The following is a 55,674-nucleotide window of genomic DNA, read 5'->3' as shown; positions in this document are numbered from 1 at the left end:
TTTTTATTTCTCACACCCATAAATAAGAAATATATATTATATCTTTCCCGTGCATATAAGCTCGTCGAGTAGTACTTTTGTTAGAAAAAAGAGAGAAATCTTCACACCCTTAATGATATATACGGTACAACGCTCACCCCGGTTTGATTCGATTGAAATCGCGAGTATATTCGCTTCGGGCACTTCGTCGTCTACCAATCCGTCGCTTTTATCGGACAGAGAGTACGATACTTTAATATCACAGTATTCTACAATTATTGGTGTATTTATGTCGTCAATCCTGCGCATGAAGGTCGTTCCCAATATTTTGATTTAACTATAACATCACACTATAATACTTTATAAATATTAAAAATTATCTGTGTAAATTGTATATAGATAGGCGAAATTCCAATTTAAACTTTAAAAGTAAAACAACGAGTGGGCTTCTTTTAGACTTCGGGGAGGGGGCTTTTTTTATATTACACTTTCGATTTCTTTGTATGCGTAAAGTAGATGTTATTTGTCAGTGAGACCAAACCTTATGTGTGGGTAGGTACTGCAGGACATTATAATGCTTTGTGTCACTGAATAGTGAATACGTTCCCTTCTCGATCTTTTTTAAAAACACAATCACAGCTACGGTTGTGTTGCATTATTTTCGGTCGTACCTATAGAATATATTATTATATCATTATACACGCATACGTTACTTCAGAGCCCGATGCGTTAAATCGAACATTCAAATCGTTTTTCGGTCTTTCTGACATTTTCTATAGACCCCTTTGCTTGTCATCGGAATACCAAAATATATTTTCGATCGTAAAATAAATAATAATAACGAAAACAATACAGCAGCAGCGGCATATTTTATTTTACGATGCGTATTGGGAGGGTTTTATAAGATATGCCGTTTGGGAGAAGTAGCAAAGCACCAAATTAACCCTAATCCCCATCCCATTATAGAATCTATTTGCTTGGCACCTATATATACAAATATCATATGACAATACGAGTAAAATAAAATATAAATAAATTTTTATGTTTTATTAAGAAAACTGAAGACAACAAAAATGAACATGTAGTATATCTTTTATTTTTTACCATCACGATTGATGGCGAAAAATTGACAATGTTGATTCCCCATGACAACTACATTTTAAATCATGGGTAGGTTTGTAACTACATAAAAAATGTATTTAAAAAAACTACTCAGCTGGTTGTAAAGAAAGATAGTTGTGATATTACATACAACTTAATAATATGATTGGGATGTAAACGTATATTATATGTTAGATTCCTATTCGAAAGGAACTCCGATCTGAAGATAGTTTTAAGGAATGAAACTTACCCAATGTGGCAATGTGGGTACCTATGCAAAAAGATAGTTAGATACTACTTTTTGCATGCAAGCTGGAGGTGCAATAAAGTTTAAATACCAAAGGAATAATACTATATTCTCACAACTTTTTTAGTAGGCATTCATAAATCATTAAAAAAATGTATTCACAGAAAGAATTTAAACCGCTTATAATCTCCCGGTCAGTGTTTGAAGTTCGAAGTGTTATTTCCTCTGGTCAATACAGACGGGTTTAAAACAAAATATAAAAAACAGCTGTTTATTGTGTTTGCGACATAACTTTTGTCCAGTCTGTAATTAATATTGACCGGCTGCCTGCGATGTGGCGTCTTGTGTTCCGAATTTCTAGGTACATTATAATAACATACGAAAGTTTCAAACACATAATATTTGCTTGATAATTTTTTATTAAATATTCCGATATTGTCGTATAATACGGAATCTATAGCCCAAAGTGTGTACTGTGTGTACATGCTTGATATTATTATGTTTAAATGTAATATTTTATCATTGTAAAAACGTGTGAACGAAAGAGCTGTATATATAAGACGTAATAAAAAATTGTACAATATTAATAATAATATATTTCAAAAAAATGTGACGGATGTGAACGAAATATTGTATAACACCTACGTATATAATAATATGATATTTCTGTAATATGTATAAATAATAATAATGGGTGCATTTGAAACATACTGTATGTTATTATTATATACGATGTATTATAATAATAATACGACGTTACGTTTTTGTCCCGTGACATTTTCGTATATTTATTCGATAAATTATAAATTGTTGGTATGATAACACATTTGTTTTGTTATTATTTTTATTATTAAGACAATATTTGGTTTTTATTTGTGTGTTAAGTTTTATATTTGGTTTCCGCAAATGTCTAAAAATATTATATTATAATGTTACTTAAATGAATGCGTTGCTCAATGTTTTACCTATGTTGTTAATTATAAGTTTTTAAAAATAATTTAATGTCCCTAAGTAATCGACGTTTATGTGTTAGCCGAAAACAGTTTGTAATTTGTATCTATTCAACCATTTATGAGATTTAATATTGTAATAAAATGTATTAATAAATTATAATTGATATATGATTCGTTACAATATGTATTCATTTGACGATAATAATTGTTTTTATTTATTACATTGGCAAATAACTTTATTCGTTTATTTTAAATTATTGTAATGAATCAAACCCGTCACGGAGGTACCTATTACATGTCCCTACGCTATAAATTGTAACAATAACTAATTTTTTCTTAGCCGTCCAAATATTATTATTTTTTATTTAATTAATTGTGTCCACACCCTTCATATTTGTACTATGTTGTAAAATGACAACAATATTACATATAATTTACATACATTATGGTCTTTATAGTTATAATTTATATATTACATATTGGATAATTAAAGCAAGACATTTGCATATTAGCTGTATGGTTGGTGTTCTAGGAATATGTCTTTTGGTATATGTGGTTTTAAGGTGAGTTACCTAGGCCTATGTTTGCATTTTTTTTAGCCCATTTTGAAATATGACAGACAGGCCTTTTTTATTAGGAATGTTTTTGAACTAATAATTAATTATCCACGTTCAATCCCGTATCATTATGTAAAGCATAATGATAAAATGTCAAATGTAGCTGTTTATTTCGCATACACAAGGAGGATTTTACTATTTTAGTGCCTATTTTATTTTTTCTATCCTTAAGAACACTTATTTTGGAGAATTTGTAATTTTTTTAATTTCAGTTTGAAAAGCAGCAACTAATGCCTCCTGGGCATGTGAAAGTTGATCTCCATTTTATTAGTTATTATTTTTAGATATAAAAGTAGAAAACATTTCATCTACAGGGCTGAACTGCAGTAGTGTGCGATTTAAAAAAATGATATTATATTATTTGCATCCTGGTGCATCCTTTATTTAGTTTTTTTTTTAATTATAATAATTTTACACTACTTACGCTTGAAAAAAAAACTTTTTTGATTAAAATCAAGTAAAATAATTAATTTAATAAAAGATATCATTTTTAAAATTCGTAATATGTTTGATGATAACTTACACAACACATATTATTATACTTAACGCCGTGTAATGCGAATCGAAACTGCTTACGCGAGCCTATTAAAGTGTATAGACAAAGCGCCATAGGAGGGGGATCTTATTATTACTACACAGTATGTACTACTACATTCATTTATAACCCAAGATACGCCACGCCACTATTGTGTTGTGATATTTAAAATAAATTCAATGATAAATTGCACCATTAGATTAGTACAATAAAATTCTGTCAGAGCTTGCTTACATTTCCGCAGACATTTTTTACGATTTTGTGTACTCTGTAGTATTTTTTTTACGCATAGATAGACTAAAAATATCAATTTTTAAGGTGAATACACGAAACCTTTCACGCAATCATTTTACAGGAATATAATATGGTTCTTAGAAGAAGATAATAATATAAAACACTAGGTAAGTAATGTAAAACCAGTCTATTCCTTGCTATATTCAGGATCCAAAACTATGACATGACTTGCATCAAAACATTTTAAAAAAATTGTAAGTAAGATAAAAAAATTACTATAGGAACGACAAGATTACTATGACAATATTCAATGATTTGTATTATGTTATACATATAATATATTGCAATTGGATATTTAAAAAGTCTATATCATTAAACCAGATTCCCACTAGTAAGGACATGACAGAACAAAACACTCCGGTAAAGATTATTTTGTCGTATCGCTACCGTGACGTGACAGTGGTGTCGTACTTGTGTGATTTAGGCTTATTGTTGACGACTTTTTAAGAAATCCAATTGTAATAGATTATAATATAATATAATATAATACAAATCTATTCGTTCAAACGATGTATTGGAATCGTTATGAATGGTGTGTAATTAAAAATTGTTGATGAATTTTGAACGTTTCGCTCTGAGGTAACTATGGCATATTGTTAGATGTCCACAGTAAATACTTGATCATATTATACTTCAAATGTAATTTTAAAAAGTGCACTCATTTTTGAATTCATATAATATTATATAAGTAGTATATAATGATAATATATTATATCAACATAAACTCATTTGGTTATAAATTATATAATATGATTGTGAAGTTTTACAGGTGAATAGACATATTATTGTATGGGCATTAATCTTTATATAATATATATGTTTACATAATATAATGTATGACAAAAGAACTTTCAATCACAGTACCAGATACTTTATACTATACATATAAACACGTTGAAGCTGTTTCGGAGAAACTACCACAGTCGTTCCGGTCGGCATATTTTTAGACCCTTTTTTTTCCTGAAAAAAAAGTAGATCTATAGCCGTACGACGAATATAAATTATTTACTTTTTATTTTTTTTCTCACGCATCGGCAATTTATTATACACAACCATTAGTGGTGCCTCGCTTGTGTAGTCGTGTGTAGGTTTATTGTACACTGTTGCAGTGCTTACATGGCACTGAGGGCAGAAGGCCCACTCGTGTAAGTACCACATGACGAACTCCTCATTCCTCCGTTCTTTCTCTCTCTCTCTCTCTCTCTCTCTCTCTCTGTCTCTCTTTCACACACACACACACACACACACACACACACACACACACACACACGCAAGCTCGTGGACTACATAATTCTGTAGAATTTATCCCGGATTATGACTGTTCCTGGAAACGGAGACCAAATTATTTAACAACCACAGACGGTCCTCTGATCCATGTCAAAAAAAAGTTTCCAAGATTGATGAAAATGAAGATACTATGCCATAACTATATTTTAATTTATAACTTTGAGGCCAAAGATTATTAGTCCATTTTATTTCTAAATAATTTTATAAGTTCACTATGTAAATATATCATTCGGTTCTACCGTTCTATAAAATATTGAATTTTTAAAATCAGCATAATAATGTTATCCATTTTTAAATTGAATTGTTGTATTTTTAGAACTGAATTCATGTATTTAGTATACTTACATGAATTATGTTAGTTTTAAACATTTAACATAATTCTGATTCTTAGTTATTTTGAAGCCTTCATCAATGCAATTTGTAAAAACCAATAGAATCTATAACAACTTAAGAATTAGTTTTAATATCATTCAAAATCATACGAGTACATCAAGTGATTCATGATGCCATGCATGTCCATCCCCCGTATTTTCATTAAATATATTCTGACTATTATGAATTTCGGGACTTTTAAGTACAAGTACTTAATGCCCCTTTTTAACATTTGGGAACTTTTTAAGTAAATTCATTTTTTGAAAATATATTCGAAATATAACCTACATCAAAACTCGAACGTGTGGTCGTGTAATTATATAATGTAGTGAGTATATATTACTTATACTTATACATTTTTAGAACCTCATTAAACTTTAACTTATGTACTAATAATATGGTATATAATTGTAATTTAGATAGGTACAGAGAAATTTCAAAAAAAAATCATCTGCTTCATAGTATACAGAAGTAGCTATAGAGCACTTATTAGTCCTTAAATGGTAAAATAATCTAAATAAGTATTTGAAAATAAGGTCATTTAGTACACTCAATAATTCCAAAAATCAAAAGTTGACTAAACGAATTATTTAAGGAAATAATGGGGATGAATCAATCTGTACATTTGTCATACAATTATAGTTTAAATAATAATATTAAATATTAAATTACCTTTATAATATAACTACTTAATCATGCTAACATAAAAAAAATGTATAGTTATGATAATGATTATTACCAAAGATTTAAATCCATAACTAAATTAAGCACTGCGCTTTTCACACAATGTAATTATTACAGTTTTTAATAAATATTTCAACTGATTACCATCCTTAATACCAATAGATATTGTTACTAACACAATTTATTTAAATACGAGTAAAATGCATCCTAACTTAATAATAGATATTACTTTTTGCAATACTTGGTAGTTGCTTTCAAAATTCAATTGATGATCATATATTGCAAATTTGATGAATAAAATAAATAAAAATATATATTTCACTGTCAATAATATTGTTTGTTTCATTATTAATTACTAATTTAATCAATAACTTTTTATAAGTTGGTGACTGAAGTAATATTTCAATTTGTACACCTACCCCTTGACATATCACAGAATATGATAATGTGTTCATAAGACAACTATTTTATAATAACTATTATATTCAGGTGTTTTGATGACTATTTTCCAACCAAAGAATGTTTTTAATTATTTTTAAAGGCTAATTTTTCCTCGAGAATATGATGGTATATAAATATATAATATAACCTATTACAATTCAATTTAATAATTATTTTACTTTAATATATATTATATTATTACATACCAAATTCGTGTTCATACATATTATTGTCGATGCATTGTAATGCTGGTCATAATGTTATCTATCCACATATGTAATGATTAATGAGTAATGACTAATGGTTAAACAATTTATGGCTGTTTTTTGCATTTCGTGTTGTCGACAGTTTCAATTAAATATACGACCAACAGTCAAGTCAACTATTATTCGTGAATATGTACACTGCAGCATGCATGATGCGGTGGTTTAATCATCGGAAAGTTTATTTTTTTTCGTTATGGTTCACTTTATAGATCACACCAATTGATCACAACGGCTAACGAGTTAAACGGAACAGTTATGTATAGTTAGGCACTTATAATATGTTTAGTATCAATTAATTGTTATGCTATTTATTTTATTGACAGTAAACTATAGCCGCTCCGAGGAAGTACTTAAAAGGCATTTCTTTTGAGTTTTGACTAAGTTCTCCTTACACACCCACATAAATATTGATTAACGTTTGACAGTAAACCATGGCACCTACCTATATCAAAAATAAAGCAACCATACTGTATTGACATTATGCGGTAGATAATATATAGTTTTATATAATTAACATTAGTATTGCATTAATAGTATATTATAATTATATTATCAAGATGTGCTAATATACTAGACAACATACTAGACAAGGAAATTGGTGGAAACAAGAAGGAAATTGTTCGTAATAAATCATTCTTCCATCGTGATTACACTGATGAGTCAGATTTAAATGGATCTATAATTACATGTGTTTATCTTATTAACAAATCAGGTTAAATGATCTCCGATCAAAAGCTACGACATTTTTGTAACGTAATTCAGTTGTTCCGTCTTAGAAAAGTTATACCTGCGTGTAACACAAATACTACATAAATGTGTAGTTACAATTTGTACACTGTACAGTGATCCTTAATTTTATAAATATATGTGAGTTCGACATATAATGGGACATAACTATATTGACGACAGTGATACATGTAGTGAGGGGGGTAGCTAACATTTGTTATTTTTTAATCAATGCATTTTTCTGATAGTCAACATTTGATAAAATTAGAAATTTAAATGAAAAATAATGATTTTAGTTGTTATATTGTAATTTAACAAATATTAACCACAGGGACTTGAAGTTTATGTATGGATATTATAATTTTTTATACGCCATACTTACTAATTTAATATTCAGACTAATATCGAGCTATTTATACAACGAACCTATTCGCACCATTTTACAGTACGTGGTATTGATTTATAAGCTAATTATAAATATATATTATATAACATGATATATTATGATATTATCATGGTATATTATAATGTTAAAATAGTTATTACCAGGTTTGTTCAGAGATATTTTGGGGCAAAGGAAATACAGAACCATGCAAGGGGCCCCTTTTTATTTAAATATTATTTAGGGTAAATCTAGGTAAATGGTACTTTTCACAAAAATGTGCTGATAACTCTTATAGCCTATGGACTATAGGTTTTACACTTACCAAAGATGGCTTATTTTTTTTTTTGTATGAAGGCATGCGAGCCCTTGGTCAATTTTTACCCAGATCCCCCCCTTCCATCTGAACGGGCTTCGTTATTATACAATACATACGATATTCTTGCTAAAAATGTGTTCAATACTTTAAAAATCAAAAATAAGAAATAAATTATAAAACATCCTTGGAATTTATTTATTTTACTTAATAAATGTACAGCAGTGTTATATTCTGTTGTTGCTTTATGTAATTACAAAAATATGCAAACAGTATTTACAGCGTTTCCACATTTTTTGAACGCCTTATTGTATATGTTAGATTATAGATACAGGTCTACAAATGGAATGGATGTAAAACAAATTAATAGTAGCTCGTTGCTTGTATAATTACTGCAGGTATAAATAGTTATAAATAATTTTAGTCTTATTGGCTTAATTTTATATTATTTTATAAAGTTGCTCATGGAAAAAATATTTTAGTCATGTATGGTAAACTTGTGGAAATTGCAAGCAATCGACATTTTTAATAAAATTTTGTTTTTGTTTATATCTACTTCAATTAACTTTTTATACGAAATATGAATCACCATACTTTAAATGGGAACGTATTATTACACATTGTGAACTCATGTTGAACATGTTAAGTGGAGCAAATTATCTACTTGAACTACTTAAAATAAAGGAAGTAGATTAAACTATTATTATATGTTGTGATATTACTCTATTGTTATAATAACTAAACATAATATGTAACATATTAATGTTCTTAAATGAAATTCTTAACCCCTTCAATGGAGGTTAGTCGAGCACTCTACGGTTTCCCAGAGTAAGCTTGAACAGTTCTTTTAAATTTAGCCATCAGGCACAAAAAGCAAACACAAACTTTTTTTTGTGGGGGGGGGGGAGTATTCCCACTGCAGCAGTTATTCTTGAATTTTTATTAGAAAGCATTTTATAAAGTTTTTGGTTCAGTTTTTTCCTTTATCTACTGTACAATACTTTCTTATGCAAATATGTATATCATTTTATTATTTGGTTCTTAAACCATCAAGATTATTATACAGTACTACAGCTATTGCTGAATAGTACAACAAACCATTTTGTTATTTTGAAAATAAAATATAAGGTAATAACTAAAATTAGATATACCTAATCCACACAAATGTGTGTAGGTTCGTATATAGTTTAAATGTACACAATATATTAATATGATATATCTAAATGTATAACTAATTATAATATATAGTTAGTATACATATAATATATGAATTTATAATAACTGGTGGACAAAAAATATCAGAGATAACAGTAATAGAAAACAAATGGTTCTGTATGATTATAGTAATTTCTTTATGTAAATTTTTATTAGGTACAAGATTCCTCATAAGTTTATCTACTACCCATATCAAAAAAAAAAAAAAATATCAACCGGAAAGTCAAATTAAATTTTTATAAACATTTGAAGTTCAAACTTTTACAACATTAAATATACACTCGATTTCATATGGAACGTTTTTCTTATTTTATTGAAATTCAAAAATTACTAACAGTAGATACTTGAAATTATATTTTGAAAATATTATGACTAGTTTTGAGCTGTTAACGAATATTTTTAATATTTTTAGTTTTTTTTTCTTGAATTTTATTCTTTGGGTAAGCTTGATAATTTAATTTAAGGCCCCTCACACGTTGTTAGAAATGTTTGACTTTTTAAAAAATAATTAACGAAATTTATATAAATAGTAATAATCCTTCGGCCAACTAAAATATACGTGTGCTGACTGCCAAACTAGTCTCATTTCATCGCTTTATCCATGTATTTTTAAGCCTGAGGGTTGCCTGTAAAGTAAAATATATACTATTATATTAAAGTTGTATTTAAATGTATGTTAAACGTACTCGAATCTCCAATATTATTAACATAAAAATAATTCCGCACATTCATTTGTTTTGTACTAATCTGTCACTGATACACTACATCTACAGGGATAAACAACGTATTAATACTTAATAGTTACCAAATACCACGTAACAGTAATATAATGTAGGTATAACGTCAATCGATAAACAAGAAATAAAATAAATTTAAAAACTAGTGCAAAAATGTTGTCATCGACAGAGGATCGAACCGTGACCGTTCATTACCTGTTGATTAAAAGCGACTAGTTTCATGTAAAATGGACTAAATTGCCATTTTTTTTGAAAACTTACTGAACAAGAAATGTGGAAAAGAAATGTGGACCCCTAATCTAACTCTCCAACGGCACTTACACCTCCTACTGCAGTTGGCTTCAGAGGGTTTAGCTTTCGGAGAGCTTATTTAGTTTCAACACATCTTTAGATCCACGACGCCATCGGACGTACGAGTGTTCTAGCTATTTTCTCGAATATTTAAATACAGGATTTGTTTGTTCACGTGGCAACGAATTGAAAAAAAAACGGTTAACTGTGATATGTGTCTATCCGGGATCATACAGTATTCTCAATTGTCCGCGGAATAGGGTGCCATGGCAACCGCACGGATAAGTGAATTCTGCAGTTAATCCGCAAAATACAAATTGCAGAAACAATTCATCATTATTGAAAAACTTTTATTGTATTATTCAAAAAATTTTATTATGTATTAGATATTAAATAGTATTTTAAAAAAATTAAATATATACACTTATTTCTGTTTAAACATTCATATAATAATCATTAGGCATTTTCCTTCTTTTTATTCAAAAAATCTTCAAACGAATCTTTACTTTACTCTTTAATCTTAACTTATCTTAATCTTGCTAACTTTGTTACTTTTTTCTATTTTACCTTGTATTCTTCATGCATTATCCAATATCAGAATCTATACTGTACCTACTCATGCAGTCATGCCCTTCATGCATTAATAAGGGTATACATTAAATAAACTAAAATTAAAATATAATATACCGTCTTCTATTAATATACCAATTTTTCAGCAAGTATTAAATTAACCTACTGTAGTACTAATGCGTATTATATAGTAAAATAAATTACTTTAAACACAATAATATCATTAAATATACCTAGTTAGTAATATTTTAGGCTAACAGTCTTCGCTCAGAATCGTTTTTCGTATACAATGATTTTACATCATTGAATTCAAATTTAACACATCCATTACAGTGATTCTAGAGACTCGAGCTATTGTACAGCAGAGCGAGACCCACTTACCCGCTTTTTTTCTTTATTTCCGGTGCTTTTAAAAACTTCTGGCCGAAATTTTACATTTTGACCTACCTAATGCCGATCTAGGACAAATGGACGTAGCCGTTGGGACGTGGCCGATTGGAAGTAGCCATTTGGACGTGAGGACAATTGGACGTCAAAAAAATATAATCAAAATTTTAAATTAGTAAATGAAATTAATTAGTTATTTATATTTATTATAATATTTATGCTTCAAACAAAAACGAATATACGAATTATTTATTATATAAAATATTAAAATTAAAAATGTATCCAAAACATTTTTTTATTACAATTATGGGTACACCAGCAATTAAAATACAATATCAAAAAAAGTTATATATAATAATTAAATAATTATTATAATACGTCCAAAATATAATATATAAAATATCTAAGAAATTTTTTTTATATTAATTCAGAGAAATATTTTGAGCGATTCCGCGTAAAAATGATATTTTAGTTCTTATTATAATTAAGTCAGTTATACTAGTATGCACACGAGCCTAAACATTCACTTTTATACCTACATCGCCAAAACCGTTTTGAACCATCAGAACTAAAAGCGTCAAATAAGTACAAGAAACCGTCATCCAAAAATACTATTTGATTTAATTAACAACATTTTACATGTACATGTATACTTGTACGCAATTTGTACACGACTAACATGATAAGTGTGTATTGTCGTGTATCGCCGTGTTTCAATAAAGTGTGATAAACAAAAAAAAAATTATAACAAAAATACCTAATGCCTACTGCCATAACGATAAAATTATTTATTTTCAATTTTTTTAAATATATTTGATAATGATCTATGCAAATAATATTATTTATTTAGTTTATATTTATTTTTTTTTTTTTTTTAACGTCTAATTGTCCCCACGTCCAAACGGCTACGTCCATTTGTCCCTCTTCGACCTAATGCACCAACTAGATTCACTTTACCACCAGAAAAGATATTGAAGTATTATTTCTACTACCTATTTTGTAAACAGACACAAAAAATAAAAAAATACATTCATCTGAAATTTCGAAATCTAAAAATTTAAAATACAAATCAGTGTAGGAAACTGTTTTTAAATATTAAAAGGGGGTTTTCTTCCCCCATCCCATATCAACTTTTATTAAAATGCCTAATGTTATGGAAATTAAAATTTTTATAAATTTTTAACTGAAAAATAGTTTTAAAATGCTCAACATTTTGATTTTATTCACAACAGAACTGATAATCTTGTACTTCCAATAAATAACAATATCTACAATGTTGTAATTATATCTGCCACAAGTGCCTACGAGTAAATACTTATATTGGTAAGTTTACAAACTTGTAAAGTGGTAAAACAAAGTTGATACATAAAAAAACCAACAATTATCATTTATCAACATAAGTAAAATAACTTCTACATACTATCATTGTAGCTAAAATTGTATTTCATTATTTACTATACAATAGCCAGTTAAGATTCTCAAAATAGTTTTAAAGTGGTAAAGTTGTAAGTAGGTAACCGATTGCGTGTTAGCTTAAAATAACTTCCCTAAAGCAATACATTGGTTAGTAAATAATTATCCTAATCAAACTAATTAGTAATTATACCAATCAGTTTGTGTTACTGCTTATATAGTTTTTATTATTGTGATTGTAACTAAGAATTCAGATTTCTGAAACGCTCTTCGTGCAACGATTATAATTATTTGCCATTCAAATTTAAAAGACCATACGATAGGTGTTTCAGTACTTCTTTAGTTAAAATAAAGTTTATTAATTAAATGAGGTAAAATATATATTTAAATAAACTAGTTAAAGTTAATATTGAATTTGAATTAATTTTATTCCACACCAAATACAAATAAAAACAGTTCTAGAAAAATGCACAAATAATAATTAGTAATATTTCTTATTTTTTAAACTATTAGGTATTTTAGTTATTAGAATACGTCTCTCCGCCTGAGCCACTGACTTATAATATTATTCAATTCACGTAGAAATGATGCAAATTATTTTTTTTCACTATTCTCACTATTATATAATATTATAATATTACATTGAGTGAAAAATTAATTTTGAAGTATACATTTCAGCACGTAAATACCAAAAATTAATTCTGCTATTGCAGGTTAGTCAAAATTTTACTGTAGATACCTTTTAATTTATTATATACTCGCAAAAGTTGGCAAGTTAATGAAAATAATTTACTCAAGTTAAGTTGAGTTAAGAGAACTCAAGACCGATTTGTTAGAAAGTTAACAGTTAACAAATCTTAAATTTAACCCGAAGTTAAAAGTTAATAAGTATACAAAAAAATAATAGTTTTAACTCAGTTTAAAAAAAGTTAATCTAGATACTTTTTTTAATTAGTAAATATCTATGTAGACCACGTAAACTATAAAGAATGACTGTGTTCTTTGTAATTTCCTAAATTATAATAAACAATTTTATTGAACTTTCGTTATAATATGTACAGTGTATATATTTGTTTTATTTTACATGATTATAAAATGTTCAAACTATTCACACTATACACACGTTAACTAAAAATTTAACAAATGTTATTTGTTTTATATCAAATAGTGATTTAAGGTCACATAATATGTCTATCTTATCTACTAAAATACCTGCGTCTATATTACAGGTCCCAAATTATTTTATCAAGAAAAATAACAGTTGTATAAATGTTTGTATTATTATTATTTTTTATTATTTTTATTTTTATATTAACATTTAAGTTAAAATCGCAAAAACGAAAGTTTTCAAAATGTTTTAGGATTGATGAATTATTTTTAGATCAACTGAGAAAAGCTAAGTTTAATAAACTGTCAATCAAACTAATTAAGTTCATAAATTGATTAGAAAATTAACTAACTATTTAATGTACACCTTTGTCTACTCGTATAGGTACTATAAAAGTATATGCTATACGCACCTAGTAGGTAAGTATAAAATGACCTACGATAAATGAAACATTGTATGAGTTGAATATTTTATTTTATAGAATTCTTAATTATGTATTAATAAGTACATCGTAGGTATAGCTTTTCAGTGTTGAAATAATAGTAAAGAGAAGACATTTCAATGAGCAATTCGATACAGCCAAGGTACGTTAAGCATGTTATTATTATTATCTAACGACGCCACTACACGTGTCACTAAAAAAAGTTCAGAAAAATAATTTTAGTATCATGATATATTATATAACTTAATCAGAATTATTATTATTTTTATTTAATTATTTGTGTCAAGGTCAACATACTCAATGTTTCTATTATATTATATAATTCATATAGAAATAACTTCTCTATTAGTTGTCCAGTTGGTCTCACTACGTGATCATTTAGGAAGATAATATCTTAAAGCAACTGGTAGGCGTGGTTTTAGCAAGGGCTTATAGATTATTCCACCGGTTTTCTAGTGGAGGTTGGTGGTTTTTTTACTCCACTGCGGAAGTTTTGAGTTGACTTCTTATCCGTGTTGATAGGTAGGGTAATCTTATGTGACGTTGCGGTGCTGTTTATTTTGCATGAACCCAGAGGCGTTTCGTATTAATAGAAGCTACTATTCTCTATAATTTATTTTGGAAAGTTTGATCATTGTTGTAATATATACCTACTTAGGACTTACGAGTGTAACATGGAGCACCGATAAGATAGTATCCAACCGTTTATCTTGTGCAGTAACGATAAAATGGCATAATGCCATGGGCCCACACGGCCACACCACAACACTGAGTAGGTATCGAATATTTAAATTGTTATACATATAATAAGTACCTATATGTAACGTTTTTTTAGTTTTTTCATTAAACAATTATGATTTAACTTCATTAAGCGGTTATTTCATTGCTTCGCAATAATAATATAAGAAAAATCTGTTTGAACACATTGACTGGACATAATAATATTATTCAATAGTCAGTGGGTGGGACGTCATTGTATTTATTTAACCAATATTCAAAAAATTCAAAAATAAATTTAAGTTTGAAAATATGATCATAAAATTAAATATTATCAAACTGTGTTATATTATTTTTTGTAATGTTTTAAAAAAATTTTGAATGTAGTTGTTAGAATAAAAGACCTCTGGCTTTACCACGAACATCATAAATCCTATAATCACCTATACGTCACTGCATTTATTTCGTAATGACCGTGATAAATTGTACAATAACCGCAACCTGTCAGTCATAAAGTTATATAAAAATAAATAAATAAATTCGTCCTCCGAATTGCGGTGGTTATTGTTCTCTGAACTATATAGGTCAGCTTGCATATTATACGATACATAGAGTCACGTAATAAATGTAAAAATTAATATTAACAAAATTGTAATTTACAGTAAGAAACTATTTAGACGAACAATTTACCAGACGCAAAAACACATGGATGGAGTAAATAAACGAAATTATTTTTTTTTTGACCTAATGCAATTTCGCCCTCTCACAAAACCGTCCACATAATATATTATTTTAGGACGCCTTTGCGCCGCGTTTTAATACCCACGTGGCCCCGTTTTGTACGCCATCTTCGTCGCCAAAGAAATTTTATACGACTCCTTATTAATCGTATTATATTTTACTCGCGTTTTCTAGCCCTGCTATTATACAGGGTGGTTCATTTATAAACGTAAATGTCGAAATTGGTTTTAATGAACTATAATTCCAAAGTTTTATGATCAGTTTGATCTTTTATAAAATATCGTTTTTCTATATACCTTACCTAATCCAACTCTTTTAAGAAACCACTATTTTAAACAACGTGTATGTTATACTTATCGCCACAATGGATACAGCGATACTCTATTTCTTTACAATTTGAAATGAGTTCAACAAAGCTTTTTATCCACTGTCAAACACCGAGTGACATACCAAAACAAAAAGGTTTGAAGAAGGTAACTCCTTTGATTCAAAAACCACTTATGACGGAATTAGCTAAAAAAAGGTTTCCATCTGTTCTCGACAGTTACCCAGTAAGTAAAATCAAATGCGGGCATTTAGAAAAATGTCCACCCTATAAGTATACCCATAGCTGCTGCTATCGCTCCCGATAGAGTCTAATCCTGATTTAATGTATATATCAAGCACTCGCAGCCATCTCTTCGCTATAGCCATGGTATTGGTATAATTATTTCATCAGCCGTTTCGTGGTATACTGTGTATGGTATGTACATAATATCATATAAATTCAATTTTCCGTCTTAGCTCTAGATCTACTTTAAGTTTTTTATTTTTTCGTCTTCCACGAACGCGTGGCGATTTCTTTGTTCACTGTACTGTACACACAAATTCGCAAACCAACCACTTTCAATTCCATTATAAACGATAAGGCCGGTTCATCCCTTTTAAGACCCCGAACAAAAGTTATAGTGAACTCGTAGATGTATAACTTTTAATGTTTATATATAAAATATAAAACATAAATTAAATACATTCTAGTTGATATATGTATGTATATAATATAAATGATGGCGGTATTTGGTCGTCTATTTTATCTATAGTGGTTTCGACGTAAATTTTCTTTTCTTTAGTACCTATACAATTCTGGAATGTAATTTTTCAATGGGCTTATGTCAAACGTTAAAACAATATTAATTTTTTCATTCCATGTAAATAATTATAAACCTGAATCAAAACATGGACCTTTAGTTTGAGGGGTGAGAAAACTTCAAACCATATTAGGATTGGTATATGAAACTATAGAGTATGATATAAACAAAAATCAACCTATTAAATGTAATACATAATATTGAGATGGATCTTACCGCTTAATTATCGGTCGTTGGGCTCTTGGGTGGAAAGAAATTTCTGATTGGCGTATCTTACCAGTCTACATCAATAGCGGCTGATTTTGTGCATATATATGTCAGCACACCAGATTTGTTAAATCCTCTAAAATCTCCTTGATTAAAATCAAACTGATCGTTGACTCGTTTTTTTACTGTGGATCAAAAATTTTACATTTTTAACAATTTTATTTGATAGTCGGGTACGGACGTACGGTACAAGTGACCTGAAGGTATTGACACACGTGTATGCCGCTAATGGTCAAAGGGGATTCCGATCGCATGTAAATTAAATATGTCATTATTTCATGAACTGTAGCATTAGTCTATTTCTAAAGTTAAAATTAAATTAAGTTGAATATGCACAAGTAGCCCTCAAATTACATTACTACAAGGTTATTATAGGTACATAAAGTACGTATAGGCATAAATAAATAATTATAAACTTTAATAATAAACCCGGCACACTAAAGATCACAGATTTATTTTTAAAAAATACTAGATATTTTAAATTATGGTTATACTTGTAATTTACATGGATGTTAATGAAGAGAAGGAAGTGAGAGCGTAGCCCCTCAAAATTCAAACAATTTTAATCCGATCATATAAAAGCTTAGTTTTATTTTTCAAATAAATAGTAGGTTATTTGTACCTGAAAATATTTTGAAATATTGGATATTAAAACCTATGTTGACAATAATTAATATATTATCTAATATATTAGGTTTTTGAAATAATTTAAAAATGAAGTTCATTTAGGACCGATTATCCAAAATACAGGACAGAAGTGGCATTTTGGACTTTTTTTCGTGACACCAACATGTTTCATACAAATAAGGAAAGAGTGGGATCCCTGTGGCATTGCGGCACACATAAATAATATCATACATCTTATTTTAATCCTGTTGAAACATGTATAACGCATAATCTATTCTTGAAGTGACGACGTGTAAGTTTCTAAATTGTGATGTTAAAAGTTCAGGGACGAATGAACCATATTATTAGATAAATTTGAATAAATAACAATTTTTAGTAGGTACACAAATGGTATATTATTTATTAGAATGTGTAACAATAATTGGCATTTGATATTAATACATCGATATATTTAGTATGTGGGTAGGTTGGTAAGTACTCATTAGTTCTACATATAGCCTATAGGTACTGATTATATAAAATAATTTACTGTGGTGTGTCATTATGCGTACGTGTTCATAATTACACAAAACTAAAACAAGTTATAGAAAATTAAAAAATGTAGATGATAAAATACTATAGTTAATAGGTAATGTAATATTTATAAAAAAAAACTAATTGTAAGATAGTAGGCACGTGTTAGATTCTGAGCAGAGCAATGGATGCATTGATTTTACAATGATTTTATTTATTACTTATTTTTATTCTTATTTTTTTGTGTCTGTCATCACATTTTTGGGTAGAAAAAATGCTTCGGTTTTCTTTAACAGCATATTTTCTGGTAGGAAAATAAACCTAATTGGTTTTTAGTCAAGTTAATTATACCTTAGCTGTTATTTTGTTTTATCCGTTAATCTTTAACTCAACGAAGTTATAAAAATATATTGGTTAACTTTTAAATTTACTTAATTATTACTTAATTTTTATATTAATTTAATAGGTTTTTAAAGAGTTTGAAAAATTCGTTTATTTGCCCAGCGTGGTAGCGAGTTACTTATATTATATATAAGCATGACTAGAACATATAATAATATTATACACAATTCGGAGTTTTAAAACCAGTACTATTTTATAATATTAAAAGCTGAGCCGGAATAAAAATCTGTATTGCATACTATATAATATATATAATAAACTTATTATAACAGGAAGTAGGTATATAATAAGTGTATATAGGAAGTACATGTTCGATGAAGTGTTGGAAACTATAAAACACACAAAATATATAATATGCATAGGTACTAATAACTAATATTACGTAATATTTTATTAGCTGCCGTTATTGTACGCGTGTACGCAGTAAAATAAAAAAATGTTTACAACGATAATAATACATTGTAGTGATCAATAATCCAATAATCACATTCAGTCCATACAATTACCTTTTTTTTTTGTTTTTTTCCTTGTTATCGACGACGCTGCCGGGACTGCTTGCGCATTACTTCGACAGCGTCGCCATCGTTTAGTATGCACAAAAATAATGAATAATTACGAACATGAGTACATTATTATCGAATAGTCTTTATTGAGCCACCGAGCCGGTTTCTCGGGCCGACTGGATTCCGCCGCCCTTGACATCACGTTCCAGATTGCCCCTCTGTCAGCGGTCCTCCTTCATAGCCTGTCCGCTAGGCTTCATCCGCCTGTCTGGATCTATACAATTACCTGCAATCGTCGCTTATGTAATTTACAAAATTAGATGCTATTGCACCATTACACTATTGCACACACACAGCGTCATACACACATTTATCGGTTAGTTAAATTAATGATGCATCAACGCTAAAGTCTAAGTATAGGTACCAATGTCCAATACTATGTACCAACTGCCAACCGATCAGAACTTCTTGAATTCTATAGTCGTTTACTCGTTTCGTATTACACCTACGTTAGATATCGTCGGGCCTTCATCGTCGTCGTCGTCGTAGGCGCATCTCGTTTTTATTAAAATTGAATAATAATATTATCGATCAACTACACCGAGTTACAGAGCCGAGTTGAACTTTAAATTCTTTAAGGGCAAGTCTAATATTCAACCCATCGGCCACCACTTAAAAAAAAATTCAGAAGCGGTCGCCTCTAGATCACCTCTTCCTCCACGCCACTCTCTGACGAGATGCGGTGGTTGCCGTCGTCGTGGCGATCAGTGGTCGCCCTAGCGGCCGCGTTGGCGTGCGCTGCAGACGCCGCGAGGATATTGGCCGTGGAGACGATGGCCGGTATGAGTCACTGGAACTTTATGAGCGGCGTGCTGGGGGCGCTCGTCGACAACGGACACACGGTCACCGTATTTACGCCGTTTCCTACGGCGGACGGTGGCCGCCGGTGGGCCAACTACACTGAGGTGGACCTGTCCCGGGAACTCCTGGCCACACGAGACGTTCAGATAGCGGACGTCATACAACGGTGGGACTCACCCGTTGGCCACATGTTCGAGTGGGTACGCCGAAGTCGGTTCATATGCGACAAGGTCTACGGCCACCCGGCCACGAGGGACTTTCTAAAGTCACACCGGGACGGCCGCACGCCGTTCGACGTCGTCATCGTCGAGCCGTTCGTGTCGGATTGTGTGTCGTACATGGCCAGCAGGTTGGGCGTACCGCTCATCTACGCCACGGCTGTGCCGTCAATCGGGTTTATGGAACGAGTGCTCACCGGCCACGCGGCCAACCCAGCGGCCACGTCGCACCTGATGGCCGATCACGGGATTCCCAAGACGTTGGCGCAAAGGCTGAGCAATTCAGCTCTTTTCGCGTACTCTAATATAATGATAGAATACGCGGACATGGTGGTCAGGTACACCGAGCCCAGGGAGTACGATATGGTGCCACCCATCACGCCGTCCCTGATTTTCGTCAACAGCCATCACGTCAGTGAACCACCCAACCCCATCCTGCCGTCCGTCATCCAAGCCGGTGGTATACACCTGAAACCGCCCAAGAGGTTGCCGGAGGTACGTGTACGCCTACTGGCATGCTCAATTTTTTTGAAAGGGGGCAATAATTTTTTTACTATTTTCAGACCACTTCATAACATAAAAATCTGTCTTCTTGCATTCGCCTGCAAGTGCTAGTTTTAACAAATACTTTAAAATAATAATAATAATAATACCGTGAGGATGGACAATTTTATGTTTTTTTAGTAGAGAAATTGTTAAGAAAATAGAAATATTTTGAAAGAACAAATTTAATTTTATAACTTAAGGAATTATTATTTGCATCAACAAATTAAAAAATTAACTGGCCTACTCTCGAGTGTCAATACTACCCTACTTGCTATTCACAGACATTTAGTTTTAATACTCATGAGTTATGACTTATGAGAATCATCAGGAAAAAAATATAATGAATAACATCAGAACCAAAAATAAATTTGAGTAAGAAGTAAACAATGTTTTAATCACTGTACGAATGACACATGCTGAAATACTGAGTACATCAGAAAATATTTGATGATAAGTTGTATAAGTAATGTTCTTTTAATCAAGATCAACAATAATAGAATGGTATATAGGTACTTATTATTATCGTAGTATCACACACTAAGATAGAGAGGTCTGGAAACGAGCAACTTTTTTTAAGTGCTAAAGTGATTCTTGCGAGAGGGTGGCCAGAACGGTAATATTTCGATATCCATACATTGCAGACATCTAGCGCAAGCTGGGTAAGTACAATAATAAATCATAAAACCCATAGAGTAAAATATTCTTATACAGTTTACACATTTACAATATTCTACTGTTAAGATTGATTATAAAATAGGAACAAATTAAAAATTTGTTTTTCTTAGGACGTCCCTATATTTATATTTAAAAATAAGAAGCAGCTGAATATAGTAGTATTATACAAACTAGATAGCATTAGTGTATGTTTGCTGTGTATTAATTTGTTGGGAAAGGTGAAAATAGTACCGTAGCATGTGCTGCCTCCCATAGATAGTCGATGATAGATACTGGGACGAATCTGGGAGCCCCCACATCCCCCTTTCCAAAGACTTACTATTGAATAAATGTTATAAATACTGTTTACAACGATGCACACGAATTGCGTACCAAGTCAAGTAAACCAACCTTTTTGAACGAATTGTGTCCCGGACCTATCAATGTACCTATGTTGTGTTTGTATTGTAACAAAATTATTGACCCCCCCCTCTCCTCACCAAGATATTTTTTCTGGGTCCGTGCCTGAATGTTAGCCCCCTGGAATTTATCACACGAAAGTAAATATTTTGATATTTTAAGGTTTAAATGGTCAATTATAAGCTCAAAAATTATAATACAACAAATAAAATTAATGATAAAATCCTTTTCTGGAATGATAAGTTTGGTATATCAAAAGCATTCTGTCTCTTTTCATCCACATTCCGGATCCCTTATTTTAATAATATAGAAGTAACCTATCAATTCTTATGATATTTATAAGTTATAAATGCTCTCCACTACTTTATCATTTCCAGTCCTTTCCATTTTAGTCCATGGTAGATGGTAGATATATTATTATTTATTATTATCAACAAACATACATCGTAATATCGTATACAATATACATCGTCATTTCTGTAAAAATACAAAATACCAATACCAAAGTAAAAATAAACAAAAATAAAAACTAAATACACCCTTATACATTTCTGAAACAGTACCTACCCTTAATCGTACACAATACATTTTAACAAGTTAACTCATCACCAGCTAAAGTTATCACTTATCAACCATTAAAATGAACACTTTGTACGTTGATACCAATGACTAGGGCAATGTTCAATGTTCATGATATCGATTACAAGTCGACACAGTCGAACACATTAGAGAAAGAACACGTTCACTTTATATTTTTTGAACAAGATGTGAGAATATTATTCTCACATAACCAAATAAAAAGTAAACGAAATTCATATTTTTAAGAAATTCAGGACTTTTTTATGTCATTTAAATTAAATTAAATATTTTTTTCAAAATAATATGACTATAAACACTTAAATGCATCATCTGGCATAATATGTAATTTATGTGTAATGTGTATTATATATAATTGAATTACGTGTCCACCCTAATTTTTGCATTATTGGAACTTAACAAAACATTTTAAAGGTTAGTTTCTGTGTTTCATAAAAACTTGAGATAGCCAATATAGAGAACTATATTTTGAATTTTAATGTCTTAAAACAGTTAAAAGTTTAATTATCAATTTCCATTAAGTACTTGAATAGTTTTGTAACTTTGTAAGTTTTAAAGTAACGTAAATACCTGGACAAAAACGGCGATGAGACTTTATAATACCTATTTTAAAATGTATACCTACATTTTAGAGTTTAGTTTTTTATTACTTATTATTTATCATTCTGAAGTGCATTATAAAAACTTTTTTGAAACCCATCAAAATATATTACTTATACATATTTGGTCTTATTATTACTTAACTAAGAGTTTAAAATGTATGAGCATTTGTTTCTAATGACTTTCCTCTAATTATTAATAATACATAATATACATAAGAGCATAAGAAGAAAATCCATTTAATAGATTATATTTTATGTTTATGTTAATTCATCGCGTATTATTAATTGTTATACATAACTGTATAACTATAATAGCCAATATAGGTATATATGTATATAATTTCGTTAACCAACACAATGGTATCGTGTATTCGTGACTCTTGTATTTCGTCGTCATATCATCACATTACTATATTATGACGAAGTAGGTAAATTAATATTCGATTGTACAACACAACGAATAGTGATCAACAACTAACACTACTTAAGATAATATTTCTAAGAACAATTAAAAGTTAAAAAAACCTTTAAAAAATGTATTTATCATAATTAATGTGAATATACCTATTATGTTTTGGTTAACACTTAACACAGATTTGTTTTAGATTCTGAGAAAAGTGACGAATAATATATTGATTATACCTACAATTTATTACTTTTTTTTGTGCCATCGCCTCTTGGTAATAATTTTATTTTTCAATTTTGAGGGAGGTTTCTGGTAGCAAATAGATCAGTTAGGTCTTTATGGAGTCAAAAGTAAAGAATTCCAAGTACTATTCAAAATAATTGGGATAAAAAAAAATTGAGGAATGAATTGTTATTTTTAAGCAAAATCGAATTTATTTTTAAGTTGCAATCCAAAATTGTATTGTTATTATTAAAATTTAAAAAGAAAGTTTTGTCTAGATCCACAATAGTTTTCAATAAGCGTTTGAAGTTAGAATTTTCACAAAATTCGTCAAAATTTAAGTTTGAAAATTGTTTTGTTGTTAAAAGTTCATATAAATTTTTCTTTATATAGAACTTTAATATTTATTAAGCGCAAGATTGGTTTATGTATAATAAAAATAAAAAATCGAGCACGTGGATAACGCTCTTCTATACATTAGATGTCTAGAAAAGTCACTGTAATGGATGTTTAAAATTTAAATGCAATGCTATATAAAGTCGTTGTATACGAATAACGATTCTGAGCGAAGACGGTCAGTCAGCCTATAATATTACTAAGTACTTAAGTATATTTTATGATATTATAATGATTAAAGTTATTTATTTTATTATATAATAGAAATTAGTACTGCAGTAGGTTAATTTAGTATTTGCTGAAAAATTGCATTTGAAAATGTTGAATGTATAAAATTAAATAATATACTGTAAAAGTTTAAAAGTATCCGCATGAATAATATTTTTAAATAACAACAAAATAACTAATTATTCTTCGTTTAAGAATACAATTTCGTCCAAATTTGGGCTTAAAATATCTATAAAATACTGTGTTTATGTATTATTTTATATTATTTAGTTATAGTACAAGCTATTTATTTCCTTATTTTAAATAATCAATCCTGAACATTTTATCAATTTTGTACTAAAAAAACAATTTTGCAAAATTACTAGGATTTTAACGAATTTTGTCAAAATTTGAACTTTAAATACTTACTAACTGCTTTGTTTTTCCTAACACTTTTGAAAACTAGAAAGCTATTTTTTTACTTTTAACGGCCCTAGTACGTACTAGATTCACTTTCCTACCAGTAAAAATGTTGAAATAGAAAATCGAAGCATTTTTACTGCTCCAAAATGTGATGACAGACACAAAAAAACACATATCATTGTAAAATCAATACATACATCGCTTCGCTTAGAATCTAAAAAAGTTACTAGAAGTCGTATTCATTTTTAATGTGCGTTTGAATTTTTACGACAGTCACCCGTAAAATAACTATTTCTTCTCAAACGATTTTCTTATTTTGTTATAGTAAATTCTATAACGAATGACCTTATTATACTTGAAAATTTCTCTAAATGTTGATAAAAGCATTTTATATATTGTGAATTCAATATTTTTCAAAATATTTTACCTTTTTTTTAGTTAATAATAGACATTTGACATTTTTTAGTTTTTTTTTTTTTCATAAATGTCGATAAAAAAAGCTTGGAAATTCAATTCAAGGTTGTTCATTCGTTTTCATAGCTGCTATTTAAAAATATTAAAGATACATAGTCATAACTGTTTTTACAAAGTTATTTGAAGCCACAAAAATTTGCAAATAATTTTAAAATGTTCAATTTTTATGACTAAGGCTTGAAAATCTTATAAAAGTTTCCTTCGTAAGTAGTTCATACTAAAACCAAAAAATTAGACTAAAAAATAATTCTTGTTTTCAGAAAAAATTAAATCAACCCACCATAATACTACACCATTTACTACTGAATAATAGAATAAAATAAACGGAAAAATACTCAAATATAATATAAAATATCCTAATTTGGCGAACATGATAAAATATACCAATTTATTTAACTGACGAACTCCACTGAGTCTTGGCTCAGAATCGTTTTTTTAAACAACAAATACGTCATTTACGCGTTTTTAAATTTTAATACTAAGAAATATACTAAGAAATATGCAATTCTATACAGCAGAGTTTTTAGTGTGTTGAATTTATACATTTAAGTTTAAAATAAATAAGAAGGTTAACAAAAACCTTAATACTCTGATTTCAGGATATATTAGAGTTTATAGAACAATCTCCACATGGTGTCATTTATTTCACTTTTGGTTCAACTGTTAAAATGTCTTCGATACCGGAATATATTAAAAATGCGTTCATTGATGTCTTGAGTAAAGTTCCTCAGAGAATTTTATGGAAATATGAAGATGAATTAAAGGATAAACCAAAAAACGTAATGATGAAAAAGTGGCTTCCCCAACGAGATATACTCAGTAAATAAATTATAAAAATTATAAAATTATTGATGTCAATTGTAAACATTTATACCAGATTCTACTCTTTAGTGCACCCTAATGTTAGATTATTCATCAGCCATGGTGGTATATCTGGATTATATGAATCTGTGGATGCCGGTGTCCCAGTCCTTGGATTTCCTTTATTTGGTGATCAACATAGAAATATTGATAATTTAGTAAATGTTGGGATGGCGATCTCCATGGACTTATTTTCTGTGTCTGAAGAAACATTGTTAAAAAATGTTTTAGAACTTATCAACAACAAAAAGTAAAATATAATTATAATATAATATTAGTGAACGAAATGAGTAAAAATAATTTAACTTGTGTAAGTACCAACTATGTATTTATTATTTTCCATAGGTACAAGATTAATGCTAAAATTACTTCGAACATATTCAAAGATCGACCAATGACACCAGCACAGTCCGTTGTTTACTGGACAGAGTATGTTCTTCGTCACAAAGGTGCACCACATTTAAAATCTCATGCGATTAATCTAACATGGTATCAATATTACTTATTGGATGTTCTTTCTTTAGCAATAATTTTAATTTCAGTAGTTCTTTTTGCAATCTACAAAATTTTTAAATGTATTAATAAATGCACCTCGATATGTTATCATAATGTGAAACCAAAGATCGAATAGGCAAAAAACTATAATTATACCTTTAGGCTATTAGTAATAAATTATAATGTTATATTACAAAACTATTGCATACAAACATAATTTATTTAATTATTTACATTTTTTTGCATTTGTTATTTTTACACATGTATATAGTATATCATGTGTACTGACATAAATCTGTCAAAGTGTATAACCTTCTTAACCTAACCTATCGATGTACTGACCCCAGGAGTAACGATCGATTTTCCTAAAAATTTACAAAACCGTGATTTTCACAATTGAAAAACATTTTTTTTCGTCTTCATTATTCTCTACGTGTGTCATTATTGCCTATTGGGGTAGGTACAATTAGGTATAATTTATATAATAAATGACAATAAGTATAATATCCAAGAAATTATTATTTAAATTACTAAAATTGTATTTAAAAATATTACTTAAATAATCAGAAATAAACGTATACCTATTTGATGTATCATACTATAGGTATAATACCTGTAGTATAAAAATAAGTAATTTATATCCAAATCTTGAATTAAGTTGAAATAATACTATATCTATAATCTATAATTGGTAAAAAATACTTTATTTTTTAAGTTTTCTTCTGTAATACTAGTCAGTGAACTTCACTGACCTCATCAGCATGTTTAATTGAAAATCTGTTTGTCCTGTTAGATAATTGGTTAGTATATTTTGGTACAATAACATTTTTTATAAATTAAAGGTTAAACAAGTAATATAATCTGTGTATATAACAGACTGTAGTTATTAGATCTACGGGTGTCCGTGTTCGTGCCCTTCCCCCAAAAAAACTGGGTTCCTGAGAGTTGCACACCCAACACTTCCGTAATTGCGTCACCGGATTTCCGAATAAAAGTGATAATTTTCTAAAAAAAATCTCGATGTCAATGCTTCTTAAAGAGCCGCAGGTTGCCAACCTCTGACCTGTGCATTAGTTATTAGTAATAAATAATTGATTACTAATAAGTAATAAGTTATTACTTATTAGTAACTCGAATCTTACCCAGTTACACGGTCAACTTGAACATGAGTACCTAGACAAAAGGTAAGCATAAAATAAGTACACTAAATATAATACTAAACACAAATAGCCAATAGGTGATAGTATCTATTAGGTACCTACCTACAGCTTATTCCGATACTCAAATAAGTATTACCGAAATGGAGAAAGAATGTAAAATTACATTTTAAAATTTAAAATTGCAATCGAATTTTGGTGGCCGGTAGCCGTGTTCCTCCTAGCGCAGTAAATATTCAGGGGCCGGCGATCTGAGCCAACTGACCGACCTGGGAAAAGGGTCACTGTCTGCAGTGGCATCTTTGGGAGGGGAGGGGGGTAGGTTTGGTTAGGTTGGCATTGCCCATGTCTGGTTCTGAAAGCAGTCCGATGGGCTGGTACCGGTTATTTCCGATTAACTGCATTATTACGTATATTATTTTAAAGAAAAACATGCCTATTTTTATAATATTTAAAAAATATATTATGTAGGTATATACCTATTGTGTACCAGGAGATTATTGTAAAAATCGATAGTGAATAATTGGAATAATATATTAGTTCTATATTTTTTTAAGTTACCCATTTGGGCTGGTCAAAACTTCTGCCTCCCTACATTGAAAACCGAAATGACCCTACTGAGTCTATCACCACAATCTAACGACTAACTCAATAATATATATGTTACGGGCAAAGTGGAAAATTCGGACAATGTATACAATGTCCAGGCATTGTATACAGTGACCGGGCATTGTATACAATGTCCAAGGTATATCGGGCAATGTATATTGTGAAGTATTTATACAAATAATCTGCATAATATTATTATACCTAATCAATGATATTATATACTAATTTAATTATACTCGTTTATATGGTTATTTATATAAGAGTATTACAATTTTTTTTAATTAATTAAATTTTAAATGTATTTAAAGGTAATGAAATAAAATATTATGTGCATAATGTTCAGTTATATGATATTATGCATGAAGTTCATTTGTCAATTGGACATGGAGATAGAAATAGAATGGAACACGAGATTAATAAAAAGTACAAAAATATAACTAGAGATGTAATAATGTTTTACTTAAATAATTGCGAATTGTGTAAAAATAATGGAAGTACTCAAGTACAGCTAAAAAAAGGTTGGTTGTATAACCAATCATATCTTCTGAAATGAATTCTCGCTGTCAAATTGACTTGATCAATATGCAAGCACAATCAGATGGTGATTATAAGTTCATATTAGTTTATCATGATCATCTAACAAAATATATTATGCAGATTATTTGTATAAATACTTCACAATTTACATTGCCCAATATACCCCGGGCATTGTATACATTGTCCGAATTTCCACTTAGCCCGTAACATAATATATAAAAAAAACCAGACAGCAGACGCCGGCCGGAAAATTCCAGTTGTCTGTAGTCTGTACTCTGTTTTTTCCCCCAAAATTTCTATGGTAGGTAATAAATAATAATCAATTTGTCTTATCTTTTTACCTATAATAATAAAAAATGAATTCCAATTGAAAATTGAATATTTTTTATTTTTCCATTACAAACTTAATATTTGACCTTGATGAACATTTTTTTCATAGGTACAATCTGTAAGGAAGTTTCACTTTATCCGCCCTTACTATTGCAACACTCACGACTTTTCGACTTAGATATTTAATTTGGTGGAAATGGGATAACAGACTTACTTACGGAATCGTACGGAACTATACCCACTCTACTTTCTGATCGCATACATTTTCTGAGCGGAGATATTGATTTATATTGATACCTATTGATTTTACAATGATGTATGTTTGTTTTATTTTTTGTGTATGTCATCACATTTTGGTAAAAGGAGTTTCGATTTTCTACCTCAGCATCTTTTCTGGTAGTGAAGTGAATCTAATTGATACTTTGTAGGGTCAAAAGTAAAAAATGTCCAGTAGTTTTAAAAAATGTACCGGAAAAAAAATTTAAAAAAAACAGGAATTTTTCACAGAATCGATTTTATTTTATGGTGTATAGGTAACTCAAAAACGAACGAACGTACCTTCCTAGGTTACGTAACTATAAATTGTTTATATGACTATTTTTCAAACATAATTATATTTTCAAAATATTTAGACTCATTTTGAGCTATGTAAGTACAAGCATGAGATGTTTTTCCTTATTAGGCATTTTCGATAAATAATTTTGCTTTGAAAAGAACTAAGGATTCTACTAAGTACTAGCGTATTGCGCACATAAAAATCGTACCTGCTTAAGAGTAATTTGCACAATTTTATTTATAGTGTTCGTCAGAATATATTATATGGGTTTTTTTTTGTTTTTGTTTATCGATACCTACTTATCGGTCGTTGATTACCTAATTATTATTTATTACACATTTACGGCTGTGACTTTGAGCTTGGTATCTACCTTTATAATATTAGCCACCAGGTAAGAGTTTTGCCTTTTGTGTTCAGACATACCTAGGTAGGTACCTATTTAAAGTTTACCGATAATTCCGTTCAAATAATGAATAGTGATGTTATGTCGGAGTATTAATTCAATTTTATAACATTTCGTTTTTGTTAATACCTCTTACGAATTACGATTCACGGTCGATACACACATTGTTTCGATTTGTGTGGCACAACAGTCAACAGTCAAAAACAATTATATTATTCAATTTTCCTGTAAACCAAAATTAATTGTCTAATATGCAGCTTCCCGAACGAAGGTAATAATTATCCGGTGTTAGTTTAAGATTTAAGCCACTGGTTTTAAAACTTAATATTTGTGTAAGACCTAATTGATTATTTATTAATTTAGTATTATTATTTATGTATCATTCATTCAATTGAATGAAATACTTTCATTTTTTCTCGGAATATCCGTATACTGTGGGTAGGTATAGGTACTTTTTTTTCATCGATTTAAGATCACATAAGCCCTGTGATGTTGATAATTGATGAAGGGAGAATATTATATTTTCTATACATTAATAAATTCAAGTTAAGCTCTAACTTTGAGTTTTATTTGAATAATATGTTTATTTGTTTATAGCTACCCACCTACAATCTAAATTTATAATAGCCAAAAATGTTAGCTAGGTACCTAGCCACCTGGGTCATCAATATATCATTCAAAGAAGCTAAACCATTTTTAAAAAATAGCAACAATATTTACTAGAAATAACTGCGAGACTCAAACGGTTAGGATTCTTGCCTCAATTTGTTTCTTAAAATATATGATTTATTAATTTACATTTTGAGAAGCTTTTCTTAGCATATGCAAAAAAAAAATAACATAATGGAAATAAATTTTTAAGTATGTATTATATTTTCAATTAACATAACATTGTAAGTAGGTAAGTTCAGTAATTTTACAGTTTCAGAACTGCTGGGCTTGAGACAACTGCTCTTTTTGCCCCCTCCCTTCCTGAATACTTATAGAAATTAAGAAAATTATCAAGCCGAGCCTAGTTTATGTAAATATTTTTTAGTTCAAATGTTTTTGTGTAACTTCGGTTGTTATTTTTATATTGAGATTTGAGATGCAAAATATCTAATTTTAAATATTACATTAAAATATAAATGTATATAATAGGTATATACTTTAATTAAGTATTGGTATGATTGGTAATAAATATAATATGAATGGAGATTCTCATTTTCCATTCCTATAATGTTTTACATAGGCATAGTACATACCTATGTAGGTAGAGTTGTATAAATAGTTATAAGCAAAATGTGTTCTATATATTTTATTGTAAATTTCTGTAAAATCAACCAGTTGAACAACAAATTTTTACTGCCTTTTTATGTTTAACAAATGTGGTCGAGTTTTTACTTCTCGGTTAAGGTTTAAACAATTTGGAAATTGTTAATGTATAATATTATAATTTATAAACCTAATTCAAATTTCATATTACTACATAGGTAAACTATTGTAAATCAAAATAATTAAACAAATGTTTGTTATTGTTGCATTTTAGAAAACTGTTTCAACAACGCCGTCATCGTAGAGAAGAAATTGAAGCTCAGCTGCGTAGAGCGCAGATTGAAGACCAGTCTAGTTCTGAAAATAGTAGTTCTGAAGATGAAGATTCATTTGAAGATGTATCAGATGATGAGGGGGCAAGTGAAGATGAATCAGAAGAAGAAATAGTAAATGAAGGTGAATCAGAAGAAGAAGTGATTAATGAAGATGAATCAGAAGAAGAAGTGATTAATGAAGATGAATCAGAAGAAGAAGTGATTAATGAAGATGAATCAGAAGAAGAAGTAGTAAATGAAGGTGAATCAGAGGAAGAAGTAAATGAAGATGAATTAGAAGAAGGAGAAGAAGCTGATGAATCACAAAAGGAAGACTACAAATCAGAAGAAGAAGAGTACAATACAAGCTCCCATGAAAAAAGCTTAGCAAATAGCATTGGCAGTCATAATAATGATAGGTAAGAAATATTAAACGCTAATTTATTTATGATAAATTAGTATTTTTTTTGTTACTGTTTAGTCAAATATCTGTTGCCCATTATGAATCTAATGAGACATACCCGGTTAATACTATGCTTGCTAAAAATAATAATGTACTAATGAACAAAAATAATTCTGATGATGACGATGATGATGATAAATCACAAACTTTGTATGACTCTAATTTTAATATGAATGAACTTCAAAATCAAGTTGTTGAATGGATGGTAAACAGAGAAAGTCAAAAACCATATGGTGGAATAATTGGCAAGTTTTAAATTAAAAATATTAGAGTATAGGTGAAAACTTAATTTACTTTATATTAATATAGCAACTGATATGGGTACCACCGATTGTAAAATTACGATATTAATGCATTTGTTATCGAAATCCAACCTTCCTAATTCAGATAACACACAATCGGAAGGAGAAACTGATTTGGATGAAAGTGTTTTCTCAAAAGGATGTACATTGATTTTGTGCCCAAGGTCAAGTATAGATCACTGGGTTAATCGTATGAACGAAATAAAAAAACAAAATTCATTAGACGTGTGGCTACATTATGGAAGAAATCGAGATATATCACTTGAGGAGTAATTCATCTTATCATTATTATTATTATTACTTGTGCATATTGTATACAAATTTCAATAAATATTTTCTTATAAAATTCTAGTTTAACTCAAAAAGATGTCGTTATCACAACAGTTACAATGGTTGTAACAGGTTTCCGCAACAAAATAAATGTAAGAATATACCTTAATAACTCATTGTTAAGTCTATGGTTTTGTTACCTTTATAATTTTTGATTTAGTGTTTACTTTACATAAGTTGTTACTTGATGAAAAATAATGTAATATAATATTATGGATCATAACTTGTTGACAGCATTGTAAACATGCTAATCAATATTCAATATTGCAATTCAATATTTCCAAAATACTTCTAAAAAAATATCCTGCTACCATCTATGAAAATAAAAATAATGTTAATACAATTTTAAATCAAATACCTATTTTATTTGTAGAATCCATTATATCAAATAAAATGGGACCGAATAATATTGGATGATAATAAGCTCTATAATTATAAACAGCAAACTTCCAAGGCTTTATGTCAATTATCAGGAATTTGCTATTGGGTTTTTTCTGGACCAACAATTATTGACAATGATGATGATGAAGCTATCTATAGTTTGATTAAATTTATAAAATATGATCCATTAAATATATTGGAAGTAAGATAAAAAATTAATATTGACACAGTAATAAAATATGTAACTATGTACCTATTTAAAATTTTATTTCAGAATTGGAAATAGTGGATAAAAATAAATCAAACTGTATCAATCCATGAAAAGTTGGGGCATTTATTTTATAACAAGAAAATTGTTTGAATAGAAGGTGATATTTGTACAATTATATATTTTATTAAATTTTTATTTTTATATTGAATTATTTTACTCAGATTCTAGTTATGTATATTTTGTTTTATACCAATGTCTTAAAAATTAATTCACTGAATGAGACTGGTCAACAAATTTTTAATTATAGATGTACCTATGTATCAATAAATAGTATTTTAGTTGTAAAGTTTGTCTCATAAAATATTGTCAATCACACATATTTAAATAAAATATTTTAAGGCAATACCTACTTATGTAATTTATATTAAAATACAACAACTCTGCCCAAGTTTGTTGAAATATCTAATTGAAGTACCGGTGTACATAACAATCTAAGTTACACTTGAATTGTCTGTGTTATATTGTCTTATAAATGGTTTTAATTATTTGAATAGTAACAACACTTGAGTGTTTACATTGAGTCAAATCTGAAACAAGTAAAGTCGTGGTGAATGATAAATTTCATATTATATCTAATTTTTGAGAAGCTAAATGAAAACTGTCAGTTCTATGTCTTATGGCATCTGAAGTTTAAATAGAAGTATGTATTCCAGCCCTTTATTTTCAATAGTAACAGCTATAAGATTTATTTACCTAATGAAATATTTTTATTATTACCACATTCAAATCAAACTTAATAAAAAAAATTGTCTATAATATTAAATATTATCTATGTACATTACATTGTACAATATCAAATTATTAATAATGTATCATTTATGATAACATTTAATGTAATTTTGGTTGCAAGAATTCAAATTTGAATCAGTTGATGTAATTTATTATGATATTAAAATGAGTGACTGATATCTAATCTTATTTTTATTATTTTTATTTTGAGTTTTATTCTTATTTATCTATTTGGGTATTTGGCTCCAAATTGGTGGATCAGAGATCACATTATCCCAAATTATTAGGAATAAAATTGGCTTTAGGTTTTTAATTTGCAATATATTAAACACAAACAATTTATTAATTGTTGATCTTTTAGGTAAGTTATAAAATAACTCGTAAATCCAAGATCTGATATAATATTAATCTACGATACAAGTGCAATTGTGTAATATCATTGATTACAAGTAATACTATACTGTGCCCAAGAGAGAACATTAAGGTTTTGTGCATGCAGACTGACGGTGGAAACCGTTCCAAGGCCCCATTTTCCCCACTATTAGTCTGCGTACAGCGGTTGGCATCCCAAGTAGTGGGGAATGCGGAAACAGTAATCTTCTCTAGTGGGCTGCAGTATAAAAGTATTAGTTATAACAGTTAAATCAATTTTAAATGAATACCATCCAAGCATGTGGAAATTCATATTAGCATTAAAAAAGAAGAAATTAATAAAGTCAAAATTGAACAATATATGGTAGGCAAATGTTCTGCTAAATAACTAGCAATGTTTAAAATAAATTTTTTATGGTCTTGAAAATAGACTAATCGTTAAAATATATTTAAAAGTAGCTCTTAATAGTAATTACCTATTATAATAAAATACTCGTTTTTTCTAAATAAATTTGACGGTTTACTTTGCTTTTTGAACTAATTCAACTGAAATGTGCAATCCGGCAAAGGCGGATTGATTATACTCTTTTTGAACATGGTTCAAACTTCTCCCTAAACATTACTGATATATCTAAGAACAATCCCCAATATTACCAACATGTAATATTTTAACTTTTGTTAAAACCGCTCAAGTAGTTTTTTAAGCTTCAAAAATAAGGACATTGTCATATGTTGTACATTTGAATGACAAAAACATTAAACTAAATATTATTTTATTTTATTATTTGATGACTGATCAAACTCGACTCGACCGTTTTTTTTGTTAGGTATTTCAGACTTTAGAAACCATAATAATAATATAATATACTTAGGAATAAGACATCATAAATCTGTTTCTCTTAATTAAGCACCCAATTAGTACTCTTAGTAAATACATCAAATTATTAATAATAATAATATTATTACAAATGTTTTTTAAATCAATACTCAACTAAGTATACTTCAATGTAATACAAATAATTCAACAAATTGTATATGATACATTTTTTAATAATTTAATCCATAACATATTTTAACATTGAATATTATTTTTATATTTTTTATATTTATGCCTTTGACAATATATGTTGTTTACGTGCCCTTTCCTTCATTTTTCCCTATAACATACAAAAAACAATTATATTAAATGTTAAGTTAATTTATAAGATTATATAATATATTAGAGATAATATTATTAATCATATTAGCTGAGAGAATCTGTACACTGTTTAACAAGTTAAATTTACATTTGTACAAGGGTTGACCTGGATATTTAAGTGCCTAGACATAAATTATTTCTTGGGCTCAATAACGTTAAAAATAACTTTAAGAAGAACATTTAGACATAATAACATATAACATAATGTTATATAGATAAAAATAGTCTAGATTGTCTAAACATAGTCTTATAGGAGTTGTCTTTATTTTAACATAGTGATACATGGTTATATTATATCATTAGTGAACGGGGGCTCCAAAAACCATAACACAGTAGGGGGTTCAGTTCAGGCAGGAATCCCATTTTTTAAAATAATTGATAGGTCAATATAAATGTTTAATACATACTATTGTTCATTACATTTTAAAATGTTATTTTGCTTTTTAAGTATTTAACTCAATATGCAATGAATAGCCTCTTAAAAGTTGTATTAAAATACATCAATACTAATACTAAAAACATATACTAACCTTTGTTGGAAATCTCATACAACTGTGTTCAATTAAACAGCATTTGTTACATTGTTTGCAATGTTTCCATGTTCTTTTCACACATCTTTTACACAAATTACAGTGTATGTATGCACGACCATTCTGTAAAATTAAATATTTAATAAACACAAGAGTAATAATGAATAATTCAGATATTAATAGATAATATTATGTAAATATCAGTGATTTTACAGTTAGTCAATCCATCTAATCTTCTCTCGTTTGACTTCTATACTTAAAGTCATTAAATTTGATAGCTTCTAGAAATGTAGTTTTTAAGAGGACACCACACCACCAGTAATTTATCCATGAAAATGGTTTAGTGCTTGACAAGCCTATAGAAACAGTACTCACAGTAGCTTGACCAATATTTCACAATACATTTTTATATACAGGCAGCCCAAATCATTTATTTGTAAACATTAATTAATTTTTTTTAATACAAATTATAAAGTATTGATATCAAAAAATAAAATGTTGAAACAGATAAAATTTGGTTAAGATACTGTGAATAGTCTCCATACATTAATTGTACTGTTCTCAAAATTTAATACAATCTCAGCAATCGAATGAAAAACAAAACCTAACAGCTTCCTTGACGAAATCAGAACTTTATAAAACCCCCTACTTTCACTTCACACCGTTCTTATAAATAAACTCACAATGAATTAATAATAATCCCTATAATCTAGATAAAAACTTGAATCTACATCATATTTATTATGTAATTCTTTACAATCATAAAACATTATCGGTATTCTACTATATTAATATTTATAGTTTGTTTATCTTATTATTTATTATGGTTGTTGAGCTATAATAGTTTTATACTTCTAATATAAGTAATACTACTACTTTATTTTGTATCTAAAAAATTAACTATTTTCTTAGTTGCTATAATTGGATTTGAATATTTTTAATTGCTTCAAATAAATAATGAGTACTTATACAAACTATAAATTTAATTTTTTGGTATTAGGTACCTAATAAAAATATATTTACTTTTGATGTACAGCTATTGCACTTGTAGCAATGTACATTTTCTGAGCAAACCCATCGATTACATTCATCACAAAATCTATAATTTTCCTCGACTGGTAAAGATATCTTGCATTGATCTACATTTGTAAATATCCGAATTGGAGACCCTTTATTCCGCCCTAGATATAATATAAAATAAAACAAATATGTTGTTTTAGTTTTTAGTTTAAAAAAAAAACAGTTTAACAACATTAAAAAATACCAACCAGAACTATTAAACTTCTTATGATTTATGTAGTCAATTTTATAATCTAGCATTGACATACCAGGTAAGCAGTTGACCACAAAACGTTCCATAAAGTAAGGTAATACCAGAAACTCTGAAAAATAAATCATCCCTTTGATATTTATTTAAACACAACGAGAAAGATAAAATATGCATACTCGATAATATGCTTTTGTTGTTTTTCTTCCTAATTTGATCAAATTTGTCTAGTGTATAAGCTAATGGTTCAAGTCTGCCACCAAAAGGAGGGTCAATGAACACGGCTGTTGAATCTCCTTGAGTCAAAATGTCTTCCAATACAAACTCTGAGTCACATTCTTCAAGTATATGGCAGTTATACATGTTAAACCATCTGAAATGGTCACTTTCATAAAATTGCAGCTGAAAAAAACATAAATAATCAAATTTTTACCATTAAGTCAGATAATAATAAATAAATATTATTTCACATACATATCTATGATCAATGTCAAGTAAAACACTGTTCATCTCGGGTACATTGCATAATATCCTTTCATGTATAGTAGGAGCGCCAATACAAATAACATTAGTTGTACCAACGGAGCGAAACATTTTGACCAACATTTCAATGGTGTTTTCAGTAAAAAAATACTGAGATTCACTTTTAGATTCTTGAAGTGGTCTAAACAACTAAATTAATTTCCACACGTTTTAAATCACATTAATATATTTTATAATATAATAACTAAAATATGTTTATAATTATAATATAAATAGTACCTGTGAAGGGTGAGATAATTTTAAGTCATTTATATTTTCTACCAGCATTTCACAATGGTCTGAATGCAACTCCTGTTCAGTCTTAGAAAATAATTCACCACATTTCTGACAGAAACATCTTTCTTCTGGGCTTAAATTTTTTACATGATCGTACCTGAAATAAATTTTAAACTTTTTTGAAGTGTTATACATTCCAAATATTTTACATTAGGTATAGAGTATAGACTACCTATTCAATATGTTGGAACCCCATGTATGTCACCATATAAGGATAAGGAAGTACTCTTACTCACAAAAAAGTTGAAGTCCAAATGTTAAGTACTTATTATAATTTCATCAATATATTTTAAGTGTTTAAATTGTAACTAAAATTCTATTCTTATGTTCCCAAAAATTAAATTCAACTCTGTATTTTCTATTTGTGAAGAATTACTAATTGGCTAGTTATTTTTCTATGTCCAAAAAATATGATTTAAGTTGCAATTTTTTAAGTCTAAAATAATAATTTAAATAAGAGATAATAATGTGTTTTCTGGTATGACGTCACATTCAAATTTGGGCGGTTTAGAGCTTTAAATACAAGTCCAATGTCCACTCTTGGTATAATCACTAATGGTCAAACAACTTGACTTTTCGTGTTCCTACAGTTCATACATCAGTGAGATGACAACTTTCCTGACACATCCCACGTCTAAATCCTACAGACTACAATCATGTGTAGCTGCATTAACTAATTATAACTACCTACTGCACAGTTATTTGCACCTATAGATATGAGTTGTATTGTTTTTAATCAACATTTTTTTCGTAATATAAGTTGTGGCTTATATTGTTATCGGCCTATATGGTTGTATGACGTACATTATTTAAGTACCTGAATGACTCTTTGATGTATAATAGTAGTGTTGGATGCATCAGGTTCAATGTCCAAACATATTATATTGTAGTAAATTATTTTCCTTATTAAGTAATTGAATAGGTAAGTCAACATTAGTGTTTCCCAACCTTTTTACCACCACGGACCACTTTGACAATATTTTATAGGTCGCGGACCACCTCAACTTTACGAAAATTAGGAAGACCTTTTTTTTTGCTCATTAACAAGTATAATATACCGCAAACCACCTGTTGGGAAACACTGGTCTACATCATAGTATATTATATTGAATAGAATATTTGAGCTAGTAGCAAAAATCTATATATACAGTATGTCATCTTATATGTACCACTAAATATCTTAGCTCTGCGACCTAATAGCAATTCTCTAATTTTTGTCACTAGATATGGATAAGACTTTTTCTGTAAGTCACTTTGATTCATTTATCATGATCTAAATCTAAAATTGACTGACTCTGTAAAGTTTGCAGCTTTTAAAAGTTCGTAAATAATTTGATTTTTTTTTTCCCCCAAAACATAGCATGCTTTTATTGAGTTATTTTTTACATGGATTTGGAAATTTTTATTATGCAATGAAATTTGATTTACTTTGAATCATGTAATTTTTATGTAAATTTATTATTTTATCTCATAAAATTTTCAAAATTATACACGTTATTTTCAAACACCCTTCCAGTGAACAAGTGATTTCTTTACACGTTGCTGTCAAATTTTAAAAGATGAAAATTAAAAGTAATTAGTTAAATTTATGATAATCACCTGGATTGTAGTTTATATCTCGTCATTTTTGTTACAATGAGATCTCTTTCATACTGATCCATGAACTGCTGTCCAATTGATTCAATTTGATTTTCCCACACAAAAAATGAACATTTTTTTCGATCTCTGTGTGCCGAGCAAGAGTAAAACTTTTTATTGTCAGATCCTCGAGAAAACAATAGTGTTGGTCCTTAAAAGAACAAGAAACTAATTTAATAATCAATCAATGATAAATTAATTTTACAACAAAAAAAGTTCTATCTTGAACCAAAAGAATAATATAAAAGCATATTAGATACTCAACATTTTAAAATTTAGTTAATAGATTATTGTTAATGATTATAAATATTCTTTATTCGTTAAAAGTATTTAATTATCTATAAAATATTTAAGTTCTAATTTCTAACAAAGTTTAAAATGCCTTTCCTACAATAATTATAAGTCGCATAATATTAAATTTGTGTGGAATTGCGGACATAAACTGTAATCAGAATTGTTGGCTAGCCACTGCAATACACAATGACTACGACTCGTTTACATTACAATATCAATAAATAAATAAAGAAGCAACAATAATTACCATGAGAGCAATGAGGATGTGAGTTCAAATTATCCATGTGAACGGCAACAGTTTTGATGTACTCCTCCGTCATCTTTGCGTCGGCAACAGTTGGCAAGGTGAAAGACAATTAGGTTAATACCAAACTTTGTGGTTGGTCAAACGGTATTAATTCCAAAGTGAGAATTAGAAATTAAAACACAAAGATAATAAAATACTAGTATGAACGACTTGCACAACCAACATTAAATACTTGACGTTAAACAACTAGATTGGTTGACTAACGAAATTACGAATTGACAAATTACCAATATATAGCACCAACACAACTATTCACTGGGCACCGCAGCACTGACTGTACTGAGATATATCTTTAATCGTCCTACTGACTTACTATTTACTTAAGTAGCAGATTCCAGAGACGAGACACTAGAGTACTACTCTTAATCTATGTGTGTAGACTGAAACCATGACACCCAATAAGTCCTGTGAGGCTGTGAGGTATTGACCATAAAAAATAATATAATATACTGACTACTGACTAGCCACAACACCACGTGTGTGAAAGATTGTTGACTTTTTAATTTTTGTTATCATTTGTAATTTTTTTTTACCCGTATTCTTATCAACATTGAATTTTATTTTATCTTGATACATATAAATATATATTACAAACTTTCTATACAATAATATTATGGTCTATGATGATAACGACGACAAGACTCACACGAGTAAATTGTACCAATTGGTACAATTGTACAAGACCTGAAAATGGAGGGAAATTCACCAAATCATCAAGTCGAATATCAACCGTTATTGTTAGTGATTTACAGTATTTGTATCGTATTAACTATTAATAATTAATATTAGTCGAGTACCTCCTGGACTATATTTAATACACTATTTTGTTTTATCGTATATTAATCCGTGGTATTCAATACGCGTTCTACTGACTATCCTAATTCCTTAACCCCAGAATTATAACCCGAATAGGATACGAGGACACTAGAAACCGTATGAAACACTGCGGTCTGCATCGATCGCCAATCTGCCTGTCTGACATCCATCGATTATGGATGATTTTGTGGTACACCATTTCCTCAGGTGTCATTCGAAGTCCGACAATGATTCGGCTGACGTTTCCACACAGGTAACAACTAACAACAGGTAGTAATTAATTAGACTTGTTTTATAGGTAGTACATTTCAATAAATGTTGTGTTAATGTACAATTCATTTTTTGCTACAGGTGTGGTTTGCAGCGTTCGAACCATCCAGTAAATCCCACTTAGTGGCTACGTGTGGTGGCAACAAGGTCTGTGTTATCGACGTAAAGACAGGACAGGTCCAGTTTAGATATACTTATCTCAAGTAAATAATTGAAATATATTACACATTTTCCTTCTCTGTCTCTAATAGTAGCACAAGATAATTATTCTGTAACAAAACTGACTTATTTATTTTAAAAAAAGATTATACTAAGTTTTAATAATTCTATAGTAATTTGGTACCTATTATAATTATATAATCTTATATCAAAGATATTTGGAACTCAAAAGTTATAATAAATTAAAAATGCTATAAATAGTATTACATTTTATGGTAGAATCCAGTCATTCTTGATTTATTGTTGAACATAACTTTGTCTTCACAATGCTCATTTTCAAAAATTATCATTCACAATGTGACACGCACAGTCAAAAACATTTTTGGAACATTTGAAAATCAATTAATCATTGAACGGTACTTTCATTTAACCAATGTAACCAAATTGTTTGTAGTTAATTAACATCCGTGTCAAATACATTTTTTAATTTTTTCATATTATCTTCAATAGAATTTAAATTTCTGATTGATACAATATTATGAAAATTGAATTATGTGCCTTACCTATCTTTGAATGATAAAATGCAATGTCATTATTAGGGAACGGATTTTATTGTAATAAAAAAATCAAAATATGTACATAAATATGTACTTATTTTTATTGAAATATGTAAAAAAAAATCAAAATATGTTTTAACCTCTTAACAGAAAAAATAGTACCAAAAGTAAGTATAAAAATCTTATCTCTTATCTAATTAATAATTATTAAAACAATGCGAAACTACATATTCCCTAAGATTTAAAAACGTAAAATGGTGGCGATTTGGTCGGAAAATGTTTTTGTATTGACTGAATGAACGTTCCACATCAACTGACGTACTGATAGCATACCGATTTTTCACAAAATTTACAGTATAAAACTTACCCATCACATTGAAATGTTCCATTCGAAAATTCTTTTAAATATGCGGCTACCTTATTATTGATTGAACTTGCAACTTTAGGCATTCTAAACAATTTTATAAAAAAAACAAGACAATTTCGATGTAGATATGAAGAAAAAAACGATGCAAATAATTACGCCCGCCAGAACAGTAACTATAGACATACACTGAAGACTGTAACATTGAATAAATACGTTACCTACATGCTTGTCCACAATGTATAATACGATAGCAGTGTATAAAGTACGTAAGTTCATTTAGAGAACGTAGATAATGTTTATCGTCATTGAAAATTACAAATATTATTATTTTAGGCTTTCGTCGATAGCGCGTATAATATTAATATATAGACCATAGGGTATCTGAATGCCATTAAGATAAGGCAAATAATCATTGACGTCGTTGTAAATTGACAAAAAAAAACCAAAAATACCCAAATATGTAAAAATATGTAAAATAAAATTGGGCTTATTTTAATAAGAATGATCTGAATCGTGCACATTTTTTATCAGATTAAAAATATCTCATTCCAATAAAAATATGTATTTACAATAAAATCCGTTCCCTAGTCATTATTATACTTCCGAATTCCAGCAGTTAGTAAAAGATAGTCTTTTGGTGCCTACCCAAAAATTAAATGCTGGTGTGGCTATAGCATAACCTACTATAATTTGTGTACACGGATATGATTTACAATCAAAGTGCAAAACATAAATTCAATTGGTTTCAAAATATGCTGTTTACTCACAAAATAGCATGTTTTTTTTATTCAATTTATGATATTTGCATTTTTCCGAGGAAATATATTTATCACCACTGTTTAGTATTTCAGTGTTATACATTTGGAGTACATTTTGCAGTGAACATTTTTTATCCAATATAAAAATAATAGTTGATTGTGTTAAGAAGAATGTGTGTGTAATTTAAAATACAGAAAAAAATTTGTTTGATTTTCTGTGGCTTTATTTCTATTAATAATTTTAATTTGATAATTTATTATTGCTTTTTTTTTTATTATTTTAGCTTCGACAACTGAGGCCATTAGCTGTAGGTTGTGGTACTGTAGGGTTTTGGAACATGTGTGTGTTTGTTTGTCAGAATTTCTAGTGGGCACCCTTAGGTTTCTGCAATGCCCAGTTGGGGGATAGCGGCCTCTCTCCGGACACCGTGACTGGCCGGAGAGAAGTGTCGCCCATGACCGAGGTTCGAATCGGCAACGATGCGCGTTGCAACCGATGCATTATCCACTCGGCCACTCCGTCCCCCTATTATTGCTTTATTCTGTCATATAAGTTTTAAATTTTGATTTAAATTTAGAATACATTTTAGTAGCTGATTCTAATTTACCTCTAATTGTTATATTTCCATAGAGGACTGTTGTATACATTATCTTGGAGTACAGCATGCCCCCACAATAATATATTGGCCGCTGGCGGGACTAACAATACAATTGTGCTTATAGACTTGTCAACCAAATCAGCATACCTTCACTACAATTTATTTGAAAAGATCCATAGAAAAGTATTTATTAGTTCCATTTTATTTCATCCTTTTCAAAATATATTGTTTTGTGAGTATTTCCTCAACTGTCAATTTTCATTGTATTATTTTTATTAATCGACTAATTTGTTGGTCTGTTTTTAGGTGCATCAAACAATGGATACTTAAACATATTCGATTTCGAAACTTGTGATTATCGTATCGTAAATCTTGAACCCCGATACTCCATTGATCTCAAGTGTGAAATATTTGGATTAACATTTTGTGAAATAAATGATTATTTACTCATTGCCACTAATATTGGTTTAAAAGGATGGGATAACACTCAGAGGTAACACAATTCATTATATATTTTTTAAATATAAATTGGTTGTTCATGTAGTACCTAGTTGGTCACCGATCACTAATAAGGCTGGCACTGAGTACAAAATACAAACTTGATGTGGTGCATTTAAATGTTTACATGAGGGAGGGGGGGTTATAAATAACTTTCCAAGTAAAACGAATACTTTTACTCCATACATACATCATAAATTAATTACGTTTTATAAATCATATGACAAAAACAGAATAGGTAAAATTTATAACACTATTTGGTGATTAAATTACACGAGGCATCACCAGTGGTGTTTCTTTTATTGCAATGCCTCTGAGTGAGCCAAATCCTTGTGAACTGCCAAGACTGTTGAGATGTATATATTTTATATTTTGAAGTCAGAATAAAAACTTATAATGTATCCCTTATTCCTTAGATTGATTGACATTTTCTCTTTACCCTCTTTGCCAGTTTGAAGTCAAGCCGTGTAGACTACTGGCCAGGAATCCAACAGTGTTCAACCAGTATACGATAAGTAAATTCAAAAATGCAAATACTTATTGATATTAAATGTTTTCATCTACCAAGCTGTAGTCTGTGGCATATTTATTATTTTATGGCTTATATACTGAGTTGGATGGTTTGTACTGTGATTTCAGTTAGAATTTAACTTCCTTATTTAACTGAGCTATGAACCAGTTCTTAAAATGTTTTTTGGAAACCACTGTGTCAAGCATTCCAAAAAAAAAAAAGATGCAAATAAATTAATACTAATAACCAATTAATATCTTTTTAATTTCTTTAATAATATATAATACTGTATTATTTGAAAAAAAATGACCCCTTGATCATTATCAATTTATTGACTGTAGCTTATGATTTGGCAATAAGGGTTGTCTCATACATGATAGAAATAGCCAAGTATGATCACAGAAAATACAGCTTAATGGTATGTTTTGCACACCACATATGTTGTGTGCACGCTGCAAAGTGACATTGGCTGCTCAACCTGACAATCAGGAACTTCAACGTATTTTTTGTCAACATGATGTCAGTTTATCGGATCTGCATGATCATACCGAGTTACTTCTATCATGGTCTCATAATTTTTTATAAGTAGATTTATAACACAAAAACCATTCACCCATTTTAACTACTACAATGTATGTGTAGCCAGGATCAAGAACTTATAGATTTTGAACTTCCCAAAAATCCTAATGAAATGTACAAGGATCAAAATGAAAACGTAATTGATTCAATCGAAATTGTTAAAGACAGTTGGATTGCTACTAAAGCGGCACTGCACGGAGTTATATACATTTTCGATCTAGAAGCAACACTGTCCAAAACTAAGAATAACAAGTGTTTAGTGAAACCAACTTATATACTTCAATGGAGTGACACAGACAACTATTTTATGAGCTGTGGTGTTGGCCTTGGTATGTATTTAGTATTATTATTAAAACCGTTATGCCCTATATAATAAATATTTTATTCACACATTACAGATGGCAAGCTCTTAGTGTGTGGGGATGATAGAGGTAGCGTTTGGATTTACAACCTGAAAGACATAGCCTTCAAATCTTCAAAAAGTGATTCAAAGGTCATTACCGTCGATTCTGTCTTGAAATGGCCCAAACTTCATGACAAGTTTTTGAAAAAGAAAAAGAAATTGGAAGTAGATGTTTATGACATAGTAATGGCTAAATGTGCTGTGCACTCTAGTGGAAAATATCTTGTTGCGGTTACTAATAATAATTTGGTTTGCTTGTACAAGAAGTCAGCAGTAAGAAAATAAAATACAACTTAGTATTACAATTTAAAATGTTATATTATTTCAATGTATTAGGAAAAATTACAATTTGTATGTAAATGATGTAAATTAAATAATTATTATTACAGACAAAACTTATAAGTTATAATCCTATTTTCTATCAATTTACAAACTTATAAATTACGTCAGGTTTACGGATAACTTAAGGGTTCCATGTGTACATGGCTATATAAAAAAAAAAGAGATGAATTATAATTAGGTATCACAATATTTTGATAAAAATCAATCCACCAAAGAATACAGAACTTGAACAATGGACATTTTAATTAGTGCCAGTAGATCCAAAACCACCTTCACCTCGATCAGTCTCATCCAATGTCTGAAATAAAATAAGATAATTAAATACATTTTAATGCTAGGTATTAAAAGTTATACAACATACCTTAAACTCTACTACTTCTGGGTAGACTATCTTCTCGCAGATAAGTTGTGCAACTCTATCGCCTTTATTTACTATGAAGTCATCATCAGAATGGTTGTATAGTATTACGCCAACGTTTCCTCTATAATCACTGTCAATCACACCGGCTAGAACAATAATAAATGTAAAAAGATTTGTAATAAATAACTAGTTATTTGCAGTTGTAGCTTGTATTACACACCACCAACATCGATGAAATTTTTCCAAGCAAGACCTGAACGTGGGGCAACACGGCCATAGGTACCTTGAGGCACTTTAATTTGGATGTCAGTTTTGATCAGCTCTTTTCCATGGGCTTTCACAACATATGAATAGGCACTGTGGGTAAATAAACAAATAGACAGTGAGTTGTAATTACAATAATAGGTATAGAGAACTACACCCATCAGCGGCACCTAAGTTTATTAAATTTACAGTAATGAAAATTACCCTCTACCAACCACACTACCATACTCATTTGTACTTGACCTAATAGTTTCCTTTTTCAATTAAAATGTCATGATATATCATCATAGAGAGAATGGTAACACTAGGAATAGTACTATACAATAGTAGTGTAATAAAGTAATTTACATAGGCACATAAATATATATATTTATAAGCAGGCTAACTATAACCTATTCTATAGTGTCATCAAAAAAGCATGAACCCTTACATGGGCTGACAAGTTGATGATTTAATGAGGGGCGTTGTCTCCACAAAGGTACGTATCTAATATTATAATACCTGACAGCTATAGCTATATACAACTACAGTCAAACAATGATTATTATGTTGTATTCATAACTAAAAAATTAATTTTTAGAACTAAATGGGGCTATAGAAGACCTAATTATCTACAAATTATAAATAATAATGACTACGTCTAATAGAGTTTAATATGCCACGACGAGCTTACCTCCTCAAGTCGTAACCGGCCGCGTGTTCGCTACCCTTGGTGGGTTGGAAACCGTGTTCACTGAGTTTGGAGAAAGCCAAAACGTTTTCTTCGTTGCATTTGCGTGCTTTCTTTATCGGGCTGGGCATGTTGGCTACGGTATATGGGCACGGATAAATGTTAAGATTTAAACGAATTGGTAAGCCAATTTTAATGGGATACCGGAAGCGGGACAGCAACGTGAGCAACGACCGAATGGCGAATGAGTCGGAATGACAAATGACAAGGACAATCGAACGAATATGGCGACTGGCAACCGTCTTTGTGACGAGCAAAGGCAAACGCGGGAACGTGTTTTTTTTCTTTATCGCGTAATGAATCAATGGATGATGTTTTGCCTCCAATTTGGAAAACGCGGGAATAACCAGCGTTCACAATTAAACAGTGTGACCTCGACCGATGACCAAACTAATCCCCCCAACTCGTCGAAACCAAAGATGTGTTAACAACGTAATTATATTGTTGCACCCACTCCCGCGAAATCAGTTTTGAAAATACGATCTAGTAAAAACATGAACAAGACTTTTTTTTATAATTATATTATTCGAACGACGATCGTCGTGTTTGGAGAGCGATAAGAGAATGAAAAAAAATCAACCGATCAATAATACCTTGAAAGGTGGGATGAGGCACACTAATTTAGTTCTAACTATATATATAATTCAAGGCTGGGCAAGTTAACGATTTTTTTAACTCGTTAAGTTAAGTTAATATAAGAAAAAATAAGTTAAGTTAAGTTAAAAGTTAATTATAGTATTTTTTATAACTTCGTTAAGTTAAAAATTAATGAATAAAAAAAATTAATTAAGTTAAAATTAACTTAATAATAAATTTAATTATTTTCGAATCTGTAAGAAAAATAGGTTACCTACAAAATGAATAACAAATTTGAAAGTTGTGTCAAGTTTAGTTTCCTGCACCCATGCGTGGCTAACTATGTAGTATGCTTAGCAATAATTACTGAGGATTTAAGGTGGGCATTTAAAATATTATAAATAGTAAATACACAAATTATACAAGTTCTACTATTAACTTCAATATTTTGAATCGGAGCGTTAACAATTTTTTTCACCATGAGTTATTTTAATAATTTCATGTAATAAGTAATAACGTATTTCTCGGGATGAGTTAAAATATCACTTCAGGTTGATTTATGCCTTGGTTTACAAGAAAACTTATTAAGTACACGAACGTCGCGACCTGTATACAATTATATGACTAAATATAAATATAAATTTAGATTAATTATTTATTAATTATAAATTTTTCCATTTACTTTATATTATATATTTATATCTAATATTTCTTAAGGCATCAAGTTAGAAATCAATGGGTTGTATCAAATTTAAAATATAACTTAATTGCAAGAAATCTGTGTATAATTAACTTGAAGTTAACACGTTAAATTTGTAAAAAAAATTAACTTATTAAGTTAAAGTTTCAAAAAAAAGTAACGAGTTATTTAACTTAGTTAATATTGACTTAACGTTTTAACTTAATTTTAATTTTTAACTCGTTAATGCCCACCCTTGATATATATAGGTTCTATGCTCATTTGGTTGTAGTCTTGTAGATTATTCTGGATTAACTACATTATTCCTTTTAGATTCTGATCGGAGTGATTTGATTTTACAACGATGTGTGTTTTTTATATATTTATTTATTTTTTTTTTTGTGTCTGACGACCACATTTGGAGCAGTAATATTGCTTCGATTTTCTCGATCTGCAACTTTTCTGGTAGAAAAGTGAATCTAGTTGGTACTTTGGGGGTTCAAAAGTGAAAAATTTCAATACTTTTTAAACGTAGCGGGAAAAACCAACGTGCAACGCACTTTTTTGGAAAAATCGATTTTTCTTTTTGGTGTTACACTAAAAATAATAACAGTAGATACATGAAATTTTTACCAAACTTTAATATGTACAATCTCAATAAGCCATCAAATTTTCAAAAAAATCGTTTTTTTTTTTTGCTAACGCCGATAAAAATTTTTTCCTTCCGTCAAAAAACTTAACAATTTAATACAAGATTCTTCATAACTTATTTAAAGTGAAAATCAAAAAAAAAATTGAGCGTAAATGTTTGATTGTTTTTAATTAGCGTCTAAAGTTAGAAATTTGAATAAAAAAATATGTAAAAATCACGAAATTTAGCAGTTTTTTTTTATTGAAAAATTCATAACATTTTTTTGGTTTGAGTCTAAGATTTGAAAATTTGACACGAGATTCTCCATAAGTTTTCCTACTTTTCTACAGAAAAAAAACTTACCGGAAAGTCAAACTAAATTTTTATGAGCGTTTGAAGTAAGACATTGGGTGTTCCTCCGTTTTTTCCGTGCACGAATTTCTTATTTTGATGTAATTCAAAAATAAATTATCTCAGACAATTGAAAATTTCACCAATTGTTAAGATAACCATTTTATATACACCAAAAAAATTTTAAAATAATTTGACAAGTTTTGTAGGGCTAAGAAATTTTCGGTTTTTCCAAATTTTTTTTTTAAACATCGATAAAAAAAATTTCGTTGGGTCAAATTTTTTGAAAATTTAATACAAGATTCCTTACAAGTGGATTAGGTAACTAGCAGATCAAAAATCATAAAAATATATAAGCACAATTTTTTTTTATAAGCATTTAAATATCAAAATTTGATCGAAATTCATCATTGAAAATTTGCAACTGGTTTTGTTGTTAAAGTGTTCAGTTTTTATATTTAAGGATTGAAAATATAATGCAATGTTTTATGTAAACAGTTTATAATGTCACCGAAAAATCAGAAAAAAGTATTCAAATTATAATTTTTATAGACATTTTAAGTTAAAATTTGGGCGTCAAAATATTGAAAATGTGCAAATTGTTTTGTAGTTAAACATTTATAAAATGTTCAGTTTTTATAACTAAGGATTGAATATTGAAAACAAGGTTGTTCGTAAGTTTTTCTAAATGCTGTTAAAAAAGTATTTAAGATTAGTATGCACACTTTTTTTTATAAGCATTTAAAATTAAAATGTTGACTAAATTCATCGAAATCTCGAATGGTTGCAAATTGATTTTTACATCGTTAAAAATTTATAAAATATCCTAAAACAACAAACCGTCTCCGCTCAGAATGGTTTTTTTTATTTTTAGTTAATATTTTCATCGTGTCCTGATGATGAAAGTAAAACATCTTGGGAGTAAGTCATAAACGTGATTTTATTTAGTTATTTGTTATTATTTTCTATTCAGTAATGGAAATCTCTTTCTATCGAGTTGTTCATTGATCCGACTGGCCGTATACAGTCTTCCTGTAATGTTTGAGGACTTGAGGTTGCTTGTTTATTGATTGTCAGAGTTATTTTTAGACATTTGTTTTATATAACTTTCACCTTAGATTTACATTTCAAATTGTAAATTTAAATTTTCAATGTTTCTTACTTTGTTATGACATTAAAAATTACACAATATACATTTACATAAGCATTTATCAAACATTAAAATACGATTTTAGTTCATAATTTATAGGTAATTTGTTTGAATAACGATATTATTTATGTGATTTCCGTATAACAAGGCAAATTTATAAATTCACCTTGCATAGAACAAGGTTTTCCTTAAGGCATTAATACAACGCGTTATACGATTAATGTGTAATTACCTAATACATACCTACAATTTTAATATAGGTACTACATGTATTAATACCAATGCAATTATTGTGCTTATAATTTTTCATAAAATTTTATATTGTGAAGTATATTGAGTGCAGTATATTGAAACATTTGAAGCTTCTCTAATGTAAAATAATTTTACATGAGAAAATGTTTTTTTGTAAACTTAGTATATAATATTTTAAATCATTTTTCAATCGAATTTACTGGAATAATTTTGTTTTTCTTCGACAATTATTCTCTAAAATATAACAACAGCACAAGCTAAAAAATTGCCCATTATCTTCAATTCACATTCCAGTTTAGTAGTAACTAGTAGCAATGTGCTTACTAATTACTATACATTATAAATTTATAACCAGAGCGCGGATTTATATGCATTAAAACCCAACCAAATATGTCCTAAAAAAAAAAACAAAATATGCATAACTATATGCACTAACATTTTAAAATATGTTCGAAAAATAAAAATATGCATAAAAAAGATTAGCAAAAAAAATTTATTTTTTAAACATTTAATTAATACAATATATTTATATATTTAAATTATCGAACCCAACTATAAATACTTATCTACTTTTCTTCATTTTTTTATTTTTTTTGTAGGTAGTTTTATATCTATAAGAAAAAAATAGAGATCAATTTATATCAAAAATGTATACTAAAATAAATTTATTTACCTCTCAAATATGAATTGCTTTGCATGATAATTATTTTAGTTTTATTTAGCTTATATTATAATAATATATATATATTTCAAAAATGTCCAAAAAAAAAAAAAAACATCGAAATATGTACTAAAAGATGAAATATGTTATATATTCAAATTGTAAAATAAGCCTTTTAAATAGAAAAATGTCAAAACATTCAGAAATATTTAAGTTATATCTTACCATTGAAATGCGAGGAAAACCTCCCACCTTTGCATTAGGTTTTTTGATTAATATTTTAAGCTATACAAATGTAGCATTAGATTTATTAGGTAACAAGATAAAATGAACCATTAATATATTTCCTACCTTTAGATAACCTAAAATTGTATATAAAATATCTTCTATACAATAAATATACAATATTTTTGTTAGAAAATTTAAAGCTGTAAAGTTGTTTTAACTTATAAATACTTATAAAAAAATGTACATTGTGTAATGTAAATATTAAATACATAATTATTAATTATATTATACATTGGATCATCGGTATTTAATAAGAAGGATTTTTCCTTTTAACATTGGCTAAAAAAATCATATTTTAAATAGTACTAACTAAATAGTTCATTCAAATAACTATTTGAGTATTTAAAACTTTTTACAACGTTAAGAAAAATCAAAGTGGTAACTTCTTTTGTGTAAAAAGAAGCTATTAAAAAGGAAACTATTTATTTTTGATTGACTATAGTTTATTCAATAATAAACAATTTTATATTTTGGATGTGGGTACCTATATTAATATAAAAAATTAAAAAACAATTGAATACAATAACATTTTTCATATATTTCAGTTTATTAGTGGTACAAAACATTACTCCCAAATAAAGACAGTAATATAAACTAAATAGATTATCTAAAAAGTATAAGTATGATTGTATGAATAACAAAGTAAATATTACTAATATAAAATAATAAGCCGGTTATTAAGGTTTTTAAAATAATGAAAAAAGTTAAGAAATCCCAACTACCTCGATTACTAGTTACATAATAAGTTATAAATAAACAAAATAAAAGGGAGTTATTATAACATGCATACATTTTTTAAAAATAAAGTTTGATTTAGTAAACCAATAATTTAGTAAGTTGTTATACCCAGTAATAATACCAATCAGTAAAAATGTGGTCTTAAAGTATTAAGTCATGGTAATAGTCAGATATTATTGTCTTAAGTAATAAAAAATCTTAAATTTGAAATATTTACATTGCATTGAATATCATACATACACAAATACATTATTAACCCTAATAGTATCATCTATAACAAATAGTCACTGATGTCATGTGAAATCACAACATTTTTAAAACTTTAAATTGGTTTAGACATTTTTTTAACTTAAGTAATTTGCACTAAGCATCAAATAAATATACCTTTAGTTATTAAAATAATTAATGTTAATTTTGGTAATTTTTTAAAATAAAATCAAACTAAATAATTTTAGAACCAGTATACTATGAATATTATGAAAAATGAGTATTGTCTAATTCCTAACACAGATAGCGCTAGGCACTACTCATTTACCTTTAGAAACATATGGGGATCACTGATAATGATGTTTTTGACACTAGTCGTCTAGTCCTGTATATCTTGGTCCGTGCCCCGTGGCCGATCGCCCGATACCCAACTTGAATATCTAATCATGTCTGCACCTATAAAGACTTGAATGAGGAGTCCAAACTTGTACGGAAAAAAGTAGCGAAAGAGTCACACGATTTAACGGTTATAGGTGGCACTGCTTACACTAGTGTAGTAGTGTTGCTACCAGCGTAATATAGGGATTATTCATGTTTCTTGAGTTTTTTGTAAAATATATGCATTATTTGGAGTTTACGATACGGTTGTTAAAATAAGTAGGTTATAATATTATGTATTTATACATAGTATGTTACCTTTGGGGTTGGAAAAACACTTATATTTTTGTTGTTGTTGTTTACTTTGTTTAACTTATAGTAGCCGAATAACCTGTCTTAAACCGAGGCACGTAACAAGATTTCATTTTTAAAAAATAAATATATTAATTTCTAATACTTCTAATGTAAGATTATAAAACATTAGTATATAACATGTCTATTATTAAAGGTACTAAATTAAGTAATATTTTGCCTTAATCATAATATGGTCAACTTATATATTTTGCTTAATATAGCAATAGCCACGATTGCATTCATTGTATTTGTATTGACGATTCCAAGCAAATATAGAGAGCGCTCTTCTTTTATTACAATTGATAATGAAATCTAGGTAATACCATATATATTTGGTGGTATAAAAATATATATTTTTATATATCTGTGTCAAGACTTCTTTTCTATTTATTTATTTAAAGATAGTAGATACGTCGTACTTAGGTGTCGTCTATCACTAATCGAAAAATTAATTATTATTATGACTGTTTATTTTTGTTTATATAATATATTTATATTCACATACATATTTTTTGTTTGATTATATTTATTTATATTAACATTTTATACATTATTTACTTTTAGCTCAATAGTACCTAAATACAACAAAATAGATATGTATTTATACGGGTATTGACGAGTTTATGTATAATAAAAATTTACTTTTATATTATTATTATTTATTTTTTATTTTTTGGAATTGGAGCCTCTGAGTATAATATTGATGGAGGCTTACCAGGATAAATCCCAATTTCCCGATGAGCCTATCCGCCCATGCCACAATTAGAACTCAATTCATTTCTTTTGAAAACAATTTTTTTAATAGTAATAACAATGCATTTATTCAAATGAAATAAATGAATAATGAAGTATATGTATTTTTCAAAAAATCATCTATTAAATAATTTTCCGTGAAAAAGGGGGTTCTTATTTGAAAAATAGAAGTTCGTAATCCCACAGGATACTCCTTAAGCGGTACAAAAATATCAGAAATTTGAAAATATGATTTTTAGGTCTACTTAAAAATTCTAAAAATCAGAATTTGAATAAATGGACCATTTAAGAGAAAAATGGGAAGAAACACTTCACTCCAATAAGTAAGGACTCTTTCAGATGTTTAAACCGTTTTAATTCAATAATACCTACTTGTTTCATCAGTAACATAATTTTGCTCTAATTTTTTTAAAATTAGAAATCATAAAAAAATGATTAGTCTAAAAAATACTAATTTTATAAAACTATTAACTGAGTAAGTAAGAGGTGGGTAGGTATGCAATAAAATAGCATAAATCATAAGAAAATAATATGAGGTTTGTCTTTTTATGTTTTAAAGAATTCTAGATTTCAATTTTAGATTTTAAATTGTTAATATTTTTTTTTGCAGAATTGTAGTTATGATAATTTTAGCAAAAAATATGTATTAGTGTACAAATTAGAAAAACTACGATTAAAAACTAATGATTTTTAAATGTTTAAGTTACAAGTGGTTCTTGGGGGGGGGGGGGGGGGGAAA

General features: G+C 28.7%; 5 protein-coding genes across 5 annotated transcripts; 3 read left to right on the top strand and 2 right to left on the bottom strand.

Annotated features, from left to right (window-relative positions):
• Positions 1–19,997: 19,997 nt before the first annotated feature.
• Positions 19,998–27,187, top strand: LOC111039401 (UDP-glucuronosyltransferase 2C1-like). Its single transcript, XM_022322919.1, has 4 exons — positions 19,998–20,834; positions 25,886–26,105; positions 26,178–26,397; positions 26,493–27,187. The coding sequence occupies exons 1-4, from the start codon at positions 19,998–20,000 to the stop codon at positions 26,776–26,778; spliced, it is 1,563 nt and encodes a 520-aa protein (XP_022178611.1). The 3' UTR covers positions 26,779–27,187.
• Positions 27,188–30,076: 2,889 nt separating this feature from the next.
• On the top strand, positions 30,077–33,705 carry LOC111039402 (ATP-dependent helicase rhp16-like). The gene is made up of 7 exons (XM_022322920.1): positions 30,077–30,505; positions 31,763–32,221; positions 32,284–32,510; positions 32,575–32,836; positions 32,920–32,989; positions 33,271–33,480; positions 33,553–33,705. Exons 1-7 carry the CDS (start codon positions 30,486–30,488, stop codon positions 33,562–33,564), a joined length of 1,260 nt encoding a protein of 419 aa, XP_022178612.1. The 5' UTR covers positions 30,077–30,485; the 3' UTR covers positions 33,565–33,705.
• A 1,705-nt stretch (positions 33,706–35,410) lies between these two features.
• Positions 35,411–41,223, bottom strand: LOC111039333 (zinc finger CCHC domain-containing protein 4). Its single transcript, XM_022322805.1, has 9 exons — positions 40,644–41,223; positions 40,064–40,253; positions 38,408–38,561; positions 38,120–38,317; positions 37,825–38,047; positions 37,647–37,760; positions 37,402–37,559; positions 36,379–36,501; positions 35,411–35,807 (listed from the first exon to the last, which is right to left on the bottom strand). The coding sequence occupies exons 1-9, from the start codon at positions 40,714–40,716 to the stop codon at positions 35,757–35,759; spliced, it is 1,284 nt and encodes a 427-aa protein (XP_022178497.1). The 5' UTR covers positions 40,717–41,223; the 3' UTR covers positions 35,411–35,756.
• A 73-nt stretch (positions 41,224–41,296) lies between these two features.
• LOC111039334 (leucine-rich repeat and WD repeat-containing protein 1-like) lies at positions 41,297–46,722 on the top strand. The gene is made up of 6 exons (XM_022322806.1): positions 41,297–41,772; positions 41,871–41,992; positions 44,262–44,461; positions 44,536–44,722; positions 45,881–46,146; positions 46,216–46,722. The coding sequence occupies exons 1-6, from the start codon at positions 41,695–41,697 to the stop codon at positions 46,503–46,505; spliced, it is 1,143 nt and encodes a 380-aa protein (XP_022178498.1). The 5' UTR covers positions 41,297–41,694; the 3' UTR covers positions 46,506–46,722.
• LOC111039336 (deoxyuridine 5'-triphosphate nucleotidohydrolase) lies at positions 46,713–48,204 on the bottom strand. Its single transcript, XM_022322807.1, has 4 exons — positions 47,861–48,204; positions 47,144–47,280; positions 46,924–47,069; positions 46,713–46,860 (listed from the first exon to the last, which is right to left on the bottom strand). Exons 1-4 carry the CDS (start codon positions 47,986–47,988, stop codon positions 46,804–46,806), a joined length of 468 nt encoding a protein of 155 aa, XP_022178499.1. The 5' UTR covers positions 47,989–48,204; the 3' UTR covers positions 46,713–46,803.
• Positions 48,205–55,674: the final 7,470 nt, after the last annotated feature.

Source organism: Myzus persicae, unplaced genomic scaffold, assembly GCF_001856785.1.
Source record: "Myzus persicae strain clone G006 unplaced genomic scaffold, MPER_G0061.0, whole genome shotgun sequence".
NCBI lineage: Eukaryota > Metazoa > Arthropoda > Insecta > Hemiptera > Aphididae > Myzus > Myzus persicae.
This window is presented reverse-complemented; position numbering and strand designations above follow the sequence as displayed.

Coding starts and splice junctions, on each gene's coding strand:
- LOC111039333 (XM_022322805.1), bottom strand. CDS start 40,716: ATGACGGAGGAGTACATCAAAACTGTTGCCGTTCACATGGATAATTTG. Junction 38,562..40,063: donor AGATATAAACTACAATCCAG/GTGATTATCATA, acceptor AATTTATTTCAG/GTACGATCATGTAAAAAATT. Junction 35,808..36,378: donor GTATGAGATTTCCAACAAAG/GTTAGTATATGT, acceptor TGTATGTTATAG/GGAAAAATGAAGGAAAGGGC.
- LOC111039334 (XM_022322806.1), top strand. CDS start 41,695: ATGGATGATTTTGTGGTACACCATTTCCTCAGGTGTCATTCGAAGTCC. Junction 41,773..41,870: donor CGGCTGACGTTTCCACACAG/GTAACAACTAAC, acceptor TTTTTGCTACAG/GTGTGGTTTGCAGCGTTCGA. Junction 41,993..44,261: donor TTTAGATATACTTATCTCAA/GTAAATAATTGA, acceptor ATATTTCCATAG/AGGACTGTTGTATACATTAT.
- LOC111039336 (XM_022322807.1), bottom strand. CDS start 47,988: ATGCCCAGCCCGATAAAGAAAGCACGCAAATGCAACGAAGAAAACGTT. Junction 47,281..47,860: donor GCCGGTTACGACTTGAGGAG/GTAAGCTCGTCG, acceptor ATTTACCCACAG/TGCCTATTCATATGTTGTGA. Junction 46,861..46,923: donor CAGAAGTAGTAGAGTTTAAG/GTATGTTGTATA, acceptor ATTTTATTTCAG/ACATTGGATGAGACTGATCG.
- LOC111039401 (XM_022322919.1), top strand. CDS start 19,998: ATGCGGTGGTTGCCGTCGTCGTGGCGATCAGTGGTCGCCCTAGCGGCC. Junction 26,106..26,177: donor TCCCCAACGAGATATACTCA/GTAAATAAATTA, acceptor TCTACTCTTTAG/TGCACCCTAATGTTAGATTA. Junction 26,398..26,492: donor GAACTTATCAACAACAAAAA/GTAAAATATAAT, acceptor TATTTTCCATAG/GTACAAGATTAATGCTAAAA.
- LOC111039402 (XM_022322920.1), top strand. CDS start 30,486: ATGCAGCTTCCCGAACGAAG. Junction 30,506..31,762: donor ATGCAGCTTCCCGAACGAAG/GTAATAATTATC, acceptor GTTGCATTTTAG/AAAACTGTTTCAACAACGCC. Junction 32,837..32,919: donor CGAGATATATCACTTGAGGA/GTAATTCATCTT, acceptor ATAAAATTCTAG/TTTAACTCAAAAAGATGTCG.